The sequence below is a fragment of the Glycine max genome, chromosome 1 (assembly GCF_000004515.6).
Source record: "Glycine max cultivar Williams 82 chromosome 1, Glycine_max_v4.0, whole genome shotgun sequence".
NCBI lineage: Eukaryota > Viridiplantae > Streptophyta > Magnoliopsida > Fabales > Fabaceae > Glycine > Glycine max.
Window position 1 is genome coordinate 24,524,419 of NC_016088.4, and position 72,089 is coordinate 24,596,507.

At 35.6% G+C, this 72,089-nt stretch overlaps 2 protein-coding genes and 1 non-coding gene across 3 annotated transcripts; 2 read left to right on the forward strand and 1 right to left on the reverse strand.

The window, feature by feature from the left end:
* The first annotated feature begins 34,032 nt into the window (after nt 1–34,032).
* On the forward strand, nt 34,033–39,124 carry ALMT1 (aluminum-activated malate transporter family protein). Its single transcript, XM_003517937.5, has 6 exons — nt 34,033–34,813; nt 35,586–35,723; nt 36,531–36,800; nt 36,926–37,062; nt 37,156–37,302; nt 38,376–39,124. Exons 1-6 carry the CDS (start codon nt 34,453–34,455, stop codon nt 38,985–38,987), a joined length of 1,665 nt encoding a protein of 554 aa, XP_003517985.1. The 5' UTR covers nt 34,033–34,452; the 3' UTR covers nt 38,988–39,124.
* Nucleotides 39,125–41,975: 2,851 nt separating this feature from the next.
* LOC100819936 (uncharacterized) lies at nt 41,976–53,706 on the reverse strand. Its single transcript, XM_026123674.2, has 2 exons — nt 53,521–53,706; nt 41,976–42,998 (listed from the first exon to the last, which is right to left on the reverse strand). The coding sequence occupies exons 1-2, from the start codon at nt 53,704–53,706 to the stop codon at nt 42,183–42,185; spliced, it is 1,002 nt and encodes a 333-aa protein (XP_025979459.2). The 3' UTR covers nt 41,976–42,182.
* Nucleotides 53,707–66,400: 12,694 nt separating this feature from the next.
* On the forward strand, nt 66,401–66,509 carry LOC112998062 (small nucleolar RNA R71). Its single transcript, XR_003263084.1, has one exon. It is a non-coding gene; the product is annotated as a small nucleolar RNA R71 (small nucleolar RNA).
* Nucleotides 66,510–72,089: the final 5,580 nt, after the last annotated feature.

A 72,089-nucleotide genomic window follows, 5' to 3' on the forward strand; every position in this document is an offset into this window, starting at 1 on the left:
GCTCAACTCATCAATAAGTGGCCGTCAGTTTCATCCACAGATAACAGATATCAACTGCTACGTAATATGCAAAAAAAAATTATAAAAATTGCGTGAACTAAAAGAAAACTCAACAATTTGTTGACAATAAAGCCAGTACCAATTCAAGGAATTGCTAGATTTTGATACAATGCTATTATAATTTAGCCATATATTATCAAATCATTAAAAAGTTAACTATTTAATTATTTCTTCCATTCCTAGAGATTGATGTTTAAGGGTTTTTTCACACAAAACAAGAAAACAAGCATTCCACGAGAATTAATATTTATTAAGGAATAATTTTACTAAAATATTATTATTCTTTTTCTTAATTTTAATAAATGCATTATTAAGTATTTTAAGATAATATCATTTATTAGAGGGTGGAATTGGAATAGTATTTGAATAACTCATTGAAAAGTGAGAATATCAATTAATTTAGAATTTTTTTTTTGAAGACTAAAATTGGAGTCATTTTGGAATGTGATGAGGACATGACAAGGACTAAGGGCAAGGAACCTTTAGAAGGACTTAGAGGACCTATGCCAAGGGCTAGAACAAAGAAGGCCAAGAAAGCTCTTCAACAAGTGTTAACTATGCTATTTGAATTTAGGCCCAAGTTACAAGTGGAAGAGCTTCAGATTGTCAATTGCACCATGTTCCAAGAAGAGTAGAGGGTGCCACCTTTCTTGAGTGATTTTATTAGCATTTTGTTAGTTAAAATAAAAGTTCAAACTTGTGTTAAAGTGGTTGTCAATTCTCTTTGGATCCTCACCACCTATGGACTTGTTTTAATTTAAAGAAATTAAGGTTTAATAAGGTGGAAACTCTAGGCTTGTGGCTACCTCTTGGCTGACCAAGAGCTAAGCATTTTTCCACATGTATTTGTGTCTTAATTCTAATTTAATTAGGTATAATGACACCATCAATTGTTGTTATTGGTGATCATTTCATCTTCTCACTTGTGTAACCAACTTGATGTCATTGCTATTTATGGGTTGCACATTTTCTAATAAAAAACATATCTTGAATTGAGTTTTAATCACCTTCTAAAGTGTGAGAGTGAATCTCCTTAGTTACTTGAGTGATTCAATAAATTGGTTTATCAAGGAACACCACCTTGTGTGTGACAGTAATTCTAGAGGAGTGATTCTTCCAACCACCTTCTTCATTCTCCTTATCCATTCCATTTTTTGAATTTCATACAAAAAAAAGAAAAAAGAAAACCTTTGAAGATTCATCATCAACCCTTGTGCAAATGGGTTTACATCAGAACGAAAGGATTATTACTTGTAAACATTGCAAAGTGTCTCTCAAATAAATTGGAGAATGAATATTTATTGAATAGGAGACCAACCTTTATATATAAGCATTTGTTAGCAACAATAACAGAAAGATAAGATTAACCAAAAGATAACTAAAGCTAATTAAAGATAATGAAAACATATCAAAATGCAATCTGATTTAGCTAAACAGAAAACTAAAGATAAGACAACATACTCAACAAACCCTTCCTTGAATTAATTATGGCTATGCAACTAGTTTAGTTTAGGAACCTTGCACGCTCCAATTTGTATTTGGAGTTTTTGGAAAGAGTCAAGCTTTAGGGGCTTAGTCATCACATCAACAACTTGATCTTGTGTGAAATAACAACAATTACACTGGAAGGGGGACTGGTTGAATAGTATGAATATCAAAGATAATAACTTTTGTAACTTTTAGAACAAATATAGACAAAAAAGCATATGTATACATGATAAGTCATCCATTGAAGAGAAAAATAGGTTTTAATAAAGATAAGTTTGATTGTCGAGTGACTTAATAAGAGAGAGTCTTTAAAACAATTTTTCAAATAAATACTTGGTATTAAAGAAGTGACAGAGAGTACTAATAAAACATTTAATAAACTATTGAGAGAAGTAGAACACTTGATTTGTATTGGTTCAGTCAACTTGAGCTATGTCCAATTATCATTTACTCAATAGTAAAGGGTTCCACTAATCATAACTTAATTACAAAATAAGTATTCTGACCTTCTACTCCTAACTATACAAGTATTCTTAATACCACTTGTCGTACTGTCTTAGACTCTCATTGAATCTAAGAAACCCAAGTATTGTTTAACACTAAGTCACTCTTGACTTTCACAAACAATAGCTTGAATGAATATAAGTATTAAATAACACTCAATGAGTGAATAAACAATAAAGCTCAAATACAAGATAAATTTGCTTAACAAAGGATAAATAAATGAAAGATTTAAATTAGTTGTGCAGTGGTTTCAACAGAGTATTGCTTCAAAGATATTCTCATTTTCTCAATATAATGACTTGTTTTTTCATTTTTGAGTAGAGGCTGCCTTTTATAGACTTCAAAGAAAGATCTGTTACGAGATCAGTGTTGATTCCATGAAAAGACCATTGTCTTATACTAGGAGATAAGGCTACGTGTCATGCTTTGGTTTCAATAGAGGAATATTCTATGGATACTTTCTATTTTCTTCTATTCTTCCATTTCCAGAAATTCAAATGTTAGCAATTCAAAATGAAGAGAGGCAAAATGAATTTGTATAAGATAGAAAATGTGTACTTCCCTTTTTCGGCAAACATAGACTTATTTATCAATGTTGATCATTTCAAAAGAACATGTTAGTCTCTTACTACGTGGATGTGAGAGTTAACAAAATGTAGTGTATAACATTGATTACCATAATGAGTGGACGCTTTTTGGTTTATTGCATTGGATGCTAGTTCAATAATTAGCAAAGCATTTTTTCTTTGGGTAAGTACGATACATGTAGACTATAGTTAAATCCTTTAACACGCTGATCATGTCCATTTGTGAAAAACTCATTAAAACATCAATAATTTATACTTATTATTATTCATCAAAATCCAAGACAGATGAGAAGGGTGGTCATTCAGACCTAACATTGTGTTCCACACTTAACTAGTTGAATGTTTCCATCTCTAGTGACCTTGGGAAATGAAACCTCACATCTATGTGCTTGCTCCTTCCATGCATAATATGATTTTTTGATAACTTAATAGTAGAAGAATCATCACACATTATCTTTGTACTTCCTTTCTAATCATATCCCAACTCCTTCAAAATTCTTGTCATCCAAGTTGCTTGACAGGCACATCCAACTACTGCAATGAACTCCACTTCTATTGTGGAGAGTGTAACAATTGTTTGCTTTTGAGAAGACCAAGCTACAAACCATCCACTCATTAGAAACACATATCTTAATTACTCTTCCTATCTTCCAAGTTTCCAATAAAGGCCAACAACTTCTCATTTTCTCCTCTTTTATACAGGATTCCATAATTTTCAACACCTTTCAAACATCTAAGGTTCCTCTTAGCCACTTTAGCATGTTTTTATGTTGGTTGTTTCATATATCTATTGATTAAATTAACCACAAACATCAAGTTTGGTCGTGTAGTTGTGATGTACCTCATGTTGCCTACCATTTGTTTGAGCTATGTTTCATTTTCCTTGACTCCTCCTTCATATTTGCATAATCTACAACCAGACACAATAGGATTAGGATTGCATACTGAATTGCATTCCTCAAAGCCAAATTGCCTTAGGATCTCCAAAGCATATTTCTTTTGGCATATGTAAATCCCATCTGAACATTGCTTCACTTCAATTTGTAGAAAGAACATCATTTTCCTTAAATCTATCATTTCAAACTCCTTTTTCTTAGATTTCTTAAAATGATTCATCATATGTTCATCATTTCCTGTGTATATGAGATCATCTACACTAACAATCAGAATCTTACCTTCCTTACTCCATTTGATAAAGAGTGTTTACTTATTTTGACTTTTTTGGAATCCTTCACTGATGATGTAAGATTCAATGCGGCTAAACCAAGCTCATACAAGGCATTGTGAGGTTTATAAACCATATGCTCACTTCCTTTAACCATATATCCCTTTGGTTGTTCAACATACACATCCTCACTCAATGTTCCATGAAGAAAGGCCAGCTTTCACATCAAGTTGATAGATCTTCCAACCTCTTTGTGCAGCAAGTGCTATTATCATTCTAACAGTATTCATCCTAACAACATGTGCAAATACCTCATTGTAGTCGATCCATACTCTTGTAAATACCCATTTTCCACCAATCGTGCCTTGAATTTGTCCACTGCCGCATGTTCAGTTAACTTGGTTTTGTATATCCATTTGACCCTAATTTTCTCTGCATCCTTTGTATATCCATTTGACACCAATCATGGCTTGCCTCCATTCAGCACATTTTAGTGCCTCCTCAAAGCACATTGGATCTATAGAATCTATCAAGGCCATGTTGATCTCATATTCTTTTTCTGATAGTTCTTCTCCTATCACACAATCTTCCAATTGTGTTGGAACATGTCTTTATTTTTCCCCTTGTAACATTCTGATTTGGCATGTGTTGAGATTCACTATGATCAATTTCACCTTGTGGTTCCTCTTCATTGTGTTGGGATTCATTATGATCAATGTCACCTTGTGGTTTCTCCTCATTTGTGGTTGTATCAGCCTCTTCATTGTCAAACTTATTGTCCCTCCATTCTAAGTCTTCTTGCAACCCTTCTTGTTTCTTTGATCCTAACTCCAATATTTTTCTTCTTTAAATATCAAATCTCAGCTTTTCAAGACATTATTTGAGACAGGATCATACACCTTGTACCCCTTGGATTTATCACTAACACCAAGGAGAACACATTTAACACTTTTGCTTTCTAGCTTCATCTTTTTAGCATTTAGAGTGTGTGTACGCCCCACACATCCAAATACTCTAAAATGCTCAATTAAAGGCTTCTCACCACTCCAAGCTTCCTATGATGTCATTCCTTTAACAACTAGTCTGGGAATTCGATTTAGAATACATTGTCCAATTCACTGCTTCAAGCTAGAAGGTCTTCGAAACCCTTTTTTCATATAACATTATCTAACAAGATTCATCACAATCCTATTTTTGCACTCAACTACTCCATTATGTTGTGGAGTATAAGTTGTAGTCAATTGCCTCTTTACTTTATTGAGCTTTCAAAATTCATTAAACTCCAATGAATTAAAATATCCTTCCCAATTTGTACGGAGACATTTGATATGCAATCCAGTTTCTTTCTTAACAAGCACTTGAAGTGATAGAAAGCTTCTGACTTTTTCAATAGAAAATATACCCATGCTTTTCTAGAATAATCATCTATGAAGCACAAAATATGTCTATTTTGATTGTTAGATGGTGGAGTAATTGGACCACAAATGTTTGCATGGACCAATTGCAACTTATGGCTTGCTCTCCATTGACTTTTCTTTGACATTGGCTCACGATGTTGCTTCCCTTTGACACAATCAAAGCATACAATTGTGGAGGCAAATAATTGAGGCAAACCACAAACCATTTTCCAAGTTTGTAGCAATTATAGCCCTCTGTAACTAAGATGAGCATATCTACAGTGCCACAAGTGAGGAAGATCTTGTTTTGTGATGCTAAAACATGTTTCTTTCTTGTTTGGAGTCCTAGCCCATAGTATAAACATTATGTTTAAAGTTGTATTGCTCTGTAGGATCAACACTTTGTGGGGATGATAGATGCTACACATTCTACTACAATATAGGAGTTATCATCAATCATTGAAAGTGCATGTTCTACTACACTTGGTCTAATAAACTTGTGTTCATGAACAACTTGGGAACTTTGTAGTTCATCAATGGTAAGTTTATCAATGTCCTTAGACTTTTCAATTGAGACAACAACATAGTTGAATTTCTTAGTCAAAGATCTAAGGATTTTCTTCACAATGGTGACTTCCTTCATGTACCCTTCATTGCTCCTCATCTTTTTGGCCAAACCCATAACTTGAGCACGGTACTTAGTTAAGGTTTCACCAACTTTCATCTCAAGAACGTCAAAATCCATCCTTAGGGATTGCATATTTGAATACTTCTCTCTTGCATTCCATCCAAACTTTTTCATAGAGTCCCATATCTATTTTGATGTCCCTTTCTCCAAAATTTGATCAAGAATTGTTTTGTCAATGATTGGATTGAAACATAATTATTAACCTGGAGGTATTTCAACTTTAGATCCTCCAATTCCTTCTATTGCACCTCGGTTGACAGTGCTCCTTTAGCTGGTTCTACATAACCAGTTTCCACCAAATTCCAATACCTCATTGATCTCAAAATATTTTCCATAAGCAAGCTCCAATTGTCATAATGACCATCGAAACATGGTATGGAGGGTTACACAAAATTCTTCTCCCCACTCATTTTCATTCACTCAAAGTCTACTGCTTTTTGTTATACCAATTTGTAAAGATTGCAAAGTGTCTCTCAAACAAATTGGAGAATGGATATTTATTGAATAGGACATGAGCCTTTATATAGGCATTTATCAACAACAATAACAAAAAGATAAGACTAACAAAAAGATAAATAAAGCTAATTAAAGATAATCTAAATAAAGATAATGGAAACTTATCAGAATGCAATTTGATTTCGCTAAACTGGGAACTAAAGATAAGATAACAAACTCAACATTACTTAAGAAATTTAAATCTTTAGATAAATCAATACGTTATTAAATGAGCAATAAATTAAATTTTTTTCTAAAATTAAAAATACAACCAGAAGTTGTTCCAACTTAATCAAAAATCTCGATTTTTAGTTCTTAAGGATATGCAGTTACATAAAATACTTGAAAGAAGAATTTGTCCATAGTGATCCTACCGACATGACAAGATTGCTTCTAGTAGAGAATACATGTGGTTAGGAGACAAAAACAAAATATTGTCAATTTAGTCTTTAAAAACAATATTCATAATATTATTTTAATCCTTGAAAAATGATAGAAATTTTATTTATCAAAATTATTTCATTTTAGCCAATTTAATTTTTAAAAGTATAATAATAAGGACTAAAATGGCTAATATTTAATAACTTTAAGGGACTATAATAATAATTTTACAATTTTAATAACTAAAATAATCAGTACTTATAGTTTAGAGGTTAATTTAAGAACTACTTATATTAAAGAGTATCATAAAAAAATATTTAAGTTTAAATCACATGATGTTATTTAAATCTTTCTTTTTAATTAAAATAACATAAAAAATCCTGATTTTGTACAATAATTTACACACAATGCTTAAAATTTTAAATTGTTTAAGAGTTGATATTTTAGAGCTCAATAAATAAACTTTTAATTGGCTTCTTCGTGCTTATGATATTTTTTTTTGGTTGACTCAAAGGGGCAATGAACCCTCAAACGATGAAATTAAAACCTGCGAGAAAATACGATAGAACTTATAGTTTTTTTTCCTTGATTACTTTCCCGCAAAACATTCTTTGTGCTTTTGATGTATGTACTTTAAGTTGTTTTTTTTCCGTCTTAATCCACTGATTCATCAGGGAAAGATACCTTAACTAATCCAAAATTCAATTAGGAGGTAAGTAAAGCATGACAAAAAATTATTTTTGTTAAGAATTAAACTTGAATAATACCTAAATAATTCAATTACTACTAGAAAATAGGCTTTTAACATCGATTATTTTTTACTTTCAATATCGATTTTTAACCGATGTTGAAACTATCGACATTAACAAGGGTTTACAAAAAACCAATGTTAACATACACCACACGACATCGGTTTTTACAAAAATCGATGTCGTGTAGTAAGAAATATACAAAAAAAAAAGCAAAAACTACAAAAACAACATCGGTTTTGGTCAAAAACGACATTGTAAGGTGCATAACAGCATGATTCTGAAAAAACCGATGTAGAAAGTGTATTTATAACATCAGTTTTTGGCAAAACCGATGTTCAATGTGCTTACAACATCAGTTTTGGTGAAAAATGATGTAGAAAGTGCCCTTAACACATCAATATTAGACCAAGCAATGTTGTTTTATGCAATTTTTTTTAATATTTTGTCTGTTTTTACAATGAACCAACTAAAACCAATTTATAAAAAATATATTAATTTTAAATTAAAATATTTAAACAAATAATTAACAAATAATAAAACTTGATAAGTAGGGAGATGATAAGATTAAGTTGACTAATTAATTTTAACTAAATTAAACATTTTCAAGGTAAACTCATGCCTCTCCAGTGAAAACTACACAAACAAGTTGCATTGAGTTCAAGAAACTATAAGCAATAAAGTAGAGAAAAAATTATTTCCTCTTGAAATATGGATATCTTGCAAATATAAATCAAAGAGAGTATTTCATAGTTGTAATGAAACAAGCAGTTTCGACTTAAAAGACTCAATTCCTACACATTTTCTTCTTTTACATATATGTATAGAAAAAGCAAGCTATCTAATTGGAACCTCTGAGTTTTATGTTTCTTCTTTTTCTTCTTCTTTGAATTGGTAGCTGAAATTATAAGCTGCAAAGAGGCAACAATGTAAATAAAATTTTTTTTAGTGGCCTAAATTAAAACTTATTAAAAATAATATTGCTTATAATTAAAAACTACACTATCAAGTTATTGTCTTTAAGATACTTGTGGCTTGCTAGATGTTAAAAATGACAAATCAAAATCTATTAGGGACACATGCCCATTGCTCTAGAGTAACACATTTTCTGGCTTCAAATCTTGATATATTATCCCTATAAACTCTCACTGAACAATATCACATTCAACTTGGTTCTAAGAAAATGTCTAGCTTGTTATACATGTTAGACAAATGGCCTCAGTTATCTTAAGAAGGGGGGGTTGAATTAAGATACAAAGACTATTCCCCAATTAAAATTTCACTCACTTTTTGGATTAACAATGCACTCTTAACATGAATTACTCAAAAGATAATTCATAATAAACTTCTTTAAAGCAAAAGATAAATAGCAATAAATAAAAGAAGTTTAAGGGAAGAGAGAAATGCAAACTCGATTTATACTGGTTCAGTCACTTCCAGTGCCTACGTCCAGTCTTCAAGCAACCCACTTTGAAATCAATTATGTTGGCCTGGCTTTATTAAACATAGACATCACTAGCGTGGTAACTTGCAAGTCCAGAGTCCATCAATAATATTTATAGAACTTAAAGTATCTTTTTAGGTATTTTAATTTAGTTTTCTTTTCTTTCCATTCTTACAATTTTTTATTTTAATCTTTATAAATTATTGTGTAAGAATATTGTGTAAGATTCAAAATTGTGCAAGATTCAAAAATTGTTTAGCATTAAAATTATTTTGATTATTTAATTATTAAATATTAAAAAATTATTAAGTATTGTATAGAATTAAATTTATTTTGAATTTTTAACTATTTAAAAAATGACTCATATTTATTTTCATTCAATATTGAAATTTTAATTTTTAAATAAATATTTAAAAATGAAAATTTGAATTTCATTGAAATTGAATTACTTTATCCAAACAAGGAAATTAAAATACAAGAAATTGAATTGCCTCATCCAAACAAAATATTTGTAAAATGAAAGGAATTTAAATCAAGGCAATTAAAATGTTGTGTATTTGAATTTCCTAGAAATTTTTAAATCCCCCATCCAAACACATAGTAATAGTAATATCACATAATTGTTATGAGTTATCTTCTCACATCATTGAAGAGGGTTCATGCACTTTTTTCAATGCTTGTCAATTGTGAGTCTCACCAACAAATATTTTATCCATTCATGGAAGTGTATATTATTATATTTTCTCTTTGGGGTTGAATAATGTTGTCATCCCGTGATATTAGAAGATCCTATGAATTTAGGAAGTTTTAGCAATATTTATATATTCTTTCAAAATGAATGAAAATGACTTATAAACTTTGATAATTTTATCCTCTCCAACTATAATTTAATAAATGAATAATATGTGTACATTTATATTGTTATTCAACCACAAAATTATCATATGTGGTAAATTTATTAATTTTTATAGTAATTATATTGAAATTTTTTTATCATTTTTTATAATAATTATTCTATAAGCTATATTAAAAAAATCTATGATTGATTAACAATAAAAAAAATTGAAAAGAAATTAAACTTTTGAATAAACGTTGATATAACATTTCTTATACTACTTAAAATGTTGATTATATTATATAAAAATTTTCATACTACTAAAATTGCTATATCTATTATTATATTGTATCTTTGGGTTTGGATAAGGAAATCATCCCGCCGTGGTATTAGAATGTTTCGTGGTTTTAGTAAACTATATTTTTTATATATTTATATATAATTTTAAAGTGAATGAAAATACAAAGAAAAGGAATGGTGAGATTTTGGATATTGATGGAAGATTCATGTTGTAGAAGTTTGTTTGAGATTTTGGATATGATTCACCATTGAATGTCAGCAGAAGGTAGTAAAGAAAAGGAAGAATGGTGGGTTGTGTGTTAGTCGATGAATACGACTAACTTTTTTGTATAAAACATGTGTTAATTGTATCAAACTCCTCCAATTTATGGTTATTTTGTAGTGTTGTAATTACTTTTTGATTAAAGATAGGTAATAAATATTCAGTACTCCCGTTTTGTGTATTTAATAATCATTTTCTCTCAATTTCAGGTTAATTAGGCAAGTTTGTGAAGTGCTGATTTTCATCCTCTCGCTAAGTCAATCTGCTGGCTTAACGAGTCATCTGCTGAGCGCACCACTCCTTTGGCTGAGCGCGAGAAAGAATCTGGAAGAAGGATGAGCTGTGCGTGTTCGCTGAGCGAGGGCTCATCCTGCTAAGCACACTGCTTGAGTCCATCTGCCGAGCGAGAAGACGCGCGCTAAGTCGATATGAACAAAAAATAGAAAATAGTAATGCCAACAGCAATATAGACAATAACAGAAAAACGTCAATAGCAAACTAATCAAAAAATAGTAATGTCAAAAAATGCGGTGACCTCGGTCACGTGGCTCCGCTTCCTCCCAAGAAGCCGAGCAAGTCTGCCATCTTCTCATCCATGCGGGCGTCCTCTGCATCATCGGGAACTCCTGTAGGTGCCTCCTCCGTCTGGTCCTCGGGCCAATCTCCGGGCCATTCGACCTCAACCCTAAACTGATCTGGAGTAGGGCATGCAAAAGGAGCGAAACCCAGGCCCTGCTGACTGAGGCTGAGCTGGTAGAGACACTCATGTATCTGCACCTACCCCCGGTGGTTGGCCGCCTGTTGGCGAACCAAGTGCTGTAGATACCGCTCCATGCCTAATGACCCAGCGGGATCAGCCTGATGAGGTGGTCGCGGTGCGTCTACGGCCTGTGGCGCATCACCCTGCGCCTTCCTAGGCGTGCAATACTTCTCAATGAAGGCTCGGGTGATCGGTGGCCGGATCACCTTACTAGGTGTGATGGGAACCCCAAATGACTGGCAGAGGCCCGTGATCAACGCTGGAAACCCCAGGGCCCTGTTAGACTTATCCGGGTCTAGAGGGTGCCTGGTGGGTTACATACCTACAAATAAATAGATGGCATCAACAATCAATTGAGCCACATGGATGCTCATCCGTGTCAGGATGGCATACACCAGCTGACACTTCGGCAGAGAAGGGTCGGAGTTATGATCATTGGGTAGGACATTGCTGAGCAGCAACGTCATCCACATCTGTGTCAAGGTGGTCATACTGGTGCGCATGATCCGCACCCGCCTCCCTGCATCGGTCCGGGCAAAATCCTGACCCGGTATACATAACTGCTGGGCAATGGCCTCCTCGTCAAACCCATCGGCCCTGTTCCTTCTCTGACTAAACTCACACTCCTGGCCTTCCTCTAACGCCAGCAGGTCACCTAGGAATTGGCTGAGGGCATCTGCATCAAAGGGAATCCACTGCCCCCTCGCCCATGATCGCATGTCCCGCACTCCCTCTTCTGTGGGCCAAGCATTAGCATAAAATTCTAGGACTATATTTGGGTCAAACTTAGCCATGAGAGTGACCAGCGACGTCCAACGCCAGTGAGCTATCTCTTCCTAAAAGTCGGTGTACTCATCGTCCCTGAGCTGGACGCGTCTCTCTCAGTGGAACGACCATCCTTTGATGGCCTCGAAACGCTGCTGATGTTCGGCGCTCCTGAAACGGTGGCTATCAAACTCGGGAGCGGCGCTTGTCCCTTCAGCTGCGGCGTCCCTCCTAGATCTCTTTGCGGAAAGCTTTTTCGGAGCCATTTCCTGCGAGGGCAAACATTTGGAAAGTTAGTTTACAAGGAAATGCTATTTTAAAGCAAAAATGGCATGCTAATCCTTTTGATTTAGAACAAATTTGTAACCACATCTCCTTAAAGAAGAACATTTACCAACGTGCATACGTGCCAAGTATCTTGCTATTTATCAATATACAAGGATATTCAAAACATTCCAGTTACCACATAATTTTTTTGAAAAGAATTCATATATGCATGCTCAAGGTATTGTGCCAAAATTACACATGTTCATATTCAAAGTATTTTACTACCAAAAATTACCTACGCACATTTGAAGTATTTAAAAAATTTTGTTGTTTCATTCACATTTATTTATACATATACGCACATTGGATAGCCAATCTCACGTCATGCACACACTTGCATTTATTTGAAAATGAATTTTCATGCCATCTATCTACACTTGAGAGGCAATTCCACATCATATATTCATTTGGGAAGCATTCTTGTGCCATTTCGCCATGGGTACATTTTTTTTGAAAGGCTCCTTATGCTACCTACCCACAAATATACGTATTTTGAAAGGCATTTTTTACTCTTACATATACAGATTTTTGAAATGCATTATTTGTTATACATTCACACTTTGCAAGGCATTTCCATGCTATATATATTCACATATATACATACCATTGAAAGGTATTTTCCATGCTACCTAGGTGCAAGGTATTCCTCATGAGGCAGCCAATCAAAAACCTCTCAAACATGTCCTAATATTCATGCCTTTTTACATTCAAAACCAAAACTTAGATTCCTAGGCATAAGTCATGCTCCTTTATATTGAAATTAAAAGCTTGGGTTCCTAGGCCTAGAATCGCATTCGGGCACTTATTTTATCCTCTACGTGTTGTCCTCATACATATAAATCAGCCCCACAGTCCAAAGTTCACAAAACCATGCTCATATGTCGTTGAGGCATTTCATCGAGCACTTGGTGGGCGCATGTTTAGGCATGAATATCAAGAGAATGGGGGCAATGTGGCATGCCCCATTACTTCAGAATGCCCCCTAGGCCTAAGGCCATCCCTTACAACCCCTCAATTCAACAAAAACAAGCAACAATTCAAGGATAAATCCCTCACGTTTTTTAGCAAATACATGCAACTTAGAGTACCAAAATACATCAATGGAAAGCTAGAGAGCCCAAGAATGAGGTACTTACTTGTTGGAGATGAATAATAGCGCAAAACGGAATCAAAAACGTGAAAAATGGTGACCCTAGGGCTGCAAACTCATGAAATCCGTGGGTCTTGCTTTTGAATGAGGGGGGGGGGGGAGTTTTTGGGGTGCAAAAAATTCCCCTCCCTCATTTTTTTATATTTTCAGGTGCAGGGGTGCTCGCCCAGGTGAGCTAAGCTACACTTTTTTTTTAGGGGAGATGTAAGTATGGCCTTCAACGGGCAGCGTTTGCTTACTCGAACCCACTCAGGGCAGATATCCAATATTTACTTTAAAGACACAACAGTAATTACTGTAAATTTAAAGGATACTAGGCTGCCTTGCAGCGGCGCTTTCCATTTCTCCAGAGCTAGGCAAGGGACGACGACCCATCGGTCGTGACCTCTACTTACGAAGTGAGGACTGAAATCTCAAACTCATGTTCTCTTCTTTTAAAAGACTGTGACGAGAAATATACAGTAAACGGGAATCCCTGGGGGAAACCAAGAAGAATACACAAAAATAAAAGAACATGCAGCGATATCCTCAATTGCCCCAGATTCTAAGCATAGTATCGCTTGACAACATCAGAATTCACGGGTAAAGGCAGCTCCTCGCCATCCATGTTGCTAAGCACCAGGGCCCCTCTAGATAAAGCCATTTTCACAACGAAAGGTCCTTCGTAGTTCGGGGCCCACTTCCCTCGATTATCTTTAACAGCGTGGGACATCTTTTTCAACATAAGGTCCCCCTCATGGAACTTGCGCAAGTGCACCTTCTTGTCGAACACATTCTTCATTCTTTGTTAATACAGGCGCCTATGGCTCATGGCCGTCAAGCACTTACCTTTGATAAGGTTGAGTTGGTCATAGCGTGTTTGAGCCCACTCTGATTCTTCTAAGCCTGATTCTGCTAATATCCTCTGGGAAGGGATTTCTACTTCAAATGGGAGTACTGCTTCCGTTCCATAAACCAAGGAATATGGCGTTGCCCCAGTAGAAGTTCGTACCGAAGTTCGGTATCCATACAAGGCAAAAGGCAACATCTCATGCCAATCTTTGTATGATACTGTCATCTTCTGAATAATTTTCTTAATATTCTTGTTGGCTGCTTCAACGGCTCTGTTCATCTTTGGTCGGTAGGGCATGGAATTGTGATGCTGGATTTTGAAATCCGTGCACATTTCCTTCATCATCTTGTTATTCAGATTGGTACCATTGTCGGTAATGATCTTCCTAGGGAGTCTGTACCGACAAATCAGCTCCCTCTTGATGAATCTGACCACTACACTCCTCGTGACATTGGTGTAGGAAGCCGCTTCGACCCATTTGGTGAAATAATCTATTGCCACGAGAATGAAGCGATGATCGTTCAAACCCTTGGGTTCGATGGCCCCTATGACGTCTATCCCCCACATGGAAAAAGGCCAAGGGGAGGACATGACATTCAGAGGATGCGGCGGAGCATTGACATTGTCCGCGAACGCTTGACATTTATGGCATTTCCTTACATGGATGCAGCAATCACTTTCCATGGTGAGCCAGTAATAACATGCTCTCAGGATTTTCCTGGCCATAGCATGCCCATTGGCGTGCGTTCCGAACGAACCCTCGTGGACCTCCTTGATCATGTGGTCTGCCTCTTTGGCATCCACGCATCGCAGGAGAGTCATGTCATGGTTTCTTTTATATAGTATGCTCCCGCTCATGAAGAAATCGGCCGCCAATCTCCTTAATGTCCTTTTATCGTTGTCGGAAGCCCCCTGTGGGTATCCTTTGCTTTCAACGAACTGCTTGATATCGAAATACCAAGGCTTACCATCCCGTTCTTCTTCCACCTGACAACAATGCACGGGTCTGCCACGACACCAGAACTCAATGTATGGTAGGTCCCCGTGCGGTGTTAGCTGGAACATGGATGCCAGAGTAGCAAGCGCATCCGCCATTTGATTTTCCTCCCGGGGAACGTGATGGAAGGAGATCTCATCAAAGGAATCAGCCAACTCCTTGATATAGGCTTTGTAGGGTATCAGCTTGGGGTCTCTAGTTTCCCATTCCCCTCTCAGTTGGTGAATCACCAGTGCTGAGTCCCCGTACACTTTGAGCATTTTGACATTAGAGTCAATTGCCGCCTGGACGGCCAAGACACACGCTTCATACTCAGCCATATTGTTGGTGCAGTCTAACCCCAACCTGGCTGTGAAAGGTATACATTGATTGTCTGGAGAGACCAATACTGCTCCAACGCCATGGCCTAGAACGTTTAACGCTCCATCAAACCATACAGTCCATTTGTCCCGATCTTCGTCTAGTTTTTCCGCAAACAAGGTCATGATGTCCTCATCCGGGAACTCGGGATGCATGGGCTGATAGTCGTTGAGAGGCTGCTAAGCCAAATAATCTGCTAAGGCGCTTCCTTTTATCTCCTTTTGGGTGACGTAAACTATATCAAACTCGGATAGCAAGACTTGCCACCGGGCAATCCGTCCTGTGAGAGCCGGCTTTTCAAAGATGTACTTAACCGGGTCCATCTTGGATATCAACCAGGAGGTATGGCTCAGCATGTATTGTCTTAGATGGTGGGACGCCCAGACTAAAGCACAACACGTTCTTTTGAGCAGGAAGTAATTCATTTCACAGGTCGTGAACTTCTTACTCAAGTAGTAGACAGCGCGCTCTTTCTTCCCGGACTCGTCATGTTGCCCCAGCATACATCCCATTGACTCGTCCAAAATCGTCATATACAAGATGAGAGGCCTTCCGGGTACCGGTGGCATAAGCACAGGAGGATTCATGAAACACTTTTTGATCGTCCTGAATGCCTCTTGACAATCCTCATCCCAACGGACAGTTTGGTTTTTGCGTAAGAGTTTGAACAACGGCTCACAAATAGCAGTGAGATGTGATATGAATCTGGCAATATAATTTAAACGTCCCAGGAAACCTCGGACTTGCCTCCCGGTACGGGGTTTCGGCATCTCAAGGATGGCCTTCACCTTTTCGGGGTCCACCTCTATCCCTTTCTGGCTTACGATGAAACCTAGCAATTTCCCTGATTTGACCCCAAAAGTGCACTTAGCGGGGTTCAACCTCAATTGATACTTCCTAATCCTTTCGAACAACTTCCGCAGGTTGACAAGGTGTTCCTCCTCGGTTTTAGATTTGGCAATTATGTCGTCCACATAGACCTCGATCTCTTGGTGCATCATATCATGGAACAAAGCTACCATAGCCCGTTGATAAGTTGCCCCAACATTCTTGAGTCCAAAGGACATCACCTTATAACAGAATGTTCCCCACAGGGTGATGAAGGTAGTCTTTTCCATATTCTCCGACGCCATTTTTATCTAATTGTAACCGGAGAATCCGTCCATAAAGGAAAACAAAGCGAACTTGGCCGTATTATCCACGAGGATATCGATGTGCGGAAAAGGAAAATTGTCTTTGAGACTGGCTCGATTCAAATCTTGATAATCCACACACATTCGCACCTTCCCATCCTTCTTAGGAACTGGTACAATGTTGGCAACCCATTTCGGGTACTGAGCGACTACCAGAAAACCAGCGTCAAATTGTTTCTTCACCTCTTCTTTTATTTTCAAGGATGTCTCGGGTTTCATCCTCCTCAGTTTTTGTTTTATCGGGGAACACTCGGGATTTAGAGGTAGTCGGTGTTGTACAATGTCATAACTCAAACCGGGTATATCTTGGTACGACCAAGCAAAGATGTCTTGGTAGTCTTTCAGCAGGGCTATCAATTCTTCACGAATGGATGTGGTCATACCCGTGCCTATCTTTACTTCCTTTTTCCCACTGTCGGTTCCTAAGTTCACTAGTTCTATCTCTTCTTGATGAGGCCCCATTTCTTGGTCTTCATGGGCGACTATCTTCTCCAACTCTGGGGGAAGTCCCACATCCTCGTCCTCTTCATCCTCCGTTTGATTGGTTTCTTGCTCGAAATCAATGGTCGGGTCCCAGATATTAGTACCTTCGAGGGACTCGTCGTCGGATCTGGTGTTAAACGTAAAGAAATAAACATGCAAATGGATTAGAATGGGTAGAGACGTACGAACAGATGAAGAAAGATCTTTTATTTTATAATTTTAGGAACAAAAGACACAAAGCCTTAACAAAAGAAAACTCTAAAGCTTAGGCCTAACTGTAGAGTTTAAAAGCCACAAAGGGTTATATTATGCTTGTTGCGTAAATGTCTGGGCATTCCTCCACTCGCCAATTTCCTAGTCGGAAACCAGGAGGGCATGGTCGTACCAACTCCGACCCACTTGGCGAATCATCTTCACATATCGCAATGACTTGGCCTTCGTGTCCTAGACCCACGCTTATAAAGCTCCTACTGATGTGGCAGGGCGGGTCTCTTTTGACTTCTTGTCCCAATGGCGAGCCTTGATCTCCGCTCTTCCTTCCTGTAATGTCTTTCTTTATGTCCGCTCGTGTGGGTTTATAGCCTAACCCAAACTTCCCACAATTTCCTTTAGAGCTTATCAGGCTGGTTATGCTGCCGTTGTCCTTGCCTAAACCCATTCCGGGCTCATAACCATTCCCCAACATCACTCGGGCCATCATTACTGCCGCATCGGACAGGCAAGGTTGCCCAGAGAAGGAATCTACAGAGGCAATGCTAACCACCTCAAAAGACTGGAAGGCCGTTTCTAATGACTCCTCCGTGGCTTCCACATATGGCATAGAGGATGGGCAACTCACCAAGAGGTCTTCCTCGCCCGATACGATAACCAAATGCCCTTCCACTACGAACTTCAATTTTTGGTGGAGTGTAGAGGGAACGACTCCCACCGAATGGATCCATGGGCGCCCCAACAGGCAGCTGTAAGCGGGGTTAATGTCCATTATTTGAAAGGTAACCTGACAGGTATGGGGGCCTATCTGTACAGGGAGGTTGATCTCTCCCCTAACCTCTCAGCGGGTGCCGTCGAAGGCACAGACTACCATGGAACTTGGCTTTAGATGGGAAGCATTAAACGGTAATTTCTCCAAAGTGCTTTTGGGCATTATGTTTAAACTGGAACTGTTATCGATAAGCACCTTGGCTACGACGTGGTCCATGCACTTGACTGATACATGTAAAGCCCTGTTATGCCCTCTCCCCTCGGCAGGGATTTCTTCTTTGGCGAAGGCGAGATAATTGTTGGTGGTGATATTATTGATGAGTCCTCCAAAGCCCTCTACAGAGATATCTTGAGCCACATGAGCTTTGTTCAAGACCTTTACTAGCAAAGCCCAATGAGGCTCAGAGCTCATGAGTAATTCCAAAAGAGAGACCCTGGCCGGGGTTTTGTTGAGCTGTTCAATGACCTTGAACTCGCTCTGCTGAATAATGTGGAGAAACTCGCTTGCTTCCTCTAGCGACACTTCCTTCTTGTCGTAGCCATCCCTTTTCTCCGGAAGACCCTTTACCGGAATATCCTCGTTTGGAGTGAGGGTCGTCTTGTCATTTTGTTCCTCCACCATCTTGGCCTTTCCCTTACTGTTTGCAGGTTGTGTTGGCAGGTCGGAAGGTGCAAACACGCGACCGCTGCGGGTCACACCGTTCAGCCCCGTGATATTGGTTACCTTGGTCGACAATGAGCTGACGTCGGTGGCTTCTTCTTCCCTTTCACTCGGAGGTGTATACCTCCACGGGACTGCGTGGCTGTTTTGGTATGGGAAAGGAACAGGTTTAGTTGCCGAGGGGTATTGGGGATTTTGTGGAGCTGCGTCCTTAGTGAAATATATCACCAAAGGTTTAGGCCTTCCAAAACTTCTCTCATCCGCGGACTGTATACATATATGCTGCTCTTCCCTCCCTTCATCATCGACTTCCAGTCGGCCTTGATCTATCATTCGTTGCAACAATTCCTCTACTGCCAAACATGTTTCCATGTTATGTAGCTTGCCGAAATGCAACAAACAAGAATCCTCTTTATGCCCACCGTGGGGAATCACACCTCCCTTTTGTAGGGCCTCAAAGATAAACCTCCTAGGGGTTGCCACGTCCTTTAAAGGTTTAGACCTGCGCGGCCTATCTGACTCAATGGCATTAACTGCTCCCCCTCCATGATTAGCGAGCGGGTCACACCTACCTCTTGAAATGTCAGCCATCCAGCATCTATCAAATGTTGGACCTTGTATTTAAGGGCCAAGCATTTTTCAATGGAATTCCCCGGGGTATTCCCATGGTACGTGCAAGTTGTGTTAGGATCATACCACTTTGGGAAAGGGGGTTGGTAGATCTTCCCGGGAGTTATTACGGCCATTTGGTTGGCGATAAGGGACGGCAAGGGGTCTTCGTATGTCATTGGGAGGGGTGAATTCTGGAATTGGCTTCGGGGGAAAGTTCCTCATTGCGTTGGAATTGCCGGCCGGGCGAGTCATGGTTGGAGCCAGAACTTGGGGGGCCTCCCTCTGGATGGGTGCCTTAGGCTGCACGGGTGTTGAATTGGAGGAGTTCACGGCGCGAGCTGAAAAGCTCGGATGATGTTGTGCATATTGATGTGTACCATGAGAGGTCTGCGGGGGCTTGACCCATGCGGGTGCGGAAGTGACGGCATGAGTATCTCCCTCCTTCCTTTTTGCCCCAGTTGCTACGACTCTTTTAGCATGGGTACTTGTGGAGGAAACGTAATCGAACTTCCCTCTTTTCAACCCTACTTCAATTCTTTCCCTGGCGAATACCAAGTCCATGAAGCTGGAAGGCATGTAGCCTACTAACTTCTCATAGTAAAACACTGGCAAAGTGTCTACCATCATGGTGATCATCTCCCTTTCGATCATGGGAGGGGCCACTTGTGTCGCCAGGTCTCTCCACCGCTGTGCGTATTCTTTAAAGGTCTCACCTTCCTTTTTAAACATATTCTGTAGCTGAGTGCAATCGGGAGCCACATCGGAATTATACTGATATTGCCTTAGGAAAGCAGTAATCATGTCCTTCCAAGTATGGATGCGGGAAGCTTCCAGATTAGTGTACCAAACAACTGCAGCTCCAGCTAAGTTATCTTGGAAAAAATGTATTAACAACTTCTCATCCCTAGGGTGTGCCCCCATCTTGTGACAATACATCTTGAGATGGATTTTAGGACAAGTCGTCCCTTTATACTTGTCAAAATCGGGCACTTTGAATTTTGGGGGGATGACGACATCTGGTACCAAGCAAAGATCTGTCATGTCTGCGAACAGATAGTCACCGAAGCCTTCAACAGCTCTCAATCTCTCCTCGAGGAGATCGAGTCCCCTTCTTTCCTCGGTCGCCGGGGGTGGTCCTTCTGTGGACAAGAATATTGGTTGTGCTGTGAGGTTGGGCTGAGACAAAGTGTTGGGTGCCGGCCCCTCGACGGGGATCGGGGGGTAGAACTCGACATCCCCTTGGGCATACTCTTGATGATCTTCGTGGACCTCGTCGGGCTGTTGAGGAGGCTCCCCTTCAAGGATGGGGGAAGAGACATGACCCGCATCGTCTTGCATGACTGGCGGCGTGTAATTAGGCGGCAATCCATAAAGGTAAGCCACTCGGTTGTATCCCAAATGGGGGTTGCTGTTATGCCCCAGTGTGCTTCTTCCTCGTCTTACCATATTTGGGGGAGGATGGTGCGCGGTAGCTAGGAGAGTTGGGTCTGCTTCGGCAGCCGAACTAACGGCGATAGCGGTGGCCACGTTTTTCTCCATGAGTTGCCTCATTCCTAACATGGCCTCCATCATGGAAGCCATTTGTTCTTTCAGAGCCGACATGTCGGCTTTCATCTGTTCCTGTGTCTTCTCTTGATCACCCATCGTTCTAGATTTGGATCTGGTGCGATAGGGATGCCTTGGGGCGCGTTTAGTTATGGTGTTTTTTCCTAAAAAACCAAACGTGAGGAGTAGGTAAAAAGTAATGAATGCATGTTAGAGATAAAATGCATGAGTGATTTGATTTGCATTGACTTTTGGAGTAAAAACATGGGATAAACTCATTTTATTCAAAAAGTTATAACATGTCAAGATCTGAGTGACAATACAAGTTCCCTAGCGGTTTCTAATTATATGTGCCATTAGATCTATCATATGCTGACAATAGCCGAGAAGTCTGTGGATCTCCTCGGGGGCAGAGTAGGTGTCCACCATTGCCTTGGCCTTGGCTAGTAGTCAGGGAAGCTCTTGACTCCCGTTCAAGGTAAGGGCAAATCGGTCCATCCACATCGTTGCCTCTTGATGTAGCAAGTCGATCACCCTTACTCTAGCCTCCTTTTCCGCGTACACTTGGGCATACTCGTTCGCCACTCTATGCTCGTGGGCCGTGGCTAGATTTAGTTCTTCTTGGTACTTGGTGATGATAGCTAACATGTTGGTCTCTGTCTCGCATAACCGTTGAGACAAACTTCTTTTGGACCTCGAGCAAGCCTTCAATTCATCTTTCAAGATCAAACTGTCTACTCGTGATTGGTCCCTTTCCTCTCTTCGAAGTTTAAGCTCGCTGTTGCTGCCCCACAGAGCCCCTTGGAATTTGTTCCGGCCATGTTCTTCCCTACAAGCCCTCTTGGTTTCTCGTTCTAAGGCTTTGGTGGTAGCCACATTTATATCTCTCAGTTCGGTATTCTCCTTTCGGATTTTCAAAGCTGCTGACTTGAACCTTTCTTTAACTGTTTGGGCTTGCTCGAGTTCCACCCTAAGGGCCTGCACTTCTTCGTCTTCCTCCGGTGCCTCAACTTCCTCTCTTTTAGCGATTCTCAAACTCGGAAGCCAATTCAAACCTTGCACGTGGGCTTTTAACCACTTACTATAGCCCCTGATGGGCCCATTGTTACTGCCCCTGAGTTCCTTGTCCTTCTTTTGCAACACCTCCCATGCCTTGCGGACCTTCTGAAGTGTCTCCACGTTGGTCTTATTGAAACCTCGTGAAATGACAAGCATGAGCTCATCCTCTAGTGGCGCCCCTCTCATAGGGTAGCCAAGTTGTCTTATAGCAAGAACGGGATTGTAGCTGATGCAACCCCTCGTCCCCATCAAGGGAACATTTGGAAATCCTCCGCATGAAATAAGAACTCCGGTTCTTCCTTCCTTCCATTGAGGGAACCAGTTGACAGATGCTCCTTCTTTGCTTGCTAAGAGTCGGTCCCAATTTGCCCCTTCTTTCTCTGTGCATGAACGGTGGCTTTCTAGTGGGCAAGCATGCCTCACCTCTTGACGAAAAAGGTGCGAAACTAACCATACATAAAGAGCTGGAGTACAGCAAACAATCCTTGTATTGCTCTTTTCACATCTTCGGTCGAAGGTGTCATATAAGTCGGCTAGCATAGCGACAACCGGGCTTTCCTTGTGGTTATGATAGGCAAGAAAAGCGTCGATCGCTGCTAGGTCCACCAACCCATCCACATTTGGAAAGAGGACTCCTCCGAAGATCAACAGTGCGAGAATATCTATGAACGGGGCCCACTCACCTTTACCTGCCAAGATTCTTGCTTTTGCCTCCAAATATTTTCTTGGTATTCCAACCACCCCATTTTCGACTTGCTTCCTGTGGTCTAATTCCTGTGCCGAGATTTGGACTATCTTGGAAATTCTAGCTAATGAGGGATAGAACCCTGAGAAGAGGTATGGTTTGCTTCCCCCTAGAGGGCATCCTAGGATCTTTTCAAATTCTTCTACCATAGGTGATAGCTGGAAGTCCCCAAAGGTGAAGCACCTCAACGGCTGATCATAATACTGGGCAAGGGAGGCAATGGCCGCTGTGGAGACTTCTACCATGGCTAAGTCCCAGATTTTACCGTAAGCTTTGTGAATAGCTTGCCGCTGGAGCTGACCCATTAACTGCCATAACTCCTTTAGACTGGTGGTCCCTAGGCTCTTGACCTTGACTTGATAGAATCTCCTTTTAAGTGAAGGCATTTGACTTGATCCCATGTTTTACTAAAGTGAACAAAAATCGGTGCGAATTAAAACTTTGACACCTATCATGGGTGAAATGGATGAAAGCATGAAGAAATGCATATAACACAAATGCAATTTATGAATACCGGAGCCCGAGAAATTGTCTCCTTCTTAGATACAACGTCTTGGGGTAGCAAAGTGCCCGACGTATGTATTTAAGAAGGTGGCATGGACCCTCTGTTGGTTTGCCAAAGAGGAGATCACAACAGAATCCGTGCGTGATGCCTATGCGAAAGGCGCAACACGGGAATGTACAGTATGACAATATTCACAAAATATAAGCAAAAGGGTACGTGACACTTATGCATGGCAGTGTGAAAAAATAGCACGCAGCGTGTCCGCTTCGTGCCCCTATTCAAGGGACCTATATGGGAGAGAGCTAAAAGGGTTTTTAGTGATAATCCCCAAGGTGGTCATATCTTTCTTGATGGTCTCTAGAGGTATCATCCTCTTCGAAGAACATATTGCAGCAGTAGGGACTACTAGTAACAATATGTTATCAAAGAGAAAAACTCTAGATGAGGGTTCACTGTAATCAAGCAAGTCGGAGACCTTTCTTTTTCAAATCACCGTGTGTGCAAATAGTGTTGGTGTTTGTGTGCATCAAATGAAAATATTTACCTCATGCATACATTTTAAAACACACTAAAAGCATCAAAGAGTTATATACACAAGAACATAAGGAAAATAAAGGGAAATCAACAAAGGAGGATGTCATGATTAAACATTGCACAAGATTAAATGGCCTAACTCTCAAAAAATGTTCCCCAGTGGAGTCGCCAATTGTCGCAACCTATCCTTCGGCGGGAGGGCGACGCGTGACTCGCGGGTGCGTGTTCCAAGAAAGGAATACGTGCGGAGTCGCCACCAACGTTTATTTGAGGAAAACGTCAGAAAAACCGGAAAAGACGTGATCTACGAACCCTAAGTGAAAGGTTCGGGACTTATATTTACGCACGGGAAAGGTATTAGCACCCCACGCGTCCGTCACAAGAGACGGCAACCTTTAATCAAATGTGCAAATATGACTTCAATTTATATTTTTTCCCTTTTTACGTTCTTATGTCCTTTTTTATGTCTTTTTATGTTTTTATCTTTTTGTGGTCGACAAGGGCGTTTCCCTTTGCTCCTACGTATTCCTCAATTGTGATGAGAAAATCAGACCTACGTAGTTACGGAAACTTACAAATTTGAACCCCCATTTTTACTAAATACACCCTCTGCCCTTTTTTGGTGATTCTTTTTTCGTAAAGTTACGGAAACTTACGAATTTCGTAACGATACTTGTTTTCTTTCTGTAATGTTGCGGAACCTTACGGATTACGTAATCATCCCTTTTTTGCCTTCCGGAACATTACGGAACTTTACAGATCGCGCACTAACACTTCCTTTTAATTTTCGGCATGTCACGAAACTTCACGGATTGTGCTACGACGCTTTTCTTTTGGCTTCCGGCATGTCTCGGAACTTCACAAATTGCCTAACAATGGGTGCCAAATACCTCAAAGTGGTCAAACGAGGGTCGCATCCCAACAACGGATGGTCCCTGGACGAAATTAGGGTATGACAGTGGGGAAGTTGGAAAGGCAACATGGTGAAGGGAGAAGGTTGTGGATGGGAAACAAACAGGGGTGTGTTACGGGGACCACACATAAATTATTAGAATGCCTTATTTTATGACAAAATAAATTATTAGAATGCCTTAAATTATGACAAAAATAAGCAACAAAATAACCAACAAAAACAATTGAGTACAGTGCAATGAAAACATGCTTCATAATATCCTTTTTGTTAGAAAAAAAATTATGTTGCTGATGAGAGGAACATATGGGCTGATGACAGTGGTTCCACTGCCAATTTCATTACGATTTAGTGAACAATTTAAGGACAAAGAATTCAACTATCAAAACCATAACAAAATGAACAACATGAAGGCGGTAATAAGACAAAAGAATAAACAATAGAAATGTTACAAACTTACAACATTCGAAGCAGTTGATGACTAAGTACTCATCTTGATAATGTTTGAGTGGCTTTGTTCGGCATGATAAGTTAATGGTCAAAATCTCTATTTTGGGTTTCCACAGAGCCCGAGAGGAAGGAATGTGTAGTCAGAATCCTTTTGTGTCTCCAAATTGCTTGTTCCAATGTCTATTATGATTGGATGGATTTTTTAGAAGCCTCAAGCCTCTTCGTTGGTCTCGATAATGTACTCAATGTAACTGCCCAGCAGTTATTGGGAAGTGCAACAGCCCTGGTCAAGTCACGTCTAATAAATAGAGGAAGGAAGGTGTAGTCAGAATCCTTTTGTGTCTCCAAATTGCTTGTTGCAATGTCAATTATTATTGGATGGGTTTTTGAGAAGCCTCAAGCCTCTTTGTTGGTCTCGATAATGTACTCATGTAATTGCCCAACAATCATTGGGAAGTGCAACGGTCCTGTTCAAGTCACGTGTAATAAATATTAAACTACAAACTCTGGCAAAATGCTTAAACATAAAAAAATTTCTCATAAAAAGGGAGGGAGAAAAATGGATGAAAAGAAAGGAACCAAAGAGTAAGGGAAAAGTACTTGGGTATGTATAGGAATTTGACAGATTTTAAATCAAAAGTAATGTATTTTGTTTAAAAATAATTGCATTTCTATCCATTTCCAATCAACATGTTGGTTACTCGTGTTTAAAGATAGGAATGAAGAAAAGTAACCTCACAAAGTAAATAATTTTACTATAAGATTATATGTAATTTGTAGTATAATCAAATTTTAGTGTTCATTTCATTGCTATGACAGACTTATAATTCTTTTTATAAGATGGTGGCAAATCATGCTTCAATCATAAAGTTAAAATAAAAATCACATTTCAGATCATGCTTCTATTGAGAAAACAATCAAGATATTTCAATTCTAAGCATAAAGTTCAAATGACATGTTCATGTTTAATTGTTCCCTAATAAATCCCCTAGCTTGCAGCAAATAACTCTAAAAATTAAAATCACATAGCAATTAGTAAGTTAGAATCAACTTAGCAAAGGTTGTTTACCACAATATAATGAATATCATCTCCTGCAAGGATAAAGAAGGACAATTTATCAAAATGGTGTCCACAATATAATGAATATCACCAGGAATGAAAAAGTTATTATTTAGAGGTTGTGGCGTCCCTACATAATGACTGGTTTAATAGTAATAAATTAAATAGCAGAAACCATGGGAATTTTTTTTTCTTATTTTCTCTCTCTTTTTTTTCACACTGTTATTCATTTCACGGTAATTAAATTCAAAAGGAAAATTATCACTATAGAGTCCTGAATGGCCAGTTCACAACTCTATTCGGATTCATTTCTTTCTGATCACTCATAACCTTTAAACTAGTTTACTCTTTCGAATGAAAATATACCAGCCATCATTTTAGGTCGTCACGTGAAAATAATAAGATGTGGTCGGTAAACTCTTTTCAAATAAAGTTTGTTAATATTTCCTTTTCAAATAACAAGATTAAACATAATTATATTTATCATCTAAAACTGTCCAAAATATGGGAGTTTGCAAAATAACATAGTGACATCCAGAGCAAAGGTAACAATTGTGGTGGCTTTAGCCACAATATATATAATCATCAAAATTTCTATACAATAGGTCTACCCACCCAAAAATCAAAAGAGTAAACCTAGCAGTCTAAACTAGATACACCCACCCACAAAAAGTATGTACGCCTAGTCTAAGGAGTCGTCCGCTATGATGAATAGTCTTCACTATTTGTTGTCCCTCCAGGGCCGCTCTCCTTTGTAGAGTCTGCCTCAGATGCTGACATAACATCCTCTGGAGAATCAACATCAAGGATTGGGCCCTCATCATCCTCTGGGAAGTCAAGGGCATCCACAGTAGGTTCAGGAGGTAACTCCTCTGGGTCCTCTTCAAGATCTTCTTCAGAGGATGACACCTCTATCACTTGGACCGGCTCAACTAGTCGATATGGAGTAGGTGTAGGTAGTATCCACTCCATAGGCTGCTGAATTGTGTGTGCGGGTTCCTCCGGATGTACTAATGAAGTTACAGTGAGTCAAATCGTGCCACGGAATCAGCACCTCTCATTGCCTTCAAGGGTCTCCCAAACACCCTCTAGGCACTCCATCACCATGCGATCATGGATCAACTGCGCTGCCATCGCGATCTACAAGAGATAAAAGAAAGAGGGTAGACTCTTTCACAAGAAATCTAACTATAGGTAACAATACAATGCGTCCCATAACGGCTACGCATAGTCAAAATATCTTTTTCTAGGGATTTCCTCTCTGGTAATCGATTACCAAAGTATGTAATCGATTACCAGTGCCCAAAAACGAATTACTTAGCCTTTGCACATTGGAATCTACAAATTACATTGTGTAATTGATTACACCTACATGGTAATCGATTACCCGTGGCAGGTAGCACTATGTAATCGATTACACCCAACTGGTAATCGATTACCAGTGCCCTATCACCCTGTGTAATCGATTACACACCATTGGTAATCGATTACAAGAGGCCATTTAACATCCTGTCTCCATTTTTAAGCCCTGTAATCGATTACCCACGAATGGTAATCGATTACCAGAGGCTAATTTCCATATACCACCCAAGATACATAGCTGGCCAGCCGCCACACAAGCCTCCTTGCTTCGTGGACTTTGTTCTTTTATTGGTTGACTGCCTGGAGCTCGCCTGTTTAGGTATGTCACAGGTTCTCACTGACTGACTATGCCCGGGTTGGGTTGGGATTAGTCAAGCTTGGTTTTGGGCAATAGCACCCCACCTGACGTCCCCAAGGTCTCCTGACCCCCACGACATATCTCCAGGTACCACTTTGTGGTCAACAAATAAAAGTAGGAAGACTAACTCTTCCACACTTTCTTGCATCAAGCTTATTGGATTATAGGGCACCCGTCATATGTGGTACTAGGTGGCGATCAGGCGATGGCGCAAATCAACTCTCCCATTTTCCACAAGTCAGGCACAAGCATACCATCCCCAGTTGCCTACCTTTAACTTGAGCTCACGCACTCCCACGTAGCCCTTATCCTCGTTCCTCTCACCATCGGGTCCCCATCAACCCTTCCAAGCTTCCACAATATCCAAACAATTCGATTTCATTTATCATGAAACTACCCTAAACCAAGAAAACAGAGTAGAGGCAGAAAAACTCTGCCCAAAACTCATTCAAATTCCACAGCTTTCCATACTCATATACCCCAATAAAATTCTCTTTGTTCTGATTCGTTAACCATTGGATCAACTTGAAAATTTTATTGGAGATTCCTAGTACATAAATCTACATTTTGACCGTTGGGATCTGCTAGAAAAGGCCTGGAACATGATATGTACTACCTTTCCCGTGACTAGTGCTGCACAACCATTTTTTTGCACATTTGGTCAAGTTTGCTGCACAATTTGACAGCTTTTGCTGCACAATTTGGCAGATTTCGAAATCCAACTTTCCCCCATCCAATTTTACTCAAATTGGATCCTACAAGTCCTAAATCATGTATAAATCATATTTAAACCAAAAACAAGCTTCAGATCAAGGTAAATCAAAATCTAGGTATCCAAAACCCATCAATTTAATAAATTTTCATGGTTTGAAAGGTTAAAATGAGAATTGGGTAATTTTGGGGTAAACTCTCATCTCAATCAAGTCTATAACATTGATTTAGACTTGCTCAAACTGATTTTAAGGTGAAAACTCCACCTATTCAAAATTTGACCTCTCAACACCCAATTTACCCTAGAAATGGCTATTTTCCTTCACATTTGTCACTCATTTTTCTCATTTGCTCTGCCCAAGCTTTCCTACACGTCCAAATTGACATTCTAAACTAGAATCAACTCACTTTAGACTCCAATTTCCACTAACCCCGAATTTGGCTTTTCTAACCCTCAAAATCTCCCACTTTTCCACTCACAACACTACCATTCTCACATTTAACCCTAGGTTAACTCTCCCCATCATCTCTACCAGTTTTCCATCAACATTTTCAGCATACATATATCACAAAGCATCATCATAAAACCCTAAATCAGCATGGGTAATTTTGTTCACATCAAACATGTCAAGTTTAGCATGATTTCAACAAATTCTTTCACAAATAACTACCCTAAGGCAATAACCTAGTAGAACTACCCATCATAGCTCCCAAAAACCCAACACCCACGAATTTCATGTGAGAAGAAGTCCACCCATACCTGAAATTTGAAGCCCCACGAAGTAGAGGTGTGTTCCAATACTCCGAAAATGGCTTCTCCTTGCAATTTGGGGTAGAAAGGAAGAGGAATTTTGGAGCTTCAATGGAGAAGAAGAAGAGAAAAAGCAACGTGGAAGAGAGGAAGAAGCTTCTGAAATTTTTTGAATGAAGAGAGAGAAGATTTGGGCTGTTTTAAAAAAAATATTTTCTTTTCCTTTTTTTTTTAAAAGCACTTGCCACATGTCCTCTTTTAAGTGGAGCAAAAGGGCCCACCTTTTTCCTTTGATTTGACATCATGCTCAGCCATAAGGAAGAAAAATTGAACCTTTTTGGATGCTGAAATCCTACCTCGGTTTGTGTGCCACCTCTCTGGTTCTAGTTCCTCGAGTTTCTCTGCACCCGTCGGGGCCCGTTTTCGAAAGTAGGCAATATATATATATATATATATCAAAACGCTCAGAAATGAGACCCTGAGCGTGGTTCAGAGGTAGGTTTTGTTAAATTTTAAGTTGCACGCAAAACGATAATTTTTAGACTAATTAATTGCGAATTACTCTATAACTGTCCAGTTATGGATTACCCTTCGGTAATTAGTCCAACCCGCGTATCTTTCCCCCAATGTACATACTTCTACCAAGAATATATGTTTCCCCCAATATATATATATATATATATATATATATATATATATATATATATATATATATATATATATATAATTATTTAGATGTAACACTTACAAAATTCTGGGTAGAAATTCTAGGATGTCACAGAGGTTGTAAACAGCTTATCCTCAGGAGAAAGTGCAAGGAAACATTCACAATTAGATAAAATAACATCAAAGATAAAATCGTAAAAATGACAAAAAGGAATGAACTTACCATATGAAAATGCAAGGATAAAAAATGACAATTTCTCAAAATGGTGCCCACAATATAATGAATATCGCTAGGAATGAAAAAAAATATATTTAAAGGATGTAGATATGCATCAACATCTAGTCCTATAAAGCGATACATGCTCTATACTACTACTCACCTATCCTGTTCAGAATTAAAAAAAAAAACAATTTATATACCATTTATTATACTTTCCATTCATTACATCCTTACCCCCCCAGCATATACTAATCTAAATTATGATTCTAAAAATCAAAATCCATCATTCCCTTAACCAACCTACTCATTTTACAAAAGTGAAGAATAGGCAAAAGTGAGAATAAAAAAATGCAGATCTGCAGCTGGAAAAATTGAGCAAGAATCAATTTTGTGAATATTGAAGCCAGAATCCTATCCTTGTTGGAATCTGAAAGCCTAACAATACCCAAAGTGAGAATAAAAGAATGCAAAATCTAAAAAAATAAATAAAAATAGAACACTAAAAAAATAGAACAAACTCTTCTTCTAAAATGTCAAAGTGCAAGGAAACATTCACAAATAAAACCGTAAAGATGACAAAAAGGAATGAACTTACCATATCAAATCGGGTTTACCATAAAAATAAAAGAGACAATGAAATCCACTTCAGATTTACCACATGAAATCTTCTCTGCTTCAAGCAATGTTGCCTCTTTTGACTAAGTCATTCCAAAATGATGCAATCCTACCCCTCCCCCCCCCCCCAAGGGCATTGGATAGAAGACTCCAAAAAGATTGGGCCAGAGATGCAAGAGAAGACCCTAGGATATTCATGAGCCTTAGGATAAATTTTGGGCCAATGGGCTAACTATGAACCCACTTATCCTTATACATATTAGATTAAGATTTCATTATTTTTGGGCCTTGTATTTAAGACTCCATAATGTAGGTAGGGTACCCTAGAAATGTAGGATTTTTCAGCCCTTGTATTTTAGGGCACCTAGACTAGTTTTTGTATTAGGGGTAATTTTGTAATTTCACATGCATTAAGTGAATATTCGATGTGTGTGTTGAAAAATAAATTTAATTGAATTGGGAGAAGCCCTAATACAAAAACTAGTCTATATGCCCTAAAATACAAGGGCTGAAAAATCCTACATTTTTAGGGTATCCTACCTACATTATGGAGCCCTAAATACAAGGCCCACAAATAATGAAACTAACATTTCTAACAATGAACATTTAAAAAAACAGCAAAAAACACAGCAAAAAAGTGATGCAATTTGAATACAAAATAAAACTAATAGTGAACATAAAAAAAACACTTAAAAAAAAACAGCAAAAAGATGACCAAAATCGTGTAAAATACCTTCAAGAGGGTAGATTTTCCACACCCATTGGGTCCAATAAGCATCCAAAACTACCTACAAGGAATGCAAATCGAATAATCCTTAAGAACCGGTACATCCTATGTTTTCCTATCTCCACTAAAAAAATCAAAACAAACAAAATTTAAAGCTTGAACGAAAACTGTTCAAGAAAATGTCCAACTAAAAAGTGAAATGAAGGAAGAAAGAGAAAGATAAGAGGAAAAAAACGAAAAAGAGAGGAGAAGATTGAGGAAGAGAAAGAAAAAAATGAAGGAGTGGAACAACCTTGTTGGAACATGACCGACGAAGAAGAAATGTGGTGGCTCTAGCGGTGCAGCCAGCGAGCAAGAGGTGAAATGGTGCCGTTTGGGTAGAGAAATGAGGAAGTGTACAAAGAGGGGGTTCTAGAAGGATCAAGGAGATGCATACGGTCTTAAGAGCAGCAACGTCACTCTCAAATGCAACAAAATAAACAAGGGCTGGGGAAATATCATAAATGCCCTTGTTTTATATCAAGTGTCAACAATTAAAGATATTCATTATGGACATTCTGTTGATTAGACTAAAAAGACCATAAAACCAAAAAAATTAACACATGTTAACAAATAAAGTGAAGTTAAAAAATATAATTTCCCTAGACTACTCCTTTATATTATATATATATATATATGTTAATGAACTATTCATCACATACATTTTCATCACCTAATTTCAACAAATCGACCAATTATGACTATATACGTCTCACAGTTAATGTAAGAATAATAAAAAAAAATTATTCTAACAATGCATCACATACAACTGTCTCCACTGTCAAGGCAAATTATACGTGGCTTAATTACTTTTTGATAATCTCACTTCAAATGATTCATCACTGGGCCAACAAAAAATAATGATTTTATTTATTTATTTTAAATTACACTAATTTATTGAAAGTGCATTTAACCCTTATGTTTTTAAGGAAAAATTACTTATTTGATTCATCTATTTACATAAATTTTATATTTTAATTTTTATATTTATAAACTCTTTTTTTTATATATAGTTTTTCTACAAATACTTTCGGATCATTTTGTACTCCTACCCATACACAAATTTTACCTTTTATTTGCTATTTTGTGAGGTAGGGACTAAAAGAATTCAAAATTGCTTGAGGGATTAAAAAGGATGATTTTAAATATAAAGACTAAAATGTAAAATTTGTACATTATAAAAATTAAATGAATGTTTTTTTTTCCTTCATTATGTAATGTTTACGGCAACTCTCCATACAGGAGATTCTTTGTTTTATAGTTATTCGAATGCCAACAAGGAGAATTGAGGTTGCTTTTAACAAATTGGCACTCATTTTTTTACCATCATGTTGCATGGTGACGTTGTGAGAAATCTGTAAACCAAACAAGCAGTAAAAAATTTCGAGCCCATTTTTTTTGAATTTATTTTGTTTTTATTTTTTAAAAAATAGAAAGCTATAGTAAAAATACATTTAATTGGATTATATTTAATATTTTTAAACAACTTTTTAAAAAGGGCAAAACTTACTTACAATCCCATAGATATAGTTTTTGTTGTCCTATAATATATGACACATGTTTTATTTTTTCCACAGCTGCACTTTATGTAAATAATTTATTATATGTTGCTATTAATAGGCAGCTTATTAATGTAAATCATTACATTGTGGAAAAAGTTTGATGATGTTGAAAAAAAAAATAAGAGTCCTAATATTAGAGGACAACAATAAAAATAATATTTATGGTACTTTAAGTAAGTTTTGTTCTTTTAAAAATTAGTCAAATTTTCTTATTACAATTTTAGACAACCATTTATAAATGTAACGTAATTTTAGACTTAAAATAATACATGTGTATATAAATAAATATAATGGAAGAAAATTTAGAAATTTTGACCGGTGAAAATTTTATTTAAGAACTAAAATCTAAATTTTAAAAATATTTAAGGAATAAAAATTTAATTAATTAAACTCTAATATTTTGGCACGCAAATTTTGATTTTGGTATTTAACCTGAGTTAATCCACATTTAATTGTATTATTAAATTTTCAAGTTTGTTATTCCTTATGTTTCTTTGTAAGTCTCAGATTTTTTGAAAAAAAAATTGTTTCAATTTATCTGTCATTTACAAAATTCAATATCATATTAATTATTATTTTTTTATTAATTATACTCTTATTTTTTAATATTCAATTATTTTAAATATATATTTATCGTGGAATGGGAGAAATAAGAGTATAAAAGAGAATCTCATATCACTACTAGTATTATTTTTCTTAATTTCTACTTATCAATATTAAACAACCCATAAAAAAGGAAAGTATTAAATCAATTTGGTGTTTTGAATTGAAATGTCCATAACATTTTTTTCCTTTTTCTATGATTGAATGGTGCAAATTGAAATTTCTAGAAATAATAATAATATCCGTCACGCTTCCCCCACCGCAAAAAGCGTCCATTCTCCATTTTCCATTCTCCATTCTGCATTCTCCATTCTCCTCCATTCTTCATTCTCCAACTCGCTTTCTCATTCTCTTCACTCTTCACTCTTCACTCTTCACTTACACTCCCCCGCCAAATCGCCACATAAAACGACGCGCGCTCCCTCCAAAACACTCCCCCGTCAGTCAAACGCAGCATCCAGCTCCGTCGTTCGCCCCCTCCTCTTTCCGTCTCCACAAAACGATGTCATCGTAAGTCCGAAGAAGAAGAAAAACAAGAAGGAAGAATCACCGCTATGGCGGCAGCGAGAAGCGTGTCGTTGAGGCAAATATTCGCGGAGAGGAGCAAGGAGAGGCTCCTCTCGCGGAAGGACTTTTCTGACCTGAGGCTAAACGGCACCACCGCCACCTCCGCCTCTGTCGCTACTCCCCACGCCCTCTCCGATCGTGTGGCGCAGTTCGGCGAGGGCGTGGGGAGGTTCTTCCGCGAGCTGCGGGAGATGGCGCGGTCGGATCCGCGGAAGGTGGTGTTTGCGGCGAAGGCGGGGCTGTCGCTGGCGCTGGTGTCGCTGTTCATTTACATCAAGGAGGAGCAGCTCAGCAAGTACTCCATCTGGGCCATTCTCACCGTCGTTGTCGTCTTCGAATTCAGCGTAGGTAGGTATATTATTATTCACAAACTGTACTTTAGAATAGAGATTTCTCCGATTCGGCTCTTCCTCTTTTCTTTACTTTTACTTTTCTTCAACAACAAGCTTGTTTTTATTATTAATAATTTAATTTCTATAAATTGTCATTATATATATATATATATATATATATATATATATATATATATATATATTATAATTTACACTTTAAAAATCAAGGTAATTATTAGTAAAAGTCCACCATTTTACTATATTTGGCTCTGATATCTGATATTAATTGAAAAAAATAGGATATGCACCAAGTTTTTACACTCTTCACTTATATTACTGTGAAAATGATAAATTTGTTGATAAATTTCTTTAAAGTCATATTGAATATTATTTTTAATTGGTTTTACACTTACAGTATGTACTCACTAATATTATTAAAATATGAATAATCTAATTATTATTTTTTAATTTAATTGAAATGAATTATGTTGTCATATATAATAAATTTCTTGATTTTCTAATAATTATTTTAAAAGTCACTAAAATTGAAAAAAAAAGTGTAAAATTTTCTACACTACGATAAACTCTTTTTTTTTTTCACTTCATTAATCTAATTTTGATGTATATTCAGTGTAAATAAATCAAATTTGTCTTTGGTAAACTGGTAATTGAATTATAGTATTAATATAATAAACTTTAACGAAATTTGTTATTAATATTTTGATGCTTTTAGTAAAAACAGTACATTTTAATGATTTTTTATTATTATTTTGGTGTTTTTGGTGCAGGTGCAACTTTGAACAAAGGGTTCAATCGTTCTTTGGGCACAATTTCCGCTGGAGGGCTTGCGCTGGGAATTGCTGAGTTGGCCGTTTTGTCTGGAAAGTTCGAGGAACTTATCATTGTACTATGCATATTTATCGCAGGTGGAATGTTTTCTTTTTTTCAGTTGAAGTATGTTTAAATGTTTTTGTTTTCCACATTTTTTTACACATTCGTGGGTCCTAAGAAATTATAAGGCTCGTTCTCCTTGTTTAATTATAACCCTTTAGTGATATTTAATGCAACCGACTTGAATTTCTACTCATGTAGACAGTGAGTTGGAAAGAGCACATTTATGAGTGTGTTATAGCATTCCTCTTTGTAGATAACACAAAAATTTTCCTCTTTTTGGTTTCTTCTAGTATCTCGTTATACAAATTAGTTCTACAAATTGTTAAACTTACTAATAAGTTTAGGCAGTTTCTGACATTTTTCTATAATTATTTCGAAATGGAGAAAATATGGTTTTTTTAGTTCATATTTATACCATTTTTTATTTTAAAATATTTATAACTTCTGGGAAACTGATTTTCAGACGGATTTCTAAGTTAGCAAAGGTGTATATAGATTGGTTAACCAAATAATGATAGTGATAAACTAGGAAATCTTACTAAGCTTGACTGCAGAATATTTTAAAAAGAGCTTATTTTGCTGAGCTTATCTCTGAAACTTGTATAAATAACATAGAGCTTATTTGAAGGCTATAAGTGATTTTCATGAGCCCGAAAAGCTCCGTAAAAACACTTTCCAAATGCCTCCTAATTCATTAGCCAATCTATGTGAATTATTAACTAATAATTAAGTTATCATCCGCTGTTATAAAAGATAATGTAATTTTTTATGGGCAAATGTATTGCTTCATAAAACAAAAATTTATGATTAATTGATGATTCTGCTTTTGTGGTGTGCAGGATTTTGTGCAAGCTATGTGAAGCTACTGCCTGCAATGAAGACATATGAATATGGTTTTCGTGTGTTTTTGTTGACATTTTGTATTGTATTGGTATCTGGAAGAACTAGCAGGGAATTTTTCTCCACAGCCTTTTATAGATTAATTCTTATTGCAATTGGTGCTGGCATATGTTTGTTTGTAAATATTTTCATATACCCCATCTGGTCTGGGGAGGATCTGCATAAATTGGTGGTGAAAAATTTCAATGGAGTTGCTGCATCTTTAGAAGGTTTGCTTGAATTTCCTCATGTTCTGAATCCTCGCAAAGATTTTTTGGTGTTTTTTATGCCTAGTTCCTGTATTTAATTTTCTGTTGTTGTCACTCTGAGTTGGTTCCTTTGTAACTTTGTTTAGGCTGTGTTAATGGTTACCTGCAATGTGTTGCATATGAGAGGGTCCCTTCAAAAATTCTTGTTTATCAAGCCTCAGATGATCCACTTTACCGTGGCTATAGAGCAGCAGTTCAATCATCAAGTCAAGAAGAGTCTTTGGTATTCATATTTTAGTTGTCATCTCTCCCTTCTTCAATAACCTAAATGCCAAAACTAGCAGTTACATTTTATGATCATATCTTACCCTCACAGGTAGATTTTGCATTATGGGAGCCACCTCATGGTCCATACAAGACATTCAATTATCCTTGGAGAAGCTATGTTAAAGTCAGCGGAGCTTTGAGGCATTGTGCTTTCATGGTCATGGCAATGCATGGATGCATTCTTTCGGAAATACAGGTAAAGATTGAAATTTTCTGAGGCTCTGTACATAATGAACTTTTGGTTTATAATTGGCTCTGCACACTGTAAATTTATCCAGCTTCATCTACTTGATTTGTGGTCTTTCATTAATCATTTTTTCATAAAGTGTACCTTTTCAATCTCTGTGTCATCTTTTGTATGTCTATAGTGAAAGGAGGAATTGTAAGATGATCAATTGCATATATATTGAGGGCTTATCTTGTATATATTTTTTGTAAAAGAATGGGGAAAATGCTTATTCAAAAAAAAAAAAAATAGTGGGAAATGATCTATCATTAAATTAATACCAAAGAACCAATTCATTTACATTAGGGCAATGAAACGCCCATATTTGTATTAGGAGGAAGATGCTGATGTTTGTGAACCAGGCAGACTGGTTTATTCCAAAATGTCTGAGGTAGAGTTCAGCCAAGCAATTGAATTTCTGAAGATATTTGACCAATGGTTAACTTACATGATTAGCATTACAATTTCCATTTCGTGGTTGATGGCTTGAGTGGCATTCTCTTAAAACATCATCCCAAATGCCTGATTTTTAGTATTGTATAAATTCTCTCAAGACTCCTTTTAAAGTTCGTGAATAGCATCAGTTACCAGTCTATGCTACTACTAAGTTGTAATTGTTCAGTTTTTTTCCTTTCTTTTCCCCCATATTTAAGATAAACGAACCTGTTATAATTTGCTCTTTTTTGTCTAAATTACTTTATCATTGCAGTGAAATTAACGTATGCTGACTGAATATAACATAGTAAGTTACTAATTCAAATTATTGTAGATGATGTGTCATTTATCAATTGGTTTGAGAAGGCGAAGGGGATTTTTGCTTTTTTACACTTTATCTATAATCTATAAAGTTGTGGTTGTCCTATCTACATTGAGGAAAACATGATGTTATTTTAGACCATGTTCTTCTGGCTCACCTTGAAATTGTGAAATTTGAGAATGAAGAACAATGGTGCAGAAAATTTTCCTTTGATTTATTTATAGCCTTTTACACGTATTTTTCTGTTACCATGCATTTTTGGTATTCAAATTTCATATCTATACAGGCACCCCCAGAAAAGAGGCTGGTTTTCAGTAATGAACTTCAGAAGGTTGGTACTGAAGGAGCTAAAGTATTGCGTCAACTTGGAAGCAAAGTGGAAAAGATGGAAAAGCTAAGCAACATAGACATACTCTTGAAAGTGCATGAAGCAGCTGAGCAATTGTCGATGAAGATTGACCAACAATCATTCCTCCTAGTAAATTCAGAGAGCTGGCAGGCTGCAAAAAAGCCTAAAGAAGTTGAAAATCATGACAATTTGTTTATTGATCTCAAAGACCATCATGAACACAAACACTCCCTGATCTCTTCCCTCAGTGAAACAGGAGTTGATTCAAGACTTAACATAAACATAGAGCCTTCAGTTCCTGAATTGCACATTTCTCAAAGCTTGTTGTCCAATAAAATATCATGGCCACGTCTCTCATTTTATGGAGATAACATGTTACTTGAGCAAGATTCCAAAGTATATGAAAGTGCAAGCTCTCTGTCTTTGGCAACATTTGCTTCCCTTTTGATAGAGTTTGTTGCAAGGCTTCAAAATCTTGTGGATGAATTCCAAGATCTCAGTGAGAAGGCCAATTTCAAAGACCCCTTTGACCAAACAGTGTTGAAGTAGGTGACAATGACAATGTGGACGACACTTCACTGGCGACTATATTTCAAAATTGGAGGTATCTAGATTCTATCTAACTAATGTATACTAATATAGTCCACCCATAATCTATAATAATACAATATAAAAGTTATATCGCATTTTTCTTAGATTTTCATTTTTATTTTTTGTAACTTATTTTTACTTTTCTACTTTCCCTTCTACTTCGTGTTTTTCTTTCCTGATTTTTTGTTTATATTTTTTAAACAGTCAAATTTTAATTTTTAAAATTTTCTGCAGTTACTTTTCTAGATTTTTTTTAACAAATAATGATCAAAGTACATTAATTTTGTTACATATATCAATCTTTTGCGTTTTAATTTTTTTATTTACTCGAAGTTTTATTATCTTGAAAATTATTTTAAAAAAGATTGAATGATATTTGTTTAATCTGATTATTTTGTTTTACTAATAATTTATTTTAATTTTATTCATGCTAGTAATATCAGTATAAAGAGTGCAAAAGTTTTTGTAAATATGTATTTGATAACGTAAATAAAATGTTTAGTACACGACGAGGTGAACTTTATCTTCATATTATTAATTATTAATAGATATTGAATTATTTTTATTGGATTAAATAAAAACATTTGTTATTAAGTAATAATAAAAAGTGATAAAATACTAGTGGTGGTAGCATAGATTCAAAAGCTAGATTGAATTGACTTGTTCGATTAGAAAAACGATAAAATCGATGTTTTGCCGGCAAAAATTAATTTAAAAAACTAGCCAAATTGGTATAAAATCGGCAAAAAGTTGTGATTTATTGTTTTGAACCATTCCCACCAAACAAAGAAAATAATTGATCAGAACTATTTTTTTTTCTCAACCATTATTTTGTAAGTATACATTATTTGATAAATTGGATAAAATAATATAAAAATATAAAAATTATAGAAATATAGTTTTTGAGATCCTTATATTATTATAGTTTATTCGGTGTATTTTTTAAGATGTCTTTCATTTTTATTTTTATATGCAAAATGACAATGAAATATTAAATGAAAAAAAAACTAAAATGAATATACAAAATCAGAAACTAACAAAAGGTTTTCGAAGATCTTATAAACTAAACTTGTTCGGTTCTGTAGAATCTCAAAGAATAATTGAGAATTAAAATAATTAAAAATTAATAATTACTTTTTAAATAATTAGAAAAAATTCGTAGTACGTAGAATTTTTTTTAACCAAGTCTTATGCTTTGTTGAAAAATGTATTATACTTATAAGTAAATATAATAACTTTTTTTTGAAAAATGAACTAAACGTGTTATACTTATAAGTTATATAATAAATTAAGTAAAACTAAGAAAGAGTATGTGATAAAAGAAAATATATGATATGTGTTATATGTCTTATATAATATAAATTTTTAGTTTTACACAAATAAGATGAGGGAGAAATTAAGAGATCGAATATTATATTAAATGTGATAATCAATACATTAATGATAGAATTTATAATAAAATAATTATCTAAATTGTATTGGTTATTGAAAATGAGATTGTTTAATTCCATTTTGAGGTAAGCTACAGAAATCCATATAATTATTGTTAATTTAATCATGATTCACTTCAGTTGAATTGTTAAATCACGTACTAGAGTGTTTATCAGTTTTGTCATTTGTGATTGGTTAGTTTTTGAAAACATTGATTAGGAATTGATTGAACTATTAGCCGTGTATGGGTTACTTAATCATTAAATTTTAAAAGAGACTATCTGAATAACGTTTCTTAGAAATAACATTATATTTTTGTGTCTATTTCTCTTCTTTATCCTATCATTTATTTCAATTTAAATTTAAGTTTATTTTTATTTTCTCTCTTTCTTTTGTATATTTTATTGTATAGTTTATTGTATAAGTATAATTTCTATAATTTTATTTGAATTAAAGATTGTGAGATTAAATTATATTCCAATGGAGAATACTTGAATGATGTTTCTTATATAAAAACACTTTGACCTCGATCTTGAAATTACTGGCAGGGACTAAAGTTGTGTATTTAATCAAGGACCATATAAAAATCAAAGTTGTAATCGGCTAACTTTTTATACTTAATCCTTATATATATTGCTTAAAAAATATAACTATTTTAAATAATATATCAGTACATCATCAGATGATACACGTAATACTTAAAATTTAAACTCTAAAAAAAGGAAAGAAAGAATTGAAGCTTACTTTTGGAGCTAAATAAATATAGGTGTCTTTATGTCTTCTCCTGCATCACTGCATGTATGATTCTTTAAGAAATGGATGGTTAACACCTGGCTTCAATTATTGAATATGACAATGTGTAATATGGGTTACGCAAATTAAACATCAACATCACTAGAAATTTCTTTTCTCTTAAAACTACCTTATTGCCACGCAGCATTTTGCATATGGTCACATCACATGTATATGAACTATTTTTTTTTTTCTTAACTCTTTTCTGCTAACATATGAAAATTTGATGTGATATACAAAATGGCGTCATTAGTCAGAATATTGTTTCTAGACAACTAAAGTTCAAGATGTTTGTTTTACTTATCTGCATCTTCAAATGATTGAAATGCAGCACACCCCAGAACACTCCATGAAATAGCAATGATTTAGTCTTTGGAGTGAAGGCAGATTACAAAAGAAATCCAGAAAATCCTAAAATTGCAGAAAATGATTCACAGACTCTTTTTAGTCTTCTTTTTATTTCCTAAAATTACAAAGAAGATAAAAATAATAGATAATAATCCTAATTAAAGTTTAGAAAATTAAAAAAAACATCTTCCACTCTAAAAATTGTAAAATTAATTTATTTGAGGGAAAAATTAATGAGTTAAATTTTATAAAAAATCCCTCAAAATCTCCTAAAAAGGATAGGAAAAATTGAAAATTAAATAATCTAAGGGATTATTAATAACTATATATCCTTATCACATGACTTTCTTTATAGGTACTTTTCACAGGAAACTCTGGTGTCAAGGCGTTGATACTAAACAGACCATAGAACAGTGGCGGAGCCAGAAAAATTATAAAGCCTGGGCAAAAATTTAAAGATAGCAAATTCACATTGTATATAATATGTAAATAGTAATCAATCAAAATAAAAGAGACTCGTCATTTTGTCAACAAAAATATAGTTTAAAATAAAAGAGATAAACATAATCTTACAATAGCGGGTTAAATAAAATTACGAGGCAAGTGTCCTTTCCGAGACTTCTTTGCGGTAAATGTTCGAATAATATCAATATCATCAAGTGACTTGAATATCTCCCGCTCGGTGTAACATACCATCAAGTCATTGAACCACACATCGTTGATCTTATTGCGCAATTTAGACTTGATAATCTTCATTGCTGAAAAAGCTCTTTCAACGGATGCTGTCGACACCGACAATATCAAAGCTAGCTCAATAAGTTTATAAACCAATGGAAATACCAAATGTTTCTCAGTTTGAACCATCTTCATAGCCAAACTTTGAACATCTTCACAAGTGGAAAAAGAAGCATTTCTTCTCACTTGAAGCACATAAGTTTCAAGTTGATCCCTAATTGTTCCTCGGTCATCATCAGAAAAGTCTGCATGATAAATATCAGCAAGACGAGCAAGCTTATCAACATCAAACTTGGAGAAAGAGTTCTTGGGGTCAAGACATGAGAAACAATCAAGTATAATGTTACTTCCTTCACTAAAGCGGTGATCCATCTCCACACATATTTTATCAATAGCAACATAAAAAATCTCTGCACGGTAATGATGAAGATTAGTGATAGTCCTCCCTTCTGCTCTTGAACGACCCCGAACTGGTATTTCGTCATCCATATTTGGTACCAGAATACTTTTAGCAACACAAAATCCTTGGACATCGGCAAAAAAATTATTCCAGCCACTCTCTCTCATTGTGCCCAACCGAGCTTTGACAACATCAACTAATTCCATGGCATTCACAATATTAAGATCTTTTCTTTGCAATATATTTGAAAGCTCGTTTGTTTCCTATGACCTGGATCACGCACAATCTCATTTGGGTTAAACTCATTAAGCACATTAGGTGGCGGTTCTAATTCGGCTTCTTGTTGTACAACATTCACATTCTCAATACTTGCTCTATCAACCAAAAATCTCCTCATCTCTGAAATTAAATGATCTTAAGTTAATACTCAATTAACAATTAAAATCATAAGAATCAAAATTTAAATAAGAATAGTTTTTCAAAATAAAAGTAATCTCTTATGATTTATAAAGAGTAGGAACAAGCATTATATTATATTCAATTAAACACCATTATAGAAACTAATAAAATTAGATAACCAAAAGAAACCTTTATTGTAGATAATTTATCTATCAATAAACAAATTTACAAGTGGTATGATTCCACTGTAAAAGATCTTTTTACTGCTATTATAAATAATACTATATGCTTATAATATTACTAGATACACACTTTAGTTTGACTTATCAATAAAACTTTTATAACCAATGAATCTTGCTGTGTAGTAGCTTAATCTGACACTTAGCAGCACACAAAATGACAAAATATATTATAAAGTAAATATTTTTTATAATGAAATTTATTGAAGTTATCAGTATGATACAATATTATAATTTCACCATATGAGATTTTAGATAAACTTGAAAAATATGGGACCCATTTTCACAATGTTAGTACTTCTATATAACATAAAATATTTAACCTTTCAAAGACAAACCCAAATTTTTCTTCTTCTCTGTGTCTGCTACTACTCGGCGGTGCAAATAAACCCAAATTTTTCTTCTTCTTCTTCTCTGCTACCTTTGTGTTAATTGTTTCAATTTAAAACCACAATCAGTTGAAATTAAACAATTACTAACCGAAAAAAAAGGGGAAGGCGGTAGTCGGAAAAGAACCAGTAGGTGTCGATGGCGGAAGCTTTAAGGTTTCTACAGTGTTGCTGCGGTGACGAAGCTTTACTTCTTTTGTTTCTGTTACCTATATTTTTGCCCTTTTAATTTTTAACTCTTACAATTGTTTTGCCCTTTCAATTTCTTGCCCTTTCTTTAATATTTTTCTTTTAATTTTTTCCATTTTTATGTTTGTGTAAAATTATTTCATAATTTATATATAAGTATTTATTTATTATAAATTATAAATTTTAGTTATATAAAATAAACATTCACTAAAATACTAGTAATTGATAAATGTACAACTTAGATTTATAGAACAACATCACATGATATTTGCTTTAAGCTCATAGTAAATTTGTGAAAAAGTTGACCAATAATAATGAATTCATGTGATTGGTGTTTCTATAGTTGTTATTACCCTATTGCATGAATTATCGTAATTATTGTTTACAAAGGGTAAATAAATGAGAAGGAAAATTCTACCAAGAAAAAAAAAAAGTGAAGGATAAGAATACACAGTCCACAAAAAGGGTTATGCCAGCTAGTTCAACTAACTATTTAACATCAAGATACTTTTTGTTGAATCTGCGTGCTAAACATGATAGTTGCCCGTTTAATTCATTAATAAAGAAAAATAATAGTACAGCACCAAAAAAAAAAAATATTAGTAACATAAAATTAAAAGGGTTATGCCAGAGCCTGGGCAATTGCCCAGGGTAGCCGGGCCTTGAAACCGCCTATGCATAGAAGTTAAACATCCTTAACCATGAAATGGTAAGTTCATAAAGCGAATTCTTATATTTCTTATAAAATTTCAAATTACTTTATATTGTTAAATTTACAATTAAGGCCATCGGAAGATTGATCAATGAAGCTATATCACTGTTAGATTTTCTTTTCTTTTGTGAGAAATTTTGAGACTATGAAGTTACATAAACAAACTAAATCACTTTGTTTTGATATTTAACTACTTATGTCAATCTCTTGAATAAAACCATGACACTGGACCTACGCTGCCAACTTTGACAGGAAATCGCTTCCTCTAAACCACTATAAAAAGCCATTGGTGAGTAGGGTTAATTAAGTCTCAAATTTTGTACGTGCTAATTCTCTAATAGTATCTAAATATATACTTCCTTCCTTTGTATCTTTTTATAATTTATAAGATCTTTTTAATTAATTTATATTAAAAACAGTTTATTTAATTAATAATATTAAATTTATTAATAATTTCTATTTTAAAAAAAAAATTATCCTTAATTTTTCACTTAAAAATTATCCATATTTTTTTTTCAATTAATCAATTATTGGTGGACTTCCTATGAAGCCTTAGGCTTTACTATCCTCACATTCTCTCGCTTAGATTTTCTTTATACTTCATACTAATTGTTTGCTTATGCTCTTGTTAAGTAGAAATCCAAAGGCATATAGAAACTCTCCATGTATTCTAAGAGTAGTGTATCTATATCTATCCATAGTACAACTTTTACTTATTTATTACTATCATCTTTCCTTATAATTAACACCTCAATTACTTTTGATATCAAGGGAAACACTGATTTTCTTTTCTAATGAAAAGGACGCAGGAGCATTTCTTGAACGAAGATTTGCTGGCTTAATTGGAGTGAAAATTCAGTGCAGTGAAGAGTCCTACAATGTAGATGTGGAAACTTATGTGTTTATTTTTTAGGTACATGCTTGTTAAGTTTAGTGAATATTTTTCCATTAAGTTGCATCAAGGTGTATTTGTATCAGCCTGTCAACTATTTTAAGCCCATTTTGTAGATTGAACTTCACGATTCTCCTGGTGAAAAAGTTTATGCTACTGGAGGCCAAATTCATGTACCAAAACCAGTTTTCTATTTCAGCAAGGTTTGATTCATGTAACAAATTTATTTTATTGAAAGCATTTCATAGTAAATTTGGTGTTGTTTAATGTTACTTGTTCATTCAATATACACCTTTTCTTTACACATTCGATATATATACCTTTGAAATTATAGTAAAATTTATGTAGATGAATTACTTTTTAATGGTGTTAAATTTTAGAATATTGAAAACAATGCATATTGGTAAAGCTCTAAGACATTATTTTTATTATTTTATTTTTTTAAAAAAAGATATTTTAAGATGGTTCTTTGAAAATCTGTCTTAGGAGGGTATCATTCTAAGACGGTTCTTATATAAGAATCGTATTAAAAGGATACACTTTTGTAAGACAGTTTTTGTTTGGACAGGCGTTGAAAGTTTTGACTTTCGACGACGTTTGTTACAAAAATAGTTTAAAGTCGTCTTTGAATGTCTTATAGAACCGTCGTTGTATGTGCCTTTTGTAGCAATCAGACATGCCTATGATTCTTTAATTTTCTTTAGGGACAAAAGATGATCTTAATAATTTTAGTAATTAATATTTAATATAAAATATTATGAATATAATTTACAAGAGATAATGTGAATGCATAATTAACCATGTTTTTATTTTCCATATTCTTGTATGTAGAAGGTTTTTTTTTTACTAAATCATTAAGATAATAATACAAAAGATATCTACAAAAATAACATTATGCAATTATATACATTTTTAATAAAAATTTTCTAATTACGAGTTATATGCTTCTCACTTGGTTTAAGTTTTCATATAATTTAATTGTAATTTTAGTTATTTTTTATCCTCAATTTTAGTTATTTTTTTTTAAAAATCCACAATTTCAATGTATTTAAATTTGCATACGTTTATTTCTTTTATTTAATATTTTAATTAATTAAATTATTTTTTATGATACCTTAATTAAATTATTTTAGAACATGAGTTGCACGATGCATGGGAAGGTAATTTGAGTTAGCTTTATTGTCGATTTTTTTATAAACTTTTTGCAGTATAATTTTTTAAAAGGGTTAATTAAGTTTTTAATCCTTAAATTATGAGGTTTTGAATTTTTGGTCCTTAAATTATTATTATTTTTTTTTTTGAAAATTTGATCCCTAAAGAATTTGTCGTTATTAGAAATAGTCTATGTCGTTAATGTCTTCTACTAAGTAACGAAGTGTCATGAAATAAGATAAATTAAATACCACGTGTATCTCACATACATACCACGTAAGTTTTATTATATTTAGGTAAATAATTAGAATATTATGTTATTAAAATACAAAAGAAAAAAAGAAGAATCATTGTTGAACCCTAACACTTAAAGCACCCATGAACGTACAACAACCACCATGAGGAGATATGCGACGCAGAACAACAATTCATCATTCTCATCTATAATCTATGGTGATATTCGTGGCCACTTAACTAGACATCTCATAACTTAACAAAGATTTAATAACGATAGGGACAATTTTTAAGAACTGCAAATTCATTAGTATCAACTTTTTTAAAAAATATTTTAGAGACCAAAAATTTAAAACCTTCATAGTTTGAGGACTAAAAACTTAATTAACCTATTTTGTAAATGGTTTTTAATAAGTGAAATAACGTAACACTAGATTTTAAACCCACGAATTCATATAAATTATAAAGTTTCAAAATTTGTATTTAGTATTTTGTAGAAATATGTATGTACTATAATATAACTAAAATGTAGTGCCCGTGTCATGCACATGTGAACATTATTTCTGAATTTTCATAAATATCTTATATATGTAATTTTTTCTTAAAATTTGCGTTAGAAATTATTTACTGTTAAAAAATTGATTTATTTTAACCAAATAATGTAAAGTTTACATTTTTAGCTATTAATTATTATTATCCATTACAGATAGTTGATTAGATATTTAGTAGATTGTGATTTTTAAAAGGTTAAAATGTAATTTTTGTTTCTCTATTTTCTAAAATATGTAATTTTAGTCTCTTATTTTTTAATTGAAATATTTTATCTCTCATATTTAAAAATCCAGTGATTTTAATCTATGACCAATTTCAAACTTTGATTGTGTATGTATTTCATTAATGTTGACTAACACATGTATATTTATTACTCATGTGATAAAATTATTTAATTATTGATAAGCTTAATTTATATAAAAATAATAATTAAAAATGTACAACATCAACATTTGAAATTGGTCATAGGTATAAAATAAAATATTTTTAAAAGTGGGAGATAAAATGCCTTAATTAAAAACAAGACTAAAATCATAAATTTTTTAAAAGGGAGGAATGAATTAATGGGGACTAAAATCACATGTTTATACAAATAGAGAGACAAGAATTACATTTTAACCTTCTTAAAATGCAATAAATGAGTGAAATAAATAATAATCATGTGTGTGGGGTAGTAATTTAAATAAGTAGTGTTAAATCTTATTTCGATCAATATTTTTTTGGTGAATAATTTTTTATTTTATTTTTATCAATCTAAATGAAAGTTTTTAATTATAATAAAAATTTGATTTTTTTTTATGAATGACATTTTTTCTTATGATTATAATTTGAAGAGACGCCTATCATTCATGACATATATGTTTGTTAACATAAAAGACGTTTTTAAACAATACTATAAAATATTTTTGAATTATATTTTAACATAAAAGAATTTGTAAAAAATTGAATTAGGAATTGTAAATTAATTATTGATTTCAAATTAATTGTCCACTTTAACTTTTGCTCCGTCAAAATGTTATTAAATTATTTCAAAATGACAACCCGTGTGCAAGTGCGATAATGAATGGACAATTGAATATGTAAATAATTTCAAAAACACTCCATATAAATATAATAACAAATCAATTAAGAAATTATCAATTATAGCACAATTCTAAACTCAAACTTTGCAATCAATTTTGAAAAAATAAATTAAAACATACCCAAATTGTCAAATAATAATGTGTTTACTATAGACATATTAATTGATTTTAGGTATTATTATTACCATTTTAGGCATAATTGCCAAATTAACTATGATTTTAGGCATAGTTTTTTAATTTTTTAGGCATTATGTTAATTAATTTTGGAGGTTATTATTAACATTTTACGCATAATTATCAAATTTGACTGAGTTTAAGTATAAAAAAGTTTTTCTTTCTATAAAGCTCCAAGGATTGACCCACTCTACAACCCTAATTCATCGTCATTGGGGCTATTCTCTCAAAAGAAGAGTGTGTTACTTGAAAGTTTTCCTTTCACCCTATTCTAGCAGTTGATATGCGACACAAGCAAGTAAGCACATTCTGTCCAGCCTAAATTTGTTTTTAGTTTAATAACGCTATTTTTTTTTTTTACATATCTTGTTTGGGAGTCAAAGCCACACAACAACAACCAACTCTAACTGTCGCCCACTAAACCACTTAGCTACCAGTATTTCTTCTCACACACTACCAATCACTACGTGATTCTCTAATGGCTTCAATTGCATGTACAACGATTCAAAAATTGAATGCAACATTGTGTAGAATATTTCTATAAAATTTTGTAAAACTCTCAAAACACCTTGAGAGAAAAGGCTAAGTGTTGAGATTATATATTCATCTGTAAGATGATTCAGTGTGCAAGCTAAAAAACGAATCCTTTAATTTGTATTAGAGCTAGCAAGGGCTTAATAGGACAAATAATACTAGTTGTCACAAACTTGGTGTAGAACTTGAGTTGTAGAGCCATAAGTGATAGTAATTAGTACTTGTAACTCGTTGAAGTTAGTGAAACTTGGTGGTTTATCAAGAACTGGATGTCGTCTAGGTGGTTGAGGCAAACCAGAATAACTTCTTGTATCTTATCCTTTCTTGTACAACAACAAGAACAACAACCACCACCACCACCACCAACAACAACAACAATAATAATGTGATTTCATAATATAAGCATAATAAATAATATTTTTCTAAAACTAATACTGTAATATACTAAAAGAAATGCAGAAGTCTCCCATTTGTTAAGAAAATTATGTTTTCCATTTAAACACTTCAAAGGTTAAATGTAATCATTATTGGAAAAATAGTAATTATCATATATTATGTTTTCCATTCAACCTCTTTTAAAAGAATAATTTTAATGGTGTTATATGGTTGGTTTGGTGGTAAAAGGAGAAAGAAAGAAGAGAAAGATTGTAGGTTTGGTGCCTCCCGTTGATAGAAAACTAACAATTAACAATTTGTTAAATAAAGTATAACTTGGAAAAGAAGATAAGAGTGAAAAAGTAGATAAGAGAAGAGTTTAGAGAGAATAATAATTGTGTGTATTACTTTCAAGAGGAGTAACTTATTTATAGATACAAAATTTAACTGGGAAGTTGCAAGAGATAAATAGAAATAAAGATAAATCATGAAAGATAAAGATATGGATAGCCACAAATAGATTATTTGTAACACTCCCCATTGGATGTCCATTGTCTGAGAATGTATCTTGTTAAAATCTTACTAGGAAAAATCCTGTGGGATAAAAACCTAGTGAAGAAAAAAGAGTACATCATTCTTCAATACGTTATCACCTACCTCATTAAGAACCTTTTCAGGAAAACCCAGTGGACCAAAACCATGGGGAAAGGAAAAAGAGTGCATAACATATTTATTTCTCCACTCATGCAGACAATTATCTTTAAGATGACTAAGTTGAATCTTGTGAATTAGTTGCTCAAAAGTCTTCCTTGGTAATGACTTCGTAAAGAGATATGCTAAATTCTCACACAAACAAACTTGTTGAACATTTATTTCACCATTCTTTTGGAGATCATGAGTGAAAAAGAATTTTGGTAGAATATGCTTTATTCGATATCCTTTAATTATCCTTTTTTCAACTGAGCGATACATGCGACCTTGTCTTCAGATATGATCTTTGATGCCATTTTTCTTGAAGATTAACCATAAGTTTCTCACACATGTTGAATTACATATATCAACCAAACACATTCGCGACTTGCCTCATGTAAAGCTAAAATTTTTGCATGATTAGATGATTTTGCAGTTATGGTTTGTTTGACTGACTATCATGAAAGGGTTGTACCACCACATTTAAACAAATATCCCATCTATGATATACCATTATGAGGATCTAACAAATAACCTACATTTGTACAACCAATTAGATTTCACTTTGAATGTTTTTAATCAATAAATTTGTATCCATTGTTCCTCTAAGATAAAAAACTATATTATTCACTCCATTTTAATATATTTGTGTAGGTGAAGAACTATATGTTGCTAATAAACTAATAACAAATGTTATAAAGTCCTGTATAACTAACAAGATATATTAGTGCTCTTATAGCACAAAGATATGATACTTTAGGACCAAATAGTTTGTCAACCTTTTCTTGAGGTTTGAAAGGGTATTTATGAAAAAGATGATGGAACTCACAAACTAAGAAGCGGGATGAAATCGGTTTTGAAATCAAATCAAACTAAAAAATAGAGTTTTGAAAAAATTTCGCTTCTAAGGATCGTATCATAAATTTTTTATTTAAAACCAATATCTAATCAATCACCCTTACATAAAATCCTTTTGTTAATATTCTTTACAAAATAAATATCTTTAAACTCAGCAAATTGATAAAGAATGTGTGAGAGAGATAAGATTCAAGAGAAGATGTACAACAAGATTTTATATTGGTCCACTCTCTATTTCTAGAGAAATTACTCCAGTTATCTAATTCAACCTGAAATAGGTCTCCATTATGCACTTTGAGTTCTTACAAGTAATCACAACCAATCTTAGTTCCTACCCAGAAAAAAAGACTAAGGGACCCAACCCTAAGGTCCTTTGTGAATGAAATCCTAAGAGACACCTACCCTTAGCCCAAACTAGAAAACCTTATTCTAGCATGCTTTCATAAACTCATGCATTTTCTAAAACAACATGTAAAAACATATGAAAACTGAGTCAAGGAGAGACACAACCTGGTCATTCAAATGCAAGAACCAATGCTTGATTGAATGGATCTCTTCGTGATCTCACAAAGAGGTTAACAACTCATTTTAACCATGAATGCTTCAAAAATGAAGACTAGAGTGAGTGAGTCGCAAAAGCTCATTCTAAATCATTGAAAGTGAGAACACAAGGTGACTATTTATAGAGAAATCAATTATAATCACCTGTAATCGATTAAATTGTCAATGTAATCGATTATCTTGAAGAAGTAACCGATTAAATTCTCATTTCAATGGATTAAAGTGTTCTTCCCAAAACCTGGAAAGCTTTCAAGAATAATGTAATTGATTAGATTCTTGATTTAATCGATTAAAGTGTTCTTGATCACTCCTGAGAACACTTTCAAGAACAAAGTAATCGATTATGATCACCTGGTAATCAATTAAAGTAGAGACTCATCAAAACCAAACATGGTCTCAACTAAATTGTGTAATCGACTATCGATAAATGGTAATTGATTAAACCAGAACGAGAAACTCTCTGCAAGCTTCTCTAAAGACTTGAGTAATTGATTACGAATAACCTCATAATTGATTAAAACAGAGAGTTTATGCATTGAAGAAGTTTCTAACTTTAGAAACAATCTTCCTATCTCTACATGATGATGCATGATGTACATATGGATAAATTAAGACTAAGCTGCAATAATCCATACAAATGCCACTCAAAGAGTTGGGCATGTAAAAAGAACTTTTCAAAGCTTGATCTTCATGTTGCTCCCCCTATCTCTAACAATCTCCCCCTTTTTGGCTTTGATTAATCCAAACTTGAATTGCCATTTGAGTGCATTTGGAAAGGCTTGAGAGTATAAACTTCTCTTGAGATAAACCTGGAAAAAATATCTGAACACTATTGCTAAGAGAAGTGTCAAATCATATCATCATCATCATAAAGTAGAGTTGTCATATGACAGAATAAGAATGTAGGTATGCAATGCACTATTTCTTCCTAATGCAATGCTAATGCAATGTTTTCTCCCCCATTTGGCATAACAAGGCCAAATGCTCACAACCACTTAGAGTAAAAACAGACAAATATATGATGTGAATTGGGAAAATATCGCATTTCATTCAAGTCATTAAACATTACAACCATTATAAAAACATAACAACTTAATCAAAAACATAACAACTGACTAGAAAAATAAAAAATTATTAAAAACAATCATAAAGGATAACCAAACAGCAGAAACAAACACTTAAAACACAACTAAGCTTCATCCTCATTAGGGTTTCGGAAGTTACTAAGAGTAAGCCTAGTCTCTATGTTTTTTTTAGCCTGGGAGTTATATTCTCCAAAGAGCTATGAACTTTTGTTGAGTGCTCTTGATGGAGGTGGAGCATAGCATCCATCTTCTGAATCATAAGAGACTAAAAAAGACTCCATTGAGCTGTAGGCTCATGTTGATCTTCAACTTCATCATCTTCTTCCATCCCTTCAACGTTTCCAGTAGGAGGCTCTCCAACCATTATCAACATACCTCATTCCAAGCTTCTTGAGATGCCTTTTGGTAATTTCACTAGAGGCTTTGTTAAAATGCACAATCTAATTAGAGACATCAACCTTAAAGTTGTCAATGAATTAAGAGGCAAACATAACATAAGGAAATTCATAATCCACTAGGCGATGACATTTCAGCATAATGTATTCAATCAGTAATACTCAATTCATCTTGATATCTAATTTCATACCATAAACAATCTGTAGATCATCATCTGTAACTTAAGCATGATTGCTTGACCTTGGTGCGAGAATGTAGGTGATGACGTATACTAGCATTCTGCCCTCTGCAGTTAGTCCACCAACTCCTAAGTGATTCCTTAAAATCCTAGTAGGATCAAGAAGCATTCCCTTATAGGTCTGCATCTTGTTGTATCCATTAACTGTTTCACCAAACTTGCGAACTCCACCTATGTCTAGACCAACTACTTCCTTCCACATTGCAGCATCAATGACCATATATACTCCATTAACAATAGAGAAGAGGTTACTTAAGGTCATCACATGCACAAGTGTAGTAAACCTTGACTAGCTTAGGATAAAAAGTCCCTTCCATCTGCACCAGCTTTGATAGCCCTTGCACTTCCAACAGATTGGGAAAGTTGATCTCATGTTGAGAGAACCATTCCAAGTCCAGATACTTAAAGGATTTTTCCTTCTTTTTAGCTCTTGAAGGGTTACTTGTCATTTTAAAGAGAAAACATAAGGTTTGAGAGTAGAAGAGGTTTGGGTTCAGAGAGGGGTGGTAACAATAAGTTGGGGAAAGGTGTTGGAATGATTTGTGGATAGGGTAAGGTTGGTGTAATGCCTTGAAATTTTGCTAACTGTAAATTGATGTTTAAATGTATTTATTGTGTTATTTGATTAAATGATTGACTTGGATAATTTGAGGTATGGTGTGAATTAGCCATGTGTGATTTGCTTGATGTGGATGTTGAGTTATGTGGAGTTTTATTGACCTAAGTTGAAATTATGAGATTTCAAATTTTACTAAACCTACTCCGGTAAAACTGTGATCTTGGATTTGTTAACTGTTGGATCTTCTTTAAATTTGGACTATAGGTTCATAACCCACATCTTGAGGTTATAACTGTTGGGATTTGCAAAATAAAATTTTTTGACATCTTTCTTAGCGTGCTAAGTGCAATTCCAACTCGAGAGTGAATTGCACTGAGCACGAATTGTCATGCTTAGCACAAGAGGAATTGTGCTTAGTGTGAATTGTCGCGCTCAACACAAATGCCAACCTAAGAGGGGTTTGCGCTTAGCGTGAAAAGTTATTCTTAGCACCAAAAGTGCATTCTCGCTTAGCGAGATGAGCTCGCTAAGCGAGATCTGCAAAGTATAAATACATTCTTCAACCTCTCCCTCTCAAAACTCCATCTAAACCACCTTAGAAACTCCTCCTTCACCACCCACAACCATCAATGGCCACCACAAGCCGTTGTTGCTTGTCGTTGAACCACCTCATAGAGAGGAACATTTTAATCGAAGTGGAATCCTCAAAATCCACCTCAAGGATTCGATGGTGAACAAGCCCTCAATCCTTTCTCTCATAGATTCTCTAAGATAATCTTGACTTCTAAGCCATTCTGCTAGTTAGTTTCAGTTTCTCTTAGTGTCTCTTGTGTTTTAGGTACTATAATAGGGTGTTTTTATACTTCCTTTGAAAAACCCTTGAAAACGAGATGTTGCAAAAGTTATCTTTTTATAAAATTGATGTTGTTTTCATGACCTTCACTGAACCCCGGTCACATTGACGTGGTCGAAATTTCAAATTGACGTCTCCTTGTAGTAGAACCTGAAACACCCCTTAGCCTATTTTGTTTTCACATGGGTAATTGACCCCAAATGTAATTATTAACCTTGTTTTTGAAATCTATACGAAGTTTCCTTCGATTTGGTATATAGAACCTTGCGTTTGGACTAACGAAGGTGAACGAGAGAGGTCTTTGAGCAATGTAGAGAGGAGCTGATGGAGAGCACACAATAGGTGAGAGGAGTTTATTATAATTTTATGGCTTTGATACCATAATTGGGGTTAGGGAATCCAATTATAGGAATGCATGTTTGTCCCTGTGTATGGTGGTTTTCAAGAAAGATAATGTTTTCAGCTAATGGGATGCGATACGTCTGTTATTGATAAATGACATTATTATTTTTATTAGACTTGTATTGTCTAAAGACCTAGGAAGTGTGAATCCCAGGCATGAACTATATATGTATATATGTGTGGAATGTGATTTACTGATGATAATGTTATTGGTGATATTAATTGATATGGGATGACGTTGATGTTTATGATAATGTTGATAGAGAATGATGTTGTTATTGAAGATGATAGTGATAATAATTGATACGAGACAATGTTGGCGTTTATGATAATATTGATATGAGGTGTTGTGATGATGTTGTTGTTGATAATGTCATTAAGATGAGATGAAGTTGATGTTGAGAATGACATTTAGATGAGATGATGTTTGTTGATAATGACATTCAGATGAGATGTTGATGTTTAAAATGTCATTGTGATGATGTATGTTGTGTATGTACGTGGGGGTGCAATGACCATGATGGATATCCATGGTGGGGGAAATATAGTGGTTAGAGAGTTTTAAGCATCTCTGGAAGGGGATGACTTAGAATCTTTAATCATCCATGGTCTGTGCATTGATGGTGCACATGTTTCATACTTTATATTGCATGAAAATAGTATAAACTTTGTCAGTAAATACTTGTAGTTTCTCATGAGGGGGAATATTTGTACTTGCGGGCATGTCACTCGGTTTGGAACTCCCTTAAGACTTAGGTCGATCACCATAGGGGGGAGGGAGTTTCCTGTGCACGACCTCGACACTTGTTGCCTAGTTTTCCTAAGTGAGAATGTCTCATGGACACGCTTAGGCTATTTCTTGATGAATGGTACCACATTGCATTTGAGAGTTGAGGTCAGGTGCATGCATCATACTGAGCATGATTGATTGGAATTGTGGAAGGCTGATGACTACTTGTTGAGTGTATGTTAGACTAATGGATGTTTGTCTATGATTATGGTATTTGTTAATGTTTTCTTACTAATTATGGTCATTTGATTTTTGTGTTGGTTTCTTTTACAATAAACTCTCCCTTGTAATTTTTGTAATGTGTGGTTGGTATCTATGATGATCGCGAACCTTCGTTCATGGGAGCAGAGGAACAACAATAGAGTATGTGAAATAAGATTCTTTTGTTGAGCCGCCAAGCTGACGTGATAATGTTGGGATTATTTTAGGAGAGAGTTGTGTTTTGTTAATTAACTCCTCCATAGTTGATTCTATAATTCTTTTTGAATCGAGGATGTAAATCATAGATTTAATTATATGCATAAACTAGTTTACTTTTTGTTATGTGAATGATGTGTACTGAGTTAATATATATATATATATATATATATATATATATATATATATATATATATATATTTATTCATGTAAGTAATTGTGCGTTGTTTGGTGAATGTATATTGTGCAAAACATTTACTCTCATTTTTCATAAGCGAATTAATGGAATTTTAATTTAAAAATTGAAATTTACGCGGTTTAGAGTAGTGATATCGTAGCGACAAGGCAGATCATTATAGTTGGATTTTAAAGAGAGGTTGAGGCATTTTGATTGGCTGAGGTGGTTGGTGGGAGAAAATGTAGTAATAATGATGGTTGATGAGGTGAAGACAAAAAAGGAGAAACAGATTACAACACACAAAAAAAACGCAAGTAAATGATTACAATTACATTGTAATCGATTAAATTGGCCTTTGTTTTCACCCAAAAACCAAAAGCTGATATAAGTAATCGATTAAAACACAATGTAATCGATTAGATTTGACAGAAAAACTCCCCCTGAGGCCTTTGTAATCGATTAAGACGTAGAGTAATCAATTAAAATAGAACACAATGCCAAAAGAAGTCATAAACCATAGCAAGTAATCAATTAAAATGAGATGGTAATCGTTTACAACAGAAAAATTTAAACCATAAAACCGCAAAAACATATAGGTAATCGATAAAAATAGAAACTTTTTAAAATTGATCAACACATAAAAACACTGTGTAATCGATTAAAACGGTAAGAAACATGAAATCAGGGTAAAACATTTATTTTCAGAAGAAAAAAATTGCAAACACATCTCAACATACATAGACATTCAAGATAGAAATTGACAGACATAGAGAGCATATATAAAGCTACATATACTATAGCATAACATCTGATGTAGCTCCATGTGGAGCTTGTAGGCCTTGGATCATCTTCATCAATGGATTCCTTTGCTTCTTGAGGTCTAATTGCAGTGGAATGGAGAAGGAGAAAGATGAATGGAGATGCCACTTTAAGTAGAAGATGAGTCTAGAAGAAGCTCACCACCATAGGAAGTCATGGATAAGAGCTTGAATGTAGAAGAATATGAATGAAGGGAGAGGAAGAGAAGAGCACGAAATTTAGTGCCTCTAAAGAAGTCTGAACTTTGAAGTTTAATTCTCAAATGATCAAAGTTGAAAAAGTGCACACACATGACCTCTATTTATAGCCTAAGTGTCACACAAAATTGGAGGGAAATTTGAATTTCTTTTCAAATTTCACTTGAATTTGTGGAGCCAAAATTTCACTAATTATGATTAGTGAATTTTAGTTATGGTTAAGCCCACTAATCCAAGATCAAGTCCAAGATTCTCCACTAAGTGTGCTTAGGTGTCATGAGGCATGTAAAGCATGAAGGACATGAACAAAGTGTGACTATATGATGTGGGAATGAGGTGTAGCAAGCAAATGCTCACCTCCCCCTCTAAAATTTAATTGGATTGAGCTTTTCCCAATTCAATTAAATTTATTTCTCAACACACACATCAAATATTCACTTAATGTATGTGAAATTACAAAACTACCCCTAATACAAAAACTAGTCTAGGTGCCCTAAAATACAAGGGCTGAAAAATCCTACATTTCTAGGGTACCCTACCTACATTATGGAGCCCTAAATACAAGACCCTAAAATAATGAAATCCTAATCTAATATGTACAAAGATATGTGGGCTCATACTTAGCCCATGGGCCCAAAATCTACCCTAAGGCTCATGAGAACCTTAGGGCCTTCTGTTGCATCTCTGGCCTAATCTTCTTGGAGTCTTCTATCCAATGCCCTTGGGGGGTAGGATTGCATCAACATCATTCAATACTAGATCCATCTAAGATACCTATTTCATTCCTAATAAAGAAGAACCTATTTCATTGTCAACAAACTCAATGCAGAAACTCAATGCACCAATCACCTTTTGATACACGATCTCTAAGAAAATGATGCCTAATCTCTATATGTTTAGTTCTAGAGTGCATGATCGGATTCTTAGACAAATTACTAGCACTTGTGTTGTCTCATTTCAAAGGAATGTGATAAAAGGTTACTTCAAAGTCTTCAAGTTGTTGTTTCATCCAGAGACTTTGAGCACAACAACTTCTAGCTATAATATATTTTGCTTCTGTATGGAGTAGTGTTACTGATCGAGGCCGTACCCGAATCAAATAAACATGAAAATGCAGTAACTAGGAAGTGATCCTAGGTCGTTTCCCAACGAGCAGTGACAAGCCAAATGTTCATAATATACTTGCAGTAACAGTCACGATGGGGGGGGGTTGGTTGTTTGGTAATTAAAGAGCAGAACAAATAAAATGGAATACGAAACTACTAATATTAAAAACGGGTTGTTTCCTCTGATTCAGAAGCCACTCTCTTATCCTGGGTTATGGAGAATTCGTCCTTAACAGTCAACCACTTAATCCAACCCTATTTCAATTTACTAAGCGAAAATCAACTTAGGGTTTTCAATACGCGATTAGGCACCACATACACCAGTTAGCCCTTCGTCCATTAAGCATGAACGCAAGTTAGGCTCAGAGGCAATTAATCGAACACGAAGTGTGCACTGATTAATATTCACGAAATTGGGATAACTGGTGAAGGGAAAACTGCCAGGAAACCACATTACAAACGAAACCTCAAAGAGAGTTGGGCTTCGTCCTCAAAAGGAAACAACACCAGAAAATCTAGCCTTCCATGGATTCAAACAGAAAACGCAAATGAAGCATGAAGCAGAAACGTAAATGAACAGAAACGTAAATGAAAGTAGAAGAAGAAGCAAGAATGAACTCGTAATTAGAAGCAGAAAACGGAAATTTGCATTAAGAACGAAAACTGTAACAAGGGAACAGAAAAACGTGAAAACCTAAAACCAAAGCTCTGAATAATGAAAATAGCATAGCAGAATAGAATGCCTTGCACGAATCCCAAGGCAGCTATTTAAAAAGAGTCACTCAAAGTCACTGGGCCCTATTACAATACTCTGGCCCAAAACGAAATAAACACTAAACAACATAAAATAAAATTGCAAAATTTCCTAATTAGAAATTAACTAAGGTAAGCACTGCTTTATTTGCCCTCTTCAAGTCCACAACCAAAATCCGGATTAAGCCCAATGTTTCATTAATTCCTGAAATTAGATTAAAAACATCAAATTAGCCCAAATAATAAAACTGCCTAATTAATTGACAATTAAGACCAATCAATAATTAAAATGGTGCAAAAAGGGTTTAGAAAATAGAAGAAAATGATGGCACATCAAAACCCCCCATACTTAGCCTTTTGCACTCCTGGGCAAAATGAAACAAAGAACAAAATCCAAGGATATCAAAGGGAGACAAACAAAAACATTCACATATTTCTCAATGAACATCAAGGAATGAAAGGAATGGGTAACATCTAACATAAGGAGATCCAAAAAGTCAAGACATTCATGAAAATCATCCAAGCAACCCAATCATGGCAAAATAGTTAATCAGCTCAAGAATGAAAAGTGATAAAGCCTCACAAGATATACACTCTATCTCTCAAGTGTCTAGGCTACTATTTACCCTCAAAGCACCCATGAAAGCAAACACTACATAAACTTGGCAAGATTCTAAAATTGACAATCAACCCCTAAACACAAGCACATGAGGATCAAAAGGTCTTTTAAGGTTGTAATGGAGCCAAGGACAAGGTATGGAGAAATATGGAATAAGTGGCTAAATCCCAAAGGAATAGAGGAGCAAAGGGGAATAAGTGCATATTAAGAAAAAAAATAAGAAAATAAAAAGAAGTAAAGATAAAAATTAAACATGAAGAGTAGAACCAAGAGTTTCATCATTCTTGTGCCATTTAAGATCTTATTCACTCGACTTTATTGCTTTTCTTTTTCTTTTTTCGAATTTTTCTTTTTTTTTTTCTTTTTTTTTTTTTTTACTCTAGCCTTTGAGAAACAACATTTCATTCAGCATGTCCAACATTTAACCAATATACAATGTACATCAAGTATGGCCCAAAATACATCATGAAGCATAGCCAACAAAACAAGTTGTCCAATGAAACAAAAACCCCCCACACTTATTCCCAAAACAATTCCAAAGCTCCAAAATTCCTTAAGGATATGGTAATATCATGGTTTTTCACTTAAGGCTTGTAGTGAGCTTCAAAACAAAGAAAGGGAAACAAGGCTCAAAAGGGCTAGCAAAGGAATTAATTCAAGGTAAGTCCATTTGGCTAGAAGCTTATAAGAACAAAATTGCCTTAATCATTTCCAAATATGCATGTGAATTAGGACGCATCAACAAGAATCAAGCCAAGGCTATTGTGCAAGCAATCAATGGGGCAAAACACACCAAATGATTATAATGATGGATGGCTCAAATTCTCACAAAGGTAAAATCATCACTTTCAAATTGAGCTTTCAAAACTATCATGACATGTAGAGAAGAATCAAGGATTTCAAGTCACAAAATGTCAAGAACTTTTATTTTCAAAACAATTACCCATTTCTTGAACATATCCTATAATTCAAAGAAAAACATGCAAAGTCGTACGTGCACACGAAATTGACCCAAAATATTAAACTGAAAATCCGACGAAACTAACAACATTAACAAATTAACACAACTAACAAATTAACAAAACCAACAAAACTAGCAAAACCAAAGAACACTCCCCCCCCCCCCCCAATACTTAAACAACACATTGTCCTCAATGTAGCACAATTAACAGATTAAAAACAATTAAATCATCAAAGAGAATCGGACAAGTGTAATAAAAGCAAAGAAGGAGATAGGAAAAGAAAAACTCCCTAAGTCATGGTGGAGGAAGAGTAGGGTGGAGTAAGGAAGTCTCTTCCACCACTACGTCCACTAAAGAAGGGTTCGTGAGGAATGGCTTAAGTCGATGTCCGTTGACCTTGAAACTCTTGTTTGTGGAGTCGCTTTTGATCTCAACTGTACCATAAGGAAAAACATTAGTAACAACAAAAGGACCAATCCACTTAGACCTCAACTTACCACTCATGAGTCCAAGCCTAGAATTATACAATAACACTTTTTGCCCAACCACGAAGTCTTTTTTAACTATCATGCTATCATGGAACTTCTTGGTCTTTTCTTTGTAGAACTTGGCATTCTCGTAGGCTTCTAGGCGGATTTCATCTAACTCACTCAGTTGCAACTTCCTTTCCTCGCCAGCTTGATCCATAGAGAAGTTGCAAGTCTTCACTGCCCAGTATGCTTTGTGCTCAATTTCCACTGGAAGATGACATGCCTTTCCAAAGACAACCCGATAAGGAGAAATTCCTATGGGTGCTTTGTAGGCAGTCCGATGTGCCCAGAGAGCATCATCAAGCCTGGTACTCCAATCTTTCCTGCTTGGCTGCACAATCTTCTCTAGAATTCTCTTGATTTCCCTGTTAGAAATTTCTGCCTGTCCATTAGTCTGGGGGTGGTATGGTATGGATACCCTGTGTACCACCCCGTACTTTTTAAGCAGGGCATGCATTGTCCTGTTGCAAAAATGGGTTCCTTGATCACTAACAATTGCTTTAGGTACTCCAAACCTGCAAAACAGATTAGACCTGACAAAGTCTGCGACAACTTTAGCATCATTAGTTCTAGTGGGCTTGGCTTCCACCCATTTTGAAACATAATCAACTACAAGGAGAATATAAACATAACCAAAAGAGACAGGAAAAGGACCCATGAAATCTATACCCCAGACATCAAACACCTCAAAGAATAGCATAGGTTGCTGAGGCATTTGTTGTCGCCATGTAAGTGTATTTCCTGCTCTCTGACACTGCTCACAAGTGCTGCAGATCTTCCACGCATCTTTAAAGATGGTGGGCCAATAAAAACCACAATCAAGCACTTTGCGAGCTGTCCTTTGAACACCCAGATGACCTCCCGGTGCGGAAGAATGACAGAACTGTAGGACTGAGTCAGTCTCATGATCTGGAATGCACCGTCTAATGACCTGATCACTGCACAATTTCCACAAGTAGGGGTCATCCCAAATAAAATGCTTAGCATCACTTTTAATCTTATCTTTTTGGGCCTTAGATGCTAAGGGAGGAAAAACAGAGGCAACTAAATAATTGACAATGTTAGCAAACCAGGGAGTAGAAAGAGAGTCAGAAATACTATACAATATATACAAATGATCATCTGGGAAATCATCCCGAATAGGTGAATATGCATTAGAGACACGTTCGATCCGACTCAAATGATCAGCAACTAGATTTTGTGCTCCGCTCCTATCACGGATCTCCAAGTCAAACTCTTGGAGCCAGAGCATCCATCGGATCAACCTAGGCTTAGAATCAGCCTTCTTCAACAAGTACTTTAGAGCTACATGATCAGTATAAACAATAATGCGAGTACCAAGCAAATAAGATCGAAATTTTTCAAGAGCAAAAACTATGGCTAGAAGCTCTTTCTCAGTAGTAGTATAATTTGCTTGGGCAGCATCTAAAGTCCTAGAAGCATAATATATCACCCTGGGCAATTTATCAATTTTCTGAGCAAGGACAACCCCCAATGCATAATTTGATGCATCACACATAAGCTCAAAAGGGGCTGTCCAATCGGGTGCCTGGATGATGGGGGTGGTAGTCAACGCTCTTTTGAGGCAATCAAAAGCCTCTTTGCATCTGTCATTAAAGTCAAACTCCACCTCCTTTTGCAACAAGTTGGACAGTGGAAGGGCTACTTTGCTAAAATCCCTTATAAAGCGCCTGTAGAATCCTGCATGACCAAGAAAAGATCGCACCTCTCGCACACAAGAGGGGTAAGGCAATTGTGAAATAACATAAATTTTTGCAGGATCTACTTCAATACCCTTATTGGAAATAATGTGGCCTAAAACTATACCTTGCTCAACCATAAAATGACATTTTTCAAAATTTAGAACAAGGTTAGTTTCAATGCATCTATTCAAAACTTTTTCCAAACTATTCAAACAACCATCAAAAGAGGATCCATATACAGTGAAATCATCCATAAACACCTCTATGCAATTTTCTAAAAAATCACTGAAAATACTAATCATGCACCGCTGGAAGGTACCAGGGGCATTGCACAGGCCGAAAGACATCCTCCTATAAGCAAAAGTGCCGAAGGGGCAGGTGAATGTGGTCTTTTCCTGATCCTCAGGAGCAATAGTAATTTGCATATAACCATAAAAACCATCAAGGAAACAGTAATGGGATTTACCTGCCAGGCGTTCAAGCATCTGGTCAATGAATGGCAGGGGAAAATGGTCCTTTTTGGTAACCTGGTTCAGCCTCCTATAGTCAATGCAGACTCTCCAACTGTTCTGCACCCGAGTAGGAATCAGCTCCTCCTTCTCATTTCTGATCACTGTGAGGCCAGTCTTTTTCGGGACTACCTGGACGGGACTCACCCATTGGCTGTCGGAGATAGGATAAATGATTCCAGCTTGCAAAAGCTTGGTTATCTCCTTCTTCACTACATCAAGAATCACCGGGTTGAGTCTTCTCTGTGGCTGTCTTACTGGTTTAGCTCCATCCTCTAAATTTATTCGATGCATACATGTGGATGGGCTAATACCAGGAATGTCCGCCAGGGTCCAGCCTATAGCCTTCTTATGCTTCTTGAGAACTGACAACAACTTCTCCTCTTGCTCATCAGCAAGGGAGGCAGATATAATCACTGGAAAACTCTTGCTATCATCCAAGTAAGCGTATTTTAAATTTGATGGCAGAGGCTTCAATTCTGGTGTGGTCGGCTGGACAGTGGTAGAAGGAGATGGTTTCTCAGCGTTTACCTCATAAAGAAAGTCAGAGGTATGTGTACTTCCTGAAACATGGTTAGTCCTATCTGACTCTATAAAATCAATCTCAAGAGGTAAAACACCACCACCAGGCATGCAATCAATATCACTCTCAGATTCACTCTCAGCATCAAATTCAGACATATGATCAAGTACAATTTCAGACTCATTGCATGAAGAGTAAGAGGCATGCAGATTAGAATAAAGATCAGTCATGTATTCATCAACAACATGGTCAATTATTTCAGCACGAAATACAGAAAGATCTTCAGATAGGTATTTCATAGCATCCAGAATATTAAAATGAACAGTTATATCACCAAACTCCATGGACAGTGTGCCTGCATAAACATCTATCTTAGTTCTAGCAGTTTTCATAAAGGGTCTGCCTAGAATGATGGGAACTGATCCTTGAGAAAATCCATCTTCCATATTCAAGATATAAAAATCAACAGGGAAAATCAGTTCACCAACTCTAACTAAGACATCTTCTATGAAACCAACAGGATAGGCAACACTTCTATTAGCTAAATGAATTACCACATCAGTTGACTGCAAGGGACCTAGAGATAGAGAATTAAAAATCGACAGAGGCATAACACTAACAGAGGCTCCTAAATCTAGCATGACATTGTCAAACTTACTATTCCCTATAATACAAGGTATGCTGCATGTACCTGGATCTTTGCATTTTTCAGGAATTTGAGGAACAGATTTACCAATCAATGCGGAGACATTTCTGCCCATGCTAATTCGTTCACTTCCTTTAAGCTTCCGCTTATTAGTGCACAACTCCTTCAAGAATTTGGCATATCTTGGAATTTGCTTTATTGCATCCAACAGAGGTATGTTTACCTCTACTTTTCTAAACGTTTCCAAGATCTCTTTCTCTGCCTCTTCCATTTTTTTGATGGAAACTGCTCTTGGAGGGAATGGAAGAGGGGGAATGTGCTGCTTCTGCAAATCAGAATTACCTGTGGAAGAAGATTCACCTGCACAGAAATTGTTAGGTAGATTTTTGTCATCACCTTTTTCTGGAATAGAGTGAAGTTTGGCAGGTTCATTTGCAGATGAGGAAGGTGCTACGGGTTGAGGTCCTTGACACTGCTTTCCCGACCTCAATGAAATGGCACTGACATTTTTGGGATTTTGGACAGCTTGAGAAGGCAGCTTGTCAGAATTCTGGGACTGTTGTTGATTCAATTGGGTAGCTAATTTTCCCATTTGATTGGTTAAGCTCTGAATGGAGGCTCTGGTCTCTTGTTGAAACTGCATGTTCTGCATAGTCATTTGCCTCACAAGTTCTTCGAGGGAAGGTTGTGGAGGGGCCTCAACTGTTGGTTGTTTCTGGGGTTGTTGCTGTTGTTGGATTGGTGGAGGAATGTATGGTCTGCTTGGGCCAGCAGCATTTTGGAAGGAAGGAGCAGGCTGCTGTTGTTGTTGCTGAGGGCTGGACCATCTGAGGTTAGGGTGATTCCTCCATCCAGGGTTGTATCTGTTGCTGGAAAGGTCATAATTGCTCTACTGTGGTTGATTTTGCTGCTGAGGTTGAGGAGGTCTATTGTAAATATTTGCAGCATAAGCTTCAGGCTGCTCAATTGCTCCAGGTTGCTGCATGGAAGGGCAAAGGTCTGTATGGTGGTCAGCAGAGGAGCACAAACCACAAACCCTTGCGACAGGTACAGATTTCTGATTCAAGGCCAGCTGGGTTACCAAGTTGACCAACGCATCCAGTTTGCCTTCAAGCTTCTTAGTTTCAGATGATGCAGATGGGTTTGTAGCTACCTCATGTACTCCTCTAATGACTATGGCATCATTTCTGGCGCTAAACTGCTGGGAGTTGGAGGCCATCTTCTCAATTAAATTTATGGCTTCAGCAGGAGTCATGTCTCCAAGGGCTCCACCACTGGCAGCATCTATCATACTTCTCTCCATATTACTGAGTCCTTCATAAAAATATTGGAGAAGAAGCTGTTCTGAAATCTGATGGTGGGGGCAACTGGCACATAGTTTCTTAAATCTCTCCCAGTACTCATACAGGCTCTCTCCACTGAGTTGTCTAATACCTGAGATATCCTTCCTGATGACTGTGGTCCTGGAAGCAGGGAAAAATGTTTCTAAGAATACTCTCTTAAGGTCATCCCAGCTCGTGATGGACCTTGGAGCAAGGTAATACAGCCAGTCCTTTGCCACTCCCTCTAATGAATGAGGAAAAGCCTTCAGAAATATGTGATTCTCTTGGACATCTGGGGGTTTCATGGTGGAGCAGACAATGTGAAATTCTTTCAAATGTTTGTGCGGGTCTTCACCTGCAAGGCCATGAAACTTTGGAAGCAAATGAATCAGTCCAGTTTTAAGAACATATGGGACATCCTCATCAGGGTATTGGATGCACAAGCTTTCATAGGTGAAATCAGGTGCAGCCATTTCCCTTAGAGTCCTCTCACGAGGTGGAGGTTGTGCCATGTTCTCAGAATGTGCAAAATCAGAATGCTCAGAATCAGAATGCTCAAAATTATAATGCTCAAGATCAGGATGTTCAAAATCACCAATAACAGAATGCACAGATTCACCAGTTATGGAATGCTCAGAATGATCAAAAGGTATAAAATGATGCCTAACTAATCTATGAAATGTCCTATCTATCTCAGGATCAAAGGGTTGTAAGTCAGATGGATTGCCTCTAGTCATACACTACATTCAGCATGCACACAACTAGTTGCCTTGTCATGTAAATAAAGGTGTAGGTTTGAACTACAACTACCCTCAAATGATATCCAAATGACTTGAAAATTTGTGAGCAACCTTATAAAATGATGAGAAGATAGCACAAAAAATTTCAGACAAAAATTCAAAATCTAACTATGAAAGCTAAAATTGGTAGGTTAAGAAAAATAAGTGAATAAAACTTGAAAAATAAAAAACTTTTGACAGAATCGCTTTTTTTGGACGATGGAGACCTCAGCCGGCCTATGGCAGGCTGCCATGGCGTAGGAAATTTTTTTCTACCCCAAATGCATATATAATAATTGCGATTCTGATAACCGGAGCAAAAGTTATGGTCGTTTGAAGTTTTGACAAACACAAAATTTGCTACTTTTTTGGAACTTTCAAATCTGACCAAACTAAAGGCTCTAGTTATTTTTCCCACAAAATATGGATTAAAAGAAGTTACCACAAAAAAATTCAGCCAAAAATAACAACCCTAGCTACTAAAACAAAAAATCCCAAATAATTCAGCATGGGTGGTCGCTAAAATCCGTCTCTAATTGATTTCTACTATTACTCTGTTTTTCCGCAAGCTGATTTCTACTACTACTCTGTTTTCAAGCACAATCTTCACAGCAAAACACCCAAGACTGAAACAGGGGAAACGCTTAATGGGAAAACTGAAACAGAACACACATTAAACAAAATACCAGGACACTAAACAACACTAACACACATACTAACACAATACTAACAATTAAACATAAAACACGAAAGGATTAAACACACAACACTAGCTAGCTATTATGAACCTTTGGACACTGCTCCCCGGCAACGGCGCCAAATTTGATCGAGGCCGTACCCGAATCAAATAAACATGAAAATGCAGTAACTAGGAAGTGATCATAGGTCGTTTCCCAACGAGTAGTGACAAGCCAAATGTTCATAATATACTTGCAGTAACAGTCACGATGGGGGGGGGGGGGGGGTTTGGTAATTAAAGAGCAGAACAAATAAAATGGAATACGAAACTACTAATATTAAAAACGGGTTGTTTCCTCTGATTCAGAAGCCACTCTCTTATCCTGGGTTATGGAGAATTCGTCCCTAACAGTCAACCACTTAATCCAACCCTATTTCAATTTACTAAGCAAAAATCAACTTAGGGTTTTCAATACGTGATTAGGCACCACATACACCAGTTAGCCCTTCGTCCATTAAGCATGAACGCAAGTTAGGCTCAGAGGCAATTAATCGAACATGAAGCGTGCACTGATTAATATTCACGAAATTGGGATAACTGGTGAAGGAAAAACTGCCAGGAAACCACATTACAAACGAAACCTCAAAGAGAGTTGGGCTTCGTCCTCAAAAGGAAACAACACCAGAAAATCTAGCCTTCCATGGATTCAAATAGAAAACGCAAATGAAGCATGAAGCAGAAACGTAAATGAACAAGAACATAAATGAACAGAAACGTAAATGAATAGAAACGTAAATGAAAGTAGAAGAAGAAGCAAGAATGAACTCGTAATTAGAAGCAGAAAACGAAAATTTGCATTAAGAACGAAAACTGTAACAAGGGAACAGAAAAACGTGAAAACCTAAAACCAAAGCTCTGAATAATGAAAATAGCATAGCAGAATAGAATGCCTTGCACGAATCCCAAGGCAGCTATTTAAAAAGAGTCACTCAAAGTCACTGGGCCCTATTACAATACTTTGGCCCAAAACGAAATAAACACTGAACAACATAAAATAAAATTGCGAAATTTCCTAATTAGAAATTAACTAAGGTAAGCGCTGCTTTATTTGCCCTCTTCAAGTCCACAACCAAAATCCGGATTAAGCCCAATGTTTCATTAATTCCTGAAATTAGATTAAAAACATCAAATTAGCCCAAATAATAAAACTGCCTAATTAATTGACAATTAAGACCAATCAATAATTAAAATGGTGCAAAAAGGGTTTAGAAAATAGAAGAAAATGATGGCACATCAGTTACAAAGGCTTTTTTCTTGCAATTCCAAGATACAAGTGATCTTCCCAAGAGATGGCATGTCCCACATGTGCTTTTCTTATCTAGCTTGCATCTTACAAAGTCAGAATCTAAAAAGCCAATTAGACTAAAGAAGGTACCTTTGGGATACCACAAACCAACATTGGTTGTAGCCTTAAGGAACTTAACTATCCTTTAGACAACTGTTAAGTGAGATTCCTTGGGATTAGCTTGATACCTTACACATAAGCAAACATTAAGCATAATATCGAGTCAACTTGCAATCAAATAAAGGAGTGAACCAGTCATACCTCATTACTTTGACTCATCTACTGATTTACCTTTTTCATCTAAGTCAAGCTAGGTGGATGTTGTCATTGGTGTTAATGCTTCTTTGCAGTTTTCCATACTGAATTTCTTAATCAATTTTGTGAAGTACTTTGTTTGACATAGGAAGGTTTCATGTTTCACTTGCTTGACTTGAAGTTCAAGGAAAAAAAGTTAATTCTCCTATCATAGACATCTGAAATTCTTCATGCATAGAACTGGAAAATTCCTTGAATAAAGCTTCATTAGTAGCACCAAAAATTATGTCATCAACATAGATTTGCACAAGCAACAACTCATCGTTTGATTTATTGATAAACAATTTTTTGTCAACTTGACTTCTTACAAAAGATTGTCCAATTAGGAAATTGCTTAATCTTTCATACAAGATCTAAGTGCTTGTTTTAAACCATACAATTCCCTTTCCAACTTGTAAACATGATTAGGATGTTCGAAGTCTACAAAACCTGGAGGTTGGTCTACATATATCTCTTCTTGAATGTATCCATTGAGAAAAACACTTTTCACATCCATTTAATATAACCTAAAATCCATGATACAAGTAATAGCCTAATAACTTCCAACATTGCAACAGAAGCGTAGGTCTCATCATAGTTAATTCCTTCCTCTTGGTTGTATCCTTTAGCAACCAACCAGACCTTGTTCCTAACTATGATGCCTGATTCATCAAGCTTGTTTTGAAACACCCATTTGATTCTGATTGGCTTGTGAGAGGCAGGTTCAAAGAGTAAATCTCATACTTCATTCCTTTTAAACTGATTTAGTTCTTCATGCATAGCCAACAACAAATGCTCATTATGCAAAGCTTCATCTATGTTTCTATGTTCAATATGAGAAACAAATGCCTTGTTATTGCATAAAATTCTAAGTCCAGAGCAAGTAGATACTCCCTTTGATATTTCACCTATCATGTTGTCGAAGGAGAGGTCTATTTGAGTTCTCCATTCGTTTGGGAGGTCTTTAGGAGGTGTGGCAGTGATTTCCTTGCTTTGTTCAAGATCCTTAACCTTGGTTTCATCTTTAAGTGCAATGTCCTTATCCTGAAAACCTGCATCTTTTCATCTTCCAAAGCATTTTCCTGAACAAAAGAGTTAATTTCATCACACACAACATGTAAAGATTCTTCCACACACAATGTTCTTGTATTAAACACTCTATGTGCCTTGCTTTGCAATGAATAACCAAGAAAAATTTCCTCATCGGGTTTTGCATCAAATATGCCAAGAGATTCTTTTTCATTGTTTAAAACAAAGCATTTACATCCAAAAACTCTTAAATGAGATATATTTGATTTTCTTCCTTTGTAAAGATCATAAGAATTTTTCTTTAAAATAGGTCTTATAAGAAGCTTGTTGAGAGTATAACAAACAATACTGACAGCATCAGCCCAAAAATACTTTGGTAGCTTTGTTTCATTTACAAGAGTTCTAACTCATTCTTCAAGAGATTTGTTTTTTCCCTCCACAACACCATTTTCTTGAGGTGTTCTTGGGGCAGAAAAATTGTGGTGAATTCCATTTTCTTCACAAAACTTTTCAAAAATACTCATTTTGAAATTCACCTCCATGATCACTTGTAATTGAAACAATATTAAGGCCTTTCTCATTTTGAATAACTTTGGCAAGTTTTCGAAAAGCATCAAAAACATCATTTTTGGTTTTCAAAAACAAAGTCCAAGTAAACCTAGAACAATAATCAAAAAGTACTAAGCCATAGTAGTTGCCACCTAAACTCATGGTTCTTGATGGTCCAAATAAATCCATATGAAGTAGTTCAAGGGGTTTTGAAATAAAAACAATGCTTTTACTTTGAAAAAAGTTTTTAACCTATTTCCCCTTTTGACATGCTTCACACAATTTATTTTTCTCAAACTTGAGTTTGGGAATGTGTTCTTGCTTCCTGCATTTGAAGCATGTGAAGGTGTTGTTGTTGTTTTCCACCTTATGTAAAGGTTTAGAGAATGTTCTGACTTTGAACCTTTTGAGAAAATTCCCAAACTTTTTCACCATTAAGCTTAAATTCTCTACATCTTCATCGTCACTAGAGATTTCTTTGTGATCTTCTTTTGAGGAACTAACTTTGAGTACAATCCCTTTCCTTTTCTTTTTTGTATCTTTTGCAAGAGATTGTTGAATTGACTCATGTTCACATGTAGGCAATTTTTCGAAGAGAGCTTACATCGACATAGATGCCAAGCCCTTGGATTCCTTGATCATCATGATCTTTGGTTCCCAAGTTCTTGTAAGACAGTTGAGAATCTTGATGTTTAGCTCATCACTTTCAAACATTTTTTCGAGACCTAGAAAGTGATTCACTATATGGGTGAATCTTGTTTGAAGTTCTGAAATAGTTTCACCTTTCTCCATTTAGAAAGCTTCATATTCAGATACAAGAGTGTGTTTTCTTGCTCTTCTTACATACACAATGCCTTCATGAGTGACTTCAAGCATTTTCCATATCTTCTTTGCACTTTTACACCTTGTAGTACAAAAAATATTCATCAGAAGATAAACTAGAAGTTCAAATGCTTTTAGCTTTTTGATCATCTTGCACTTTTTTTCTTGTCATTTTTCATTTCATCCTATTCTTTAGGTACCAATTCACCATTGACTTC

Bases quoted from the DNA above. Each gene is read 5' to 3' on its own strand.
- LOC100819936 (XM_026123674.2), bottom strand. From the start codon at position 53,706: ATGGTCATTGATGCTGCAATGTGGAAGGAAGTAGTTGGTCTAGACATA. The intron at 42,999-53,520 runs GTATACGTCATC...TCCAGGTCATAG, and splicing joins CTGCAGAGGGCAGAATGCTA to GAAACAAACGAGCTTTCAAA.
- ALMT1 (XM_003517937.5), top strand. From the start codon at position 34,453: ATGGCGGCAGCGAGAAGCGTGTCGTTGAGGCAAATATTCGCGGAGAGG. The intron at 34,814-35,585 runs GTAGGTATATTA...TTTTTGGTGCAG, and splicing joins CGTCTTCGAATTCAGCGTAG to GTGCAACTTTGAACAAAGGG. The intron at 37,063-37,155 runs GTATTCATATTT...TTACCCTCACAG, and splicing joins CAAGTCAAGAAGAGTCTTTG to GTAGATTTTGCATTATGGGA.